A 71,262-nucleotide genomic window follows, 5' to 3' on the forward strand; every position below is an offset into this window, starting at 1 on the left:
TATGGGCAGCAAAGGAGCCTTCGTGTTTTGCACTGGGGGAAGGGGTGTTGACAGCCTCTTTTACCTGCAACAGTGACTGCACTTGAAAATTGTCCCAATGATGGCCAAGCACTTAGGGTCACAGTGAATGTGTAAAGAGAGATACGAATGAGACATTTTCAACGCAAGAAACGTCAAGTCAACTTTATTTGTCACATACACATGCAAGATGTGCAGTGAAATGAAAGTGGCAATGCCTGCGGATTGTGCAAAAACAACAGAACAGAATAGAACAGAACTAGTATTTACATTTTAGACCAAAAATTTAAAAAAAAGACACAACACAACAGTAAATTAGTCCCTGGTGAGATAAGAATTTACAGTCCTGTTGGCCTGTGGGAAGAAATTCCGTCTCATCCTCTCCGTTTTCACATCGTGACAGCAGAGGCTCTTGTCCTCAAACAAATGTCCCCGGAGGCGTATGGCCCCAAACAAATTTAAAGCTTGTTTCCAGAATTTAGTTCAAGAACGCAGACCAGGTGATGAAATTGAGGATGATGAACAAGGAGCGTTTTTTGCCTAAACGTTTTTCCCAGTTAGTGCAAACAGAGAACTATTTCAAATTTGGAACATGGACACATTTCCTTGACCTGACTTCCAAACTTACTGTGAAAGGATTAAATTTAGGTGCAGCCTTGTCAAATGGCAAGCATATTGCAATAAACCTATTCTGGAGATAGTTTTCTTAAGTTTGCATAGAAACAAGCCCACAGAGTCCACACCAACCCTTTCACAAGAGTTCTATAATATCTCACTTTCTCACCCAGTGCTTGAGTTCCAGGCTCGATGCTGACTAAGATGCTGTCTGTACGGAGTTAACACGTTTTCCCTGTGACCGCGTATTTTTTCTCCGGGTGCTCTGGTTTCCTCCCATACTCTGAAGACCTGCTGATTTGTAGGTTAATTGGCCTTTTGTGAATTGTCCCTGGTGTGCAGGATAGTGGTAGTGTACGAGCATCGCTGGTCGCCGATGGACCTGTTACAATGCTGTACCCCTAAACTAAACTAAAAGTGAGTAAACTGAGACTCTATTCCCCACAGATCAGACAAATGAGGAGAGATCCCATTGTAACTTGAGATGAGTGCAAGAGGCTAGATGCAGAGGAGATGTTTCCCCTGAGTCCAGGACCAGAGAGCACAATTTGCAACATGGAAAACAGGGATGATAGTTTTAAAAGATTGTTAAACCTGGAGGCAATGTTGGTCAGTGAGCGTTGAGCTACAGGGAAAGGTTGGGCAGACTAGGACGTGTCTGACAGGTGATCTCATAGGATTATATAAAATCACGAGGGGAATAGATAGGGTGAAAGCGCATGGTCTTCGACACAGGGTAGGGGAATCAAGAATCAGAGGAGACGGGTTTAAAGTGTGAGGGGTAACAGTAACATTTAACAGGAACCTGAGGAAAAGCTTTTTCATACAGAGGGTGGTGTATATATGGAATGAGCTGCCAGAGGAGGTAGTTGAGGCAGGTACTATAACAGCTTTAAAACAAAAACTCGGACAGGTACATGGATAGGAAAGGCTGAGGTGGATATGGTCCAAGCCCTGTCATGGCAAGCAATCTCCAAGGGAACAGAAAAAAACGACCAGTTCTCCAAATATCCTTGAAAGAAATGTACATTTTCTCTGATTGTGCATGTAATGTCTGTTGTAATGTACAGAAATAACATCAATAATTTCAGATCAGTTATAAATCGAAGGTAGACAAAAATGCTGGAGAAACTCAGCGGGTGAGGCAGCATCTATGGAGCGAAGGAAATAGGCGACGTTTCGGGTCGAGACTCAAGTGGCGGTACGTGCCGTACTTCGGTTATGTACCCTGGACTGATGGACAAAGCTCCCATAATATTATTACATTCAAAGGTCTGGCGTTTATTGCAAAGAATTGTAGTTTCCTCTGTCTCTCCACTTTTGGCCATTGTTCTTTCTCATCAGCTTTCATTCATGCCATTCATTATAATACTCCGGAGGTATGGTTACCAAATCGATTCATTTTTGTATATTTTCCGACTTTGGACAAATGTGATTCATGGATGTCGTGTAAAAGGAACCTGTTCCTCACATGGGAACGGTCACACTCGAGGGTCGAAAGAGTGCAACATGAAATCCAAGACCCAATCTGCCATCTTGTAGACGCAACAATCACATTGGACATTGGATGGAGAGCAAGCGAGTCTCCTGGTCCAATGTTTAACCCTCATTTTGGCATTACTAAAACTAATTTTCCACTCATGATCACATTTCTGTTTGTGGGAGTTTGCTGTATTGATCATTTCACTGCCTTTACAACAACAATTTCACTTTGGGATATTCTGAAGTTGGGAAAACAAATAGCCTTCTTTTTCTGCTAATTAGCTAGCCACTCTTTACCAAACATTATGAAAAGCGACATCATTTTGTAGCTGAACAAGGGTTAAGTTTTCTGGATTCTAACTTCACGATACAAATGTGAGTTCACCATTGGTGAACCATGCACCAAAGGTTGCTTCCATTTGTGGTTAAAGCCTGCCACCTGCAGGCTGCAGCCTGTTCTAGCAACTTGTGGAGTTTCACAATTTGTGTGTTCTTAATTAGGCAGTTCATTTTATTTTGATGAATAAGTATTATCTTAATTTCTTTTTGACAATATCTGTTGATTGTGATGCTCTCTTATGAACTGAAGGCGTCTATCAGTCTTTTTTTTAATTTTGGATATAGTGTTTGGTTGACCTTCTATTGCCCTTTTACTTAATTAAAAAAAAAAAATCTTTATTCAAAGATAAAATGTTAATGAGGATGCAAGGTTTTTCGTATTTGATCATCCTCATCGCAGAATTGATTGCCACTTTAAAATGGTCAGCAATCCCCGCTTGAAAATCCTTACAGTGGGGCAGCACAATGGTGTCGCGGTAGAGTTGCTGCCGTACAGCGGCAGAGACCCGGGTTCGATCCTGACTACGGCCAATGTCTGTACGGAGTTTGTACGTTCTCTCTGTGGCCGCGTGGGTTTTCTCCGGGGTGCTCCACTTTCCTCCTACACGCCAAAGGCGTACAAGTTTGTCGCCTTGTGTAAATTTTTTTGTACGAGCATCGCTGGTCGCCGATGGACCTGTTACAATGCTGTACCCCTAAACTAAACTAAAAGTGAGTAAACCGAGACTCTATTCCCCACAGATCAGACAAATGAGGAGAGATCCCATTGTAACTTGAGATGAGTGCAAGAGGCTAGATGCAGAGGAGATGTTTCCCCTGAGTCCAGGACCAAGAGCACAATTTGCGACATGGAAAACAGGGATGATAGTTTTAAAAGATTGTTAAACCTGGAGGCAATGTTGGTCAGTGAGCGTTGAGCTACAGGGAAAGGTTGGGCAGACTAGGACGTGTCTGACAGGTGATCTCATAGGATTATATAAAATCACGAGGGGAATAGATAGGGTGAAAGCGCATGGTCTTCGGCACAGGGTAGGGGAATCAAGAATCAGAGGAGACGGGTTTAAAGTGTGAGGGGTAACAGTAACATTTAACAGGAACCTGAGGAAAAGCTTTTTCATACAGAGGGTGGTGTATATATGGAATGAGCTGCCAGAGGAGGTAGTTGAGGCAGGTACTATAACAGCTTTAAAACAAAAACTCGGACAGGTACATGGATAGGAAAGGCTGAGGTGGATATGGTCCAAGCCCTGTCATGGCAAGCAATCTCCAAGGGAACAGAAAAAAACGACCAGTTCTCCAAATATCCTTGAAAGAAATGTACATTTTCTCTGATTGTGCATGTAATGTCTGTTGTAATGTACAGAAATAACATCAATGATTTCAGATCAGTTATAAATCGAAGGTAGACAAAAATGCTGGAGAAACTCAGCGGGTGAGGCAGCATCTATGGAGCGAAGGAAATAGGCGACGTTTCGGGTCGAGACTCAAGTGCGGTACGTGCCGTACTTCGGTTATGTACCCTGGACTGATGGACAAAGCTCCCATAATATTATTACATTCAAAGGTCTGGCGTTTATTGCAAAGAATTGTAGTTTCCTCTGTCTCTCCACTTTTGGCCATTGTTCTTTCTCATCAGCTTTCATTCATGCCATTCATTATAATACTCCGGAGGTATGGTTACCAAATCGATTCATTTTTGTATATTTTCCGACTTTGGACAAAGGTGGATCATGTCGTGTAAAAGGAACCTGTTCCTCACATGGGAACGGTCACACTCGAGGGTCGAAAGAGTGCAACATGAAATCCAAGACCCAATCTGCCATCTTGTAGACGCAACAATCACATTGGACATTGGATGGAGAGCAAGCGAGTCTCCTGGTCCAATGTTTAACCCTCATTTTGGCATTACTAAAACTAATTTTCCACTCATGATCACATTTCTGTTTGTGGGAGTTTGCTGTATTGATCATTTCACTGCCTTTACAACAACAATTTCACTTTGGGATATTCTGAAGTTGGGAAAACAAATAGCCTTCTTTTTCTGCTAATTAGCTAGCCACTCTTTACCAAACATTATGAAAAGCGACATCATTTTGTAGCTGAACAAGGGTTAATTTTTTCTGGATTCTAACTTCACGATACAAATGTGAGTTCACCATTGGTGAACCATGCACCAAAGGTTGCTTCCATTTGTGGTTAAAGCCTGCCACCTGCAGGCTGCAGCCTGTTCTAGCAACTTGTGGAGTTTCACAATTTGTGTGTTCTTAATTAGGCAGTTCATTTTATTTTGATGAATAAGTATTATCTTAATTTCTTTTTGACAATATCTGTTGATTGTGATGCTCTCTTATGAACTGAAGGCGTCTATCAGTCTTTTTTTAAATTTTGGATATAGTGTTTTGTTGACCTTCTATTGTCCTTTTACTTAATTAAAAAAAAAAATCTTTATTCAAAGATAAATATGAATGAGGATGCAAGGTTTTTCGTATTTGATCATCCTCATCGCAGAATTGATTGCCACTTTAAAATGGTCAGCAATCCCCGCTTGAAAATCCTTACAGAGGGGCAGCACAATGGTGTCGCGGTAGAGTTGCTGCCGTACAGCAGCAGAGACCCAGGTTCGATCCTGACTACGGCCACTGTCTGTATGGAGTTTGTACGTTCTCTCTGTGGCCGCGTGGGTTTTCTCCGGGGTGCTCCACTTTCCTCCTACACGCCAAAGGCGTACAAGTTTGTCGCCTTGTGTAAATTGTCAAATTGGCCCTGTGTGGGAAAGAACTGCAGATGCTGATTTAAACCGAAGATAGACACAAAAAGCTGGAGTAACTCAGCGAGTCAAACAGCATCTCCAGAGAGAAGGAATAGCTGATGTTTCTGGTCGAGATCCTTCTTCAGACTAGGGAAAACTGTTCCTAGTGTGTAGGATAGTGTCAGTGTGCAGGTCGCTGGTCGGCGTGGACTCGATGGGGCGGAGGACCTGTTTGAGTACAATTCCATCTGCTGTTCCTTTTCCCATTTTCCCAGTTGACTTCGATTGTCTTGTAATCTTCGACAATCTTTTTCCCTGCTCACTCTCCCGTCAATTTTGGTGAAATCTGCAGGCTGACTAATCATGCCTCCTACATTCTTATCCAATTGATTAGTTTAGATGACAAGCAACAAGGGTCACAGGCCTTCAATCTGAAAATCAACCCTTCACTTCCACCCACTGACTCAAGCCAGTTTGTATCCAACTAACCAGCTCAACCCCTGGGCCCCAAATGATCTAACCTTCCGAAACTAGACACCCATGCAGGACATTGTCAAAGGCCTTCCTGAAGTCCATGTAGACACCATCTATCCCCCTCACTCATCAATCCTCTAGCTTGCCTCTTCAAAAAAATCTATTAATTTCACGAGGCATGATTCCCCATGCACAAGGCCACGGTGAATCAGTTTCTCTCCACAAATGTTGCCCACCAAGTTCCCCCACCAGTGTTTTGCTCCAGATTCCAGCATCCGCAGTCGTTCTTGTCTCCTTGCTCTCGTCAGTCCCGACCTTCCCAAATGCGACTGGATCCTGTCTCTCAGAAATCCCTGTTAGCGACCGTCACACTGCTGAGGCGAGATCCTTCCCTGGCATTAAATGGCCGCTATCAACTTGACCCTTTGTGTGAACGAGTGGTACAATTTGTCTTCCTCTCCAACTCATTCTAAACGCTCATCCCAAACATTATAAACGCACATACACTCATTCACACGTACACACATAATCTATAAAACCCCAAAACATCTGCAAACCCCTTTGCTTAGTTCTCATGCACATAAACCTTTAACAAATCAAATGAAATCTGGGGAAAAAATGACAAGGAAGATAATAAAAATCATCTTCAATCTTTGCTTTGTGGAGTCTCCAACCATAATGTCATACATTTTGAGAATATGTCAAACCTTGACAACCATTTTAAGCTCATATATAGATAACTGCTTGTCATTTAAATAACTGCTTGTCATGAATTTGTTGGGAAATTTAACAACTACTGTTAAGAAAGGACACAGAGTGCTGGAGTAACTCAGCGGGTCAGGCAGCATCTGTGGAGAACATGGATAAGTGACGTTTCACAGAGTGCTGGAGTAACTCAGCGGGTCAGGCAGCATGTGTGGAGAACATGGATAGGTGACGTTTCACAGAGTGCTGGAGTAACTCAGCGGGTCAGGCAGCATCTGTGGAGAACATGGAATAGGTGACGTTTCACAGAGTGCTGGAGTAACTCAGCGGGTCAGGCAGCATCTGTGGAGAACATGGATAAGTGACGTTTCACAGACAGAGTGCTGGATAGGCGAGTTTCACAGAGTGCTGGAGTTACTCAGCGGGTCAGGCAGCATCTGTGGAGAACATGGATAGGTGACGTTTCACAGAGTGCTGGAGTAACTCAGTGGGTCAGGCAGCATCTGTGGAGAACATGGATAGGTGACATTTTAGGTTGGCACCCTTCTTCAGACCAAAGATCTTATAGCGGAGCGCTCTAAGATCTTTGCTTCAGACTGATTTGTGTGGGGGGGGAAGCTGGAGGAGAGGGGAGGGGCAGGGCAAAGCATGGCAGGAAACAGGTTCTTTATTTGTAAACCAGCATTTGCTGTTCATTGTTCCTACAGTTTAACAACTACTGTCTGTGTGCAAGGAAAGGGGCTTCTCTTTATTTGTAGGTTAGCTTTGCAGTCGGGAAGACATTATTAGTTTCAATCTAAAGCTCCTACTTTAATGTCGTTGAACCAATATTTCAGCATATTTGATTTATTCACCATTATAAACCTGTCCCACTTAGGCTATTTTTTAGGCGACTACAGGTGACCAGGCTGTTGCCACATGGTCGTTGGGGTGTCGCCTGTACGGCCGTGAGTCGTCTCCTCAGTCGCCCAAAGAGTCGTAACGTCTTTCTGGTCGCCGCTGGATTTTCAACATGTTGAAAAATTCTCGGAGACAGTCGGAGACAGTGGGTTTGACGCCAACGAGCGTAGCTTGACTTCTCCTGACTTAGGTGCTCTTGTAGTTTGTCGCCAGGGTAACGGAGGTTATCGCCAGGTGATGTAGGTTGTCGCCAGGATCTGACCTCGGTTTTTCTTTCTTGAAGTAATTATTCTATTTCAAATTTTTTGCCAAAGGAGGGGTCCAGTCACCAATTTTTTGGCGACATGCTACGACTATGATAGTCGCTAGCAGTCCCCTAAAAAAAAAGCTTAAGTGGGACAGACCCAAGAGTTTTTTGTACACCGTATATGAGAAAAGTGTGCCTTTTCCTCTTTTCCGTCAAATGCCATTTTTTGCCACAGAGGGGCAGCGTTGCTTAAGGAATATAGAATCAATTTGGAGCAAGAAATAACGTGCCAGAGGCAAGTCAAGTCGTTTATTTGTCACATACACATACGAGATGTGCAGTGAAATGAAAGTGGCAATGCTCGCGGAACAACAAAACAACCAAACAACTTATAAACACAATCATAACACACATATTATTTTACATAATAAATAATAGAAGGAAAAACGTTGAGAAAGGCGTTTACAGTCCGAATTGCCTCTGGGAAGAAACTCCTTCTCAACCTCTCCGTTCTCACTGCGTGGCAACGGAGGCGTTTGCCTGACCGTAGCGGCTGGAACAGTCCGTTGCAGGGGTGGAAGGGGTCTCATGATTTTGTTTGCTCTGGAGTTGCACCTCCTGTTGTATAGTTCCTGCAGGGGGGTGAGTGAAGTTCCCATAGTGCGTTCGGCCGAACGCACTACTCTCTGCAGAGCCTTCCTGTCCTTGGCAGAGCAATTCCCAAACCAGATGGTAATGTTCCCGGACAAGATGCTTTCCACCGCCGCTGCGTAGAAGCACTGGAGGATCCTCGGAGACACTCTGAATTTCCTCAATTGCCTGGCACTCAGCGGGTCAGGTATTATAGAGTCATACAACGCGGAAACAGGCCCTTCGGCCCAACTTCTCTATGGCGACCGAGGTGCTCCATCTACACTAGGCCCACCTGCCCTTGTATGACCCATATCCATATCCATCTCAACCTTTCCATTCCGGGTACCATCCAGATTGTTCTAGTTAAAATACCTGCCTCAACTACCTCCTCTGGCAACTCGGTCCATACACCCTCTGTGCGAAAACGTTGCCTCTCAGGTTCCCGTTAAATCTTTCCCCTCTTGCATCAAATCTATGTTCTCCGGTTATTAATTCCCCTACTCTGAGTAAAGGATTGTGCATTCACTCTATTCCCATCATAGGAGACAGTATAGAAGGAGGTCCCAAAGCAGTTGTGCAGGACCCTGGTGAGACTGCACCTAGGAGTATTGTGTGCAGTTTTGGTCTCCTAGTTTGAGGAAGAACTTTCTTGCAATTGAGGGAGTTCACCAGGTTAATTCTCGGGATTGCGGGACTGAGATATGATGAAAGAATGGATTCACTGGAATTTAGAAGGATGAAAACATATAAAATTATTCAGGGATTGGACGGGCTAAATGCAGGAAAAATGTTTCCAATGTTGGAGTCAAGAACCAGGGTTCACAGTTTAAGAATAAAAAACTTTTAGGACATTTAGGACCGAGATGAGGAAAAACATATTCACCCAGAGAGTTGTGAATCTGTGGGATTCTCTGCCACAGAAGGCAGTGGAGGCCAATTCAATGGATGTATTCAAGAGAGAGTTGGATATAGCTCTTAGGGCTAACGGAATCAATGAGTATGGTGAGAAAGCAGGAACGGGGTACTGATTTTGGATGATCAGCCATGATTATGAATGGCGGTGCTGACTCGAAGGGCCGAACGGCCTCCTCCTGCACCTATTTTCTATCTTTCTATAAGAAAAATGTCATTGAGCTGGAAAAAGTGCAAATAAGATTCACGAGAAAGTTGCCTGGGCTTAAGGGACTGAGTTATAGAGAGAGGGTGAGCAGGCTAGGAGTTTATTGCTAGGAGCACAGGAGGCCAAGGTGTGATCTGATAGAGGTGTCTAAAATGATGAGGGGAACTGATAGGGTGAATGCTTTTACTCAGAGTAGGGGACTAGAGAACTACAGGGCATAGGTTGAAGGTGGGGTGGGGAGGAGAAGATTGGAAAAAGGGATGAGGGGCAACTTTTTCCCCACTTAGTGGGTGGTGGGTATATGGAACGAGCTGTCAGAGGAGGTAGTTGAGGCAGGTACTATAATAACATTTTAAAAGATATTTATACAGGTACGTAGATTGGAAAGGTTGCAAGGGATACGGGCCAAATGCAGGTACATGGGACTAGCTTAGATGAGCATCTAGGTTGGTGTAAACGAGTTGGGCTGAAGGGCCTGGTTCCAATGCTGTATTACCATGTGACTGCCTTCACCCAAGGCAAGAAACCAACGTCTTTCAGAGAATTCATGAGGCAATTGACCGATGTACATCTCATCTTTCTCCCAAGTAATTTCCCAAATGACAGTGAGATGTGTAATCTCCAAAGAAAATTTTAGTCAGAGGGTGGTGAATCTGTGGGATTCATTGCGCAGGCCGTCAATAGATATTTTGAGGGGATAGAAAAGGATTTTAAGAGATACCAGACCAATGGCAGACCCGTTGGGTCTGCTCCCCCAACGCAGCCGTTCCCTACCCGCAGCCCCCACGGGAGACGTGGTCCTCGAACTGAAGCCGTTCTTGAAAGGCCGAATTAAATGGCGTCTCTCGAGGTTGAAATGCGGGCGTCAGCAGCCGTTATGGTCGCTGGTCAGCAGGAGGCGACAAAATGAGTGAGTGGGGGGGGGGGGGGGTGGGGGGTGGGGGGAGAGAGGGATCTGATTAAAAACATGTACTTAAAGGCGACGAAATGTAATGAGGAGCGGATACTTAGAAAGAAAAGCGAAATCTCCACCGAAATGGAAAAGATGTGGGAGACTGAGCATCTGGATTCGGCGTGGTAGTGAATCAAAGGAAGAAAGTAAAAGGATCCATTCCGATTGGACATCTGCGAGCATCGGCCATTCCGATTGGACATCTGCGAGCATCGGCCGTTCCGATTGGACATCTGCGAGTATTGGGCACGAATCAAAAGGCAGAAAGGCAGCCAGTCGTCAGGCACAGAGTTTTATAGATAGATAGATTCTTGATTAGTACGGGTGTTAGGGGTTGTGGGGAGAAGGCAGTAGAATGGGGGAAAGATAGATCAGCCATGATTGAATGGCCGATTCTCCTCCTATCACTTGTGAACTTATGAAAATGAATTGTAAAATAACTGAGACAACCTTGTGTTATCAAGCTTTATTTCACATTTGGTCCCAGGAGTGGGAATAAAATCCTTCATAAACCCTCATTCTCTCAATCCTTTAACAATTTATCGATAAAGACTTAAAATGCAAGACATTAAAAATGATTGAAATGACCAGACATGACTTGGGAGTCAAACACAAGGACTTCATCTTCTTTGAAAAACGGATGACTCGGAGAGTGTCTTCCCATCCCTGGTCTCGATCGTCTTAACGATAAGGGATTTGTTTGCGAGACTCTGTTCCAGTCCACCACGGAGGGAGGTCTCAAACTGCATCGCCGGATAGGAGTGACCTGTGGACACATTCTCATTTTAATCGTATGGAAGGAGAAGGAGCAACGGTTGTGTCGGAAAGCACAAAATCTACTAATTTATTCATTGAACATCAAGTTGCCAGCAATAGAGGAAGGAACTGCAGATGCGAGTTTACACCAAAGATAGACACAAGATGCTGGAGTAACTCAGGCAGCATCTCTGGGGAGAAGGAATGGGTGACGTTTTGGGTCGAGACCCTTCGTCAGTCTGTGTCTATCTCTGATGGAGTTTTCCCAGTTATGAACACACAGAAGTTCGTGGACGTTTTTATTATAAAGGTTGTTGCCCTGCCAATTCTGCATGATGTAGTCAAACAGAGGGAAGAAACAAAGAACTGCAGCTGCTGGTTAAGACACCAAAGGACACAAAGTGCTGGAGTAATTTAGCAGGACAGGCAGCATCTCTGGAGAGAAGGGATGGGTGACGTTTCGGGTCGAGACCCTTCTTCAGAGATTAATGGTTAGCCAACATCTGCCATTGAACCAAGAAGGGAAACTTTGTCCTGCCTTTGTGGAATTGGGTTAGATTGGTCCCATTACTAACTTTCAGTGAAAGGGCACAGCCTTGACCCATCATTTGCTCAAGGTTCACACAAAGAGACAACATCTTGTACAACTGCAGCATAACGTCCCAGTGTCCCAGATGGAGAGAACTGGATTTCTGCTCCCATTCCCCCACACTTCCAAACGGACAAACAAAGAAAAAAAGTTGAGGCACAGGCCCACTGAGTCCACACCGACCAGCGATCCCCGCACACTAACACTATCCTACACACACCAGGGACAATTTACGTTTATACCAAGCCAATTAACCTACAAACCTGTACGTCTTGAGTGTGGGAGGAAACCCACAGAGAGAACATACGTACAAACTCCATACAGGCGGCACCCAGTCACTGGTGCTGTAAGGCAGCAACTCTACTGCTGCGCCACCATGCCACCCACTTAAATAATGTCGAGATAGTGTTCCCTCACAGATTAAAATGCTCGTTAAATCCCTCCAGGTCTCACTTTTTAAGCTCAGGGGGCAGGGACCCTTCCTGCGAACACACAGACTGCCCAGCCTAGCCCAGCCCTGCCATAGATCTAGTTACAAGATGTTGAGAGCTTTGGCCACCCGGCAACTGAAATACAGCCACAAAATTTTCTTTTGAATTGAAAACACATTCAGTACTTTACTTACTTTTTACCGATTGGTGATAGGTCACGTTCACTGGTTTTGACAACCTGCATTCAGAAAGGAGAGGAACAGTGATTGGAAAGGAAATGTACAGTGGTAAATAAAGACACAAAAATACAGTGGAGCCCATAGCTTGAGCAGCATTCAAGTGTACATAGAATAGACTTAAATGTCTTGGCTTCTCACCTTGCAACCCATAAATCTGCCGAGTTCCAGAGCAAGTAAGTACAGAAATCAGTCTGAAGAAGGGTCTCGACCCGAAACGTCACCTATTCCTTCGCTCTCTAGATGCTGCCTCACCCGCTGAGTTTCTCCAGCGGGTGTTCCACCTTCAAGCAAGTATAGAAGGCAATCCCTGGCACATTCCCAGTTGGGTAGCAGGAGAATCTCTGGAAATACCGGATGTTCCGTTGCTTTTTATTTGTATGACTGGCTTGGCAAATGAAATTCCTCGTCTGTTGCACAACATACTTGGCTAATAAAATATTATTGTGACTGTGATATTAGGTATAGCTAATACCCGAACTGAACTAAACTGCTGTTAATACCCAAATATCCTCAAGCAACTGTTTGTTTCAAATTTGTGCCCTTCTTATATACACTTGGAAACAATTCCATCTCATCCAGTGCTACAGGTTGCAAAAAGGTAATGCTCCACTTTAATCAATCTAGAAGTTGGGGTTTCATTTATGTTTTCCAAGCTCCAACATTGCTCAGCAGGTGAAACATACACAAGTCCTTTCAGCAGGGAGCGAGGAATGCAGCCCAGAATAATCATGGACTTTGATTCCAACAGCTAGGGCGGCACGGTGGCGCAGTTGCTGCCTCACAGCGCCAGAGACCCGGGTTCGATCCGGGTTATGGGTGCTGTCTGTACAGAGTTTGTACATTATCCCTGTGACCGCGTGGGTTTCCTCCAGGTGCTCTGGTCTCCTCCCACATCCCAAAGATGTGCTGGTTTGTAGGTCAATTTGCTTCTGTAAATTGGTGTGTGTGTGAGATGGAACTAGTATGTGGTGATTGCTGGTTGGCACAGATTCGGTGGGCCGAAGGGCCTATTTCAACGCTGTGTCTCTGAACTAAACTAAATTAAGATCATTGCCACAGGTTTTCCCGTCAGCTCATATTGATACAATATGGTACTGCCAGGCTTACAGACAGAAAAAGCTGAAGTAATTCAGCGGGACAGGCAGCATCTCTGGAGAGAAGGAATGGGTGACGTTTTGGGTCGAGACCCTTCCTCTTTCAGTGGCTGGTTGCCTTGCCCAGAATATCATGGCAATGATTGCGCCCCAGTCCAACTTGCCTGCTGACTGCGAATTAACTCCAGGCAGCTACATTCATTATTACTTACAATATCATGTGAAAATGCTCAGCTTCACTCTACATTGTCACAAAACAGCCCAAACGTGGGGTCAAGGAAAGAGCGTTCACGTCACGGCAACTGTTTCCACCAATCTTTCCACCACCACGCACAAGAAGCAACAAGACAGACACCATTGTCTGCCGATGCAGAGAACTGTGTGCAGCTCTGGCTGAACAACTTCTAATCTTGTATGTGGACTCGATAAGAAGAAGCCCAAAGGTGGAAAGACATTCTTGCCATAGAGGGAGTACAGAGAAGGTTCACCAGACTGATTCCTGGGATGGCAGGACTTTCATATGAAGAAAGACTGGATAGACTCGGCTTGTACTCGCTAGAATTTAGAAGATTGAGGGGGGATCTTATAGAAACTTACAAAATTCTTAAGGGGTTGGACAGGCTAGATACAGGAAGATTATTCCCGATGTTGGGGAAGTCCAGAACAAGGGGCCACACAGTTTAAGGATAAGGGGGAAATCTTTTAGGACCGAGATGAGAAAATCATTTTTTACACAGAGAGTGGTGAATCTGTGGAATTCTCTGCCACAGAAGGTAGTTGAGGCCACAGTTCATTGGCTATATTTAAGAGGGAGTTAGATGTGGCCCTTGTGGCTAAAGGGAACAGGGGGTATGGAGAGAAGGCAGATACAGGATACTGAGTTGGATGATCAGCCATGATCACATTGAATGGCGGTGCAGGCTCGAAGGGCCGAATGGCCTACTCCTGCACCTATTTTCTATGTTTCTAACCCACATTTGCACGTCATTAGTTGGACTAAATCCCACAGCAAGAGACACTTAAGTAAACAAACCTGCTCTCTTCGCCTTCAAGCAGTTTCTTGTAAGTGGCAATTTCAATGTCCAGGGCAAGCTTGGTGTTCATCAATTCCTGGTACTCGCGCACCTGGCGGAGCATCTCTTGGTTACCCTTGTCAATGGCATTCTGCAGTTCAGCAATGCGGGCTTTAGCGTCAGCAATAGCCATTCCTCCACGCTCTTCTGCCTCAGAAATTGCGGTCTCCAGCTGCTCTCTCTGTAACATACGGAAAGTTGTTAGTCCCCGAGTGAGCCAACACCGCCACTTGGGAATTAGTAGGTTAATAGGAGAAAGCATTTGATCAGGACTCATCCCCACGGTTTGGGAACAGCTCCATCCAAGACCATCCGATAATTGTCGACGCAGCCCAGCCCGGACCATCACACAAACCAACCTGCCTTCCATCGACTCCATCTACACCTCACGCTGCCTCGGCAAGACCAGCAGCATCATCAAGGACAAATTGGAACCCGGCCACTCCCTCTTTCCCCCCCCCCCCCACCAAGCAAAAGGTATAGAAGTGTGAAAACGCACACCTCAAGATTGATGGACACTTTCTTCCTGCTGTTATCAGATAACTGAACCATCCTCTCACCAACTAGAGGGCAGTCCTGAGCTACTATCTACCTCATTGGAGACCCTCGGATTCTCTTTGATCGGAGTTTACTGCACGCTATCATGCACTACACGTTATTCTAAACGCCGTACCCCCCCCACCCCCTCTCGCGTTGGGGACGGGACCCAACGGGTCCCACTTGGTACAATGTTTACACATTCTGTTGTGCTGCAGCAAATACAAATTTCATTGTCCTATCTGGGACATATGACAATAAAACACTCTTGACTCTTAATTCTTGACATGGACTTCACATTTGCAAAATTGCTTTGATTATGAATTATTTGCCCAAATGCAATGTGTCACAATCTCACTTGTATAATGATAGGAAAGCCTTAACTTGGAGCCAAAGAAGATGAAGGAGCTCTTTGCAAGCACGCCTGACAAGAATGGAATCAAACATGTGTAGCCAGGGGTGGCTCCTGGTTGAGTTTGTACTGAGTAAACTGCTCAGTCAAGGGATGACAGAGAGAGTACACAAGTGTTTGTATCAGAGCTTCCCACAGTGGAGACTGCAGGCCCTTTTTTGTTTTGAAATGTTTATTGAGAAATGTTAACCGACCTGGCTCACCACAACCAATGTAAGTGCGGCACGGTGACGCAGTGGTAGAGTTGCTACCTCACAGCGCCAGTGACCCAGGTTTGATCCCGACTACGGGTGCTGTCTGTATGGAGTTTGTACATTCTCCCCGTGACCTGCGTGGGTTTTCCCCTAAGATTTTCGGTTTCCTCCCACACTCCAAAGACATATAGGTTTGTAGGTTAATTGGCTTGCTGTAAATGTAAAAAATGCCCCTAGTGGGTGTAGGATCGTGTTAGTGTGCGGGGATCGCTGGTCGGTGCGGACTTGGTGGACGAAGGGCCCGTTGCCGCGCTGTATCTCTAAAACTTAAAACTAAATCTACGGTTTCCTCCTACACTACAAAGACGTACAGGTTTGTGGGCTAATTGGCTTGGTGTTTGTGTAAATTGTCCCTCCTCCTGCTGTAAATTGTAAAGACAATACTCCGACTGTAATTTGCCCCTAGTGTGTGTAGGATAGTGTCAGTGTGCGGGGATCGAAGGGCCTGTTTGCGCGCTGCATCTCGAAACTAAACCGATTATCCTTTCCATTCAGTGGGGAGTTACAAACCCATCATCCAAAATAGCCCGTTGATGGAGACACAAGGACAATTGGGACTTGATGAACCAGTCAAGGGGAAGGAGATTGAATAGGAGGATATTTACTATAACAACAACCAACATTTTATAGTTGTCTTACTTGTTGTTTCAAAGCCTGGATTTCAGAATTTAGTCTTCCATTTTGTCTTTGCATATCTGTGATCTCAGTCTTGACAATACGAAGGTCATCGGCACATTTCCCAGAATTTTTCTTCATATCGGTGAACTACGTCAGAGAAATATCAATACAAAGCTTATTATCATCCGACAAACAGCTTAAACGGCAATGGCTGGTGTGCCCATTGCTCTGGTAGTTCTCGTGAACTGCATGCAACGACCTAACATTGTGGAGGAAGGAACTGCAAATGCTGGTTTAAACTGAAGACAGAAACAAAATGCTGGAGTAACTCAGCGGGACAGGCAGCGTCTCTGGAGAGAAGGAACAGGTGACGTTTCGGGTTGAGACCCTTCTTCTGAAACCGTTGAGTTGCTCCAGCTTTTTGTAACTACCAAACATTGATATGTTTGTTTCACTCTTTGTAGATGCCAATGGCCCCAGTTTATCTGGAGATACCAGGAACTGCAGATGCTGGAATCTTGAGCAAAACACAAAGTGCTGGAGGAACTCTGGGACGGGCAGCATCTGTGGAGGGAAATGGACAGGCGATGTTTCGGGTCATGACACTAATTCAGACTGAGGCCTGCTTGAGTCGGTCCAGTACATTGTTTGTTCCAGTTCATCTGCTGATTAAGTATTTGTTGAAGAAGGAACTACAGATGATGGAAAATCGAAGGTAGACAAAAGTGCTGGAGAAACTCAGCGGGTGCAGCAGCATCTATGGAGCGAAGGAAATAGGCAACGTTTCGTCCCGAAACCCTTCTTCAGACTGATCGGGGCGGGGGTGGGCGGGGATAAGAAAGGAAAAAGGAGGAGGAGCCCGAAGGCTGGGGGATGGGAGGAGACAGAAGGGGGACTGAGGAAGGGGAGGAGACAGCAAGGACTAACAAAATTGGGAGAATTCGATGTTCATGCCCCCAGGATGCAGACTCCCCAAGCGGAATATGAGGTGCTGTTCCTCCAATTTCCGGTGCTGCTCGCTGTGGCCATGGAGGAGACCCAGGACAGAGAGGTCGGAGACGGAGTGGGAGGGGGAGTTGAAGTGCTGAGCCACCGGGAGGTCAGGTTGGTAATTGCGGACCGAGCGGAGGTGTTCGGCGAAACGATCGCCCAACCTCCGCTTGGTCTCACCGATATAGATCTGCTGACATCTAGAGCAGCGGACGCAATAGATGAGGTTGGAAGAGATGCAGGTAAACCTCTGTTGCACCTGGAACGATTGCTTGGGTCCTTGAACGGAGTCGAGGGGGGAGGTAAAGGGACAAGTGTTGCATCTCTTGCGGTTGCAAGGGAAAGTGCCCGGGGAGGGGGTGGTACGAGAGGGAAGGGAAGAATTGACAAGGGAGTTATGGAGGGAGCGGTCTTTGTGGAAGGCAGATATGGGGGGAGATGGGAAGATATGGCGAGTGGTGGGGTCACGTTGGAGGTGGCGAAACTGACGGAGGATTATTTTTTGTATGTGACGGCTGGTGGGGTGAAATGTGAGGAATAGGGGGACTCGGCCCTTGTTGCGAGGGGGGGGGGGGGGGGGGATGGGGGGGGGAGAGAGCAGTGTTGGTTGTTCAAGGTTTTCAGGTTAATTGGCTTTGGTTAAAAAAATATATATATATTTTAAAAAATTGTAAATGAAAATTGTCTCTGGTGTGTGGGATAGTGCTCGTGGGATGGTGCGGAGATAGTGCTCGTGGGGTGTTGCGGACTCGGTGGGCCGAAACGCCTGTTTCTGCACTGTATCTCCAAAGTCTAACGGTAAAGGTCCTTACAGACGGCCCTTGGTAGCATGAGACAACTCTTACCTTCGTCTCACATGTATACATGTTGTCTTGACGCATTTTGTTCACCATCCCTTCATACTGAGCCCGCACATCGTCGATGATGTGGCTCAGATCCAGGTTGCGGGAAGTGTCAACTTCCAGAGTTACAGCCGTGCTCTTGATCTGGACTTGTAATTCACGGATTTCCTGGGTGGCAAAACAAAGAGATGTCGCTCAGCTACTCAGTCTCCACGTCCTGTTTTAGCAGTTACAGCTATGGCTCCATCGGAAACACTAAAGAGCCAAGCGTATTTATATTGTACATATGCAAGAAATTATGTCAATAAGATCAAGTGGAAAAAAATGATTTGAAAGTCATTTCATATAACAGGAGCTCTTTGCTGCTGTAATGTATTTACACTGATCACATGGAAACAGTTCATACCCATTGAATAGCTTATAGAATGCAACATAACTGAGGCACCCAGAGTGCTCCGGTTTCATCCCACGTCTCAAAGACGTGCGGGTTTGTAGGTTTAGCGGCCCTCTGCAAATTACCCCTAGTGTGTAGGGAGTGGATGAGAAAGTGGGATAACACGAAACTCGTGTGAACGGGTGATCGATGGTCAATGCAGACTCGGTGGACCAAAGGGCCTGTTTCCACGCTGTGTCTAAAGCCTTACTGCCATTTGCATTGGTTAATTAAATACAGCGCGGGATGAATATGGGCAGTCGCAATCCTGATCATCATGGGCATGCTAATCATGAATGGTTTTGGCACTGAAGCAATGCTTCTAAGAAGGATCAGTCATGCTTAAGAAAAGATCTCAACTTTTGAGTGTGAGCGTGCAAGTTCCTTGGTCTCAAGTCATGCATTTCTGTTCAATTTGGGTTGAGACATTCGACAAGGACAGCAAGTTACAGTCAGGCTATTCAGGGAAGAAGTTGGGAGGCCCATGGACATTTGGAGGTCACATCTCCCAATGACAACTGATGCCAGGTCAACTGCCAGCTATAAACCCCAAGATTGGTGGGGTTCCTCTTAACCCATGTTATCCAAGGATACGGAGAAAGGGTGGAGTTTGGTCACGGGTCAACAACGATCTCACTGAATGCAGGCCCGCTGAGTTACTCCAGTATTTTGTATCCATCTTCGATGTAAACCAGCATCTGTAGTTCCTTCCTCCACATTGCATCACTGATGCTCACCACACTCTGGCTGGAGATCTACTTCCATCTCCTTTCAGAACCTCAGGCTTTTGGACCCTACATTTGTCCTTCCTTGCCTTTGTTTGCAATTAACTTGAAGCTCTCCTAATTCTTGCCATGCATGTTTAACTAGAGGCCTGTCTGTGAACTGTGTAAGAAGGAACTGCAGATACTGGTTCACACCAAAGATAGACACAAGATGCTGGAGTAACTCAGTGGGACAGGCAGCATCTCTGGAGGGAAGGACTGGGTGACGTTTCAGGTCAAGACTGAGAAAGCACTGTGTCCCTTATGTCAGCCCTGACTTACTGTATCTACCATCCTTACAGGCTCTGGTTCCAGATCATAGTAGAATAGAATAGAATAGTTTCTTTATTGTCATTGTAACATGAACCATGTACAACAAAATTTAAAAATGTCCTCAAATCCTCCTGTACATTTGGTCCAAAACTTCATATCATGCCACCTTGACTTTGAAACTCCCCTCCGTCTAAACTCAGCGTGATTTGGTACACTTCTATCAAATCCCCGAGCTTTCTTACGCCAAATATAACCTCCGCTTCTCCGTTCCAACATTATGGCTGAAATGCCTCACTATGTAGCTCTCTAATCATCTCTCCTTTCCACCCTGAAGAAAGGTCCCAAGCTAAAACATCATCAAGCCAAAGGATTTGAGTCTAGGAGCAGGGAGGTTCTACTGCAGTTGTACAGGGTCTTGGTGAGACCACACCTGGAGTATTGCGTACAGTTTTGGTCTGCTAATCTGAGGAAAGACATTCTTGCCATAGAGGGAGTACAGAGAAGGTTCACCAGACTGATTCCTGGGATGGCAGGACTTTCATATGAAGAAAGACTGGATAGACTCGGCTTGTACTCGCTAGAATTTAGAAGATTGAGGGCGGATCTTATAGAAACTTACAAAATTCTTAATGGGTTGGACAGGCTAGATGCAGGAAGATTGTCCCCGATGTTGGGGAAGTCCAGAACAAGGAGTCACAGTTTAAGGATAAGGGGAAAATCTTTTAGGACCGAGAAGAGGAAAACATTTTTCAGAGAGTGGTGAATCTCTGGAATTCTCTGCCACAGAAGGTAGTTGTGGCCACAGTTCATTGGCTATATTTAAGAGGGAGTTAGATGTGGCCCTTGTGGCTAAAGGGATCAGGCGGTATGGAGAGAAGGCAGGTACAGGATACCGAGTTGGATGATCAGCCATGATCATATTGAATGGTGGTGCAGGCTCGAAGGGCTGAATGGCCTACTCATGCACCTATTGTCTATGTTTCTATCACCTATCCATGTTTTCCAGAGATGCTGCTGAGTCACTCCTGCACTTTGTGGGTTTTTTTGTAAAACCACCATCTGCGGTTCTTCGTCTCCGCACCTGTCACCTTGCTTGCTTTGTCCAGCCTGGACTCACCCAGCTCACAGGAAAAACCTTCAACATCCAGAACAGTATGGCCAATTGTATTGAACTAGTCTCAGGATATGGGGTTGGTTGGATAAGATTAAGATAAAGACAAGTTTCTTCCATTAGAGAGTTAAGAATCACTGCAATCTCCTGTTTTTGGATAGAAGGGGGGGAAATGAGGCTAATTCATTGGAGAGATTCAGGTTGAGATAGACACATTACTTGGTGTAGGGTTATTGAGGAATAAGTAGGATTAGTGGGGTTTGGGTGAAAAATGGGGCGAACTAAAGAAACAGAAGTGGACCATTCACCTCCTAATGCTCCCTGTGAGAGATCGGAGCCTAACTGTAGCTCCTGTCCTCTCCTAATCCAACACCAGCGATTCCCCAGTTGAAAGCGGAGAGTTCTTCGTGACAACTCCCCACACCGTGTCCATTACGCAAGACAATATTGTTGTTACCTCATCAAAAATTTCCTTCAGGAAGTTGATTTCATCGATCAGGCTCTCGAGCTTTGCCTCCAGCTCCACCTTGTTGAGATAGCTCTCGTCAACATCCTGCTAGGAGAAGGAAGAGACAAGTGTGAAGTGTGTGGAAACGTAGAAAATAGGTGCAGGAGTGGGCCATTCGGCCCTTTCGAGCCAGCACCGAGTCAAGATGTCAGTGGAAATCTTGCCTGGCTCTTTGTCCACTGCAGTCGTGCTACCTGGCGTTTTATGCGTCGCTGTTCAAGCGACAAGCTGCATGCTGCAAGACAAGATCCTGCTGGGACCCTCAAAACCAAGCTGACCCTGGTCCATCACTGGGGTAGGCAGGTGCATATCTTGCTGGGCCACACTTGGTGCCAGCGGAGAGAATCCAAGCATGTCCAAAGTGGGTGTCACGGCGGCACAGCGCCAGAGACCCGGGTCCCATCGTAACTACGGATGCTGTCCCTACCTAGTTTGTACGTTCTTCCCGTGACCCTGCGAGTTTTCCCTCGGGTCCTCCAGTTCACTCGGTAAAATTGTCCCTAGTGTGGAGGAGAGTGCTGGGGTGCGGGGCGACAACTGGTCGGCGTGGACTCGGTGAGCTGAAGGGCCTGTTTCCGCGCCGTATCTCGAAACAAAACTAACAAACTAAATGGCCACTGAGCCAAAGTACCGGAAATGGCTGGTGATTAGTACACTGGTCAATGACAACATAGAAGAAGAAAAAAAACAATGGTGACAATTTGAAATGGAAGACCGACTTCCACCCCAACTTCCTAACACAAAGTAGGAATTCACTGGAATTTAGAAGGATGGGGAGTGGGGAGGATCTTATAGAAACATATAACATTCTTAAGGGATTGGATAGACCAGATGCAGAGAAAAATGTTCCAATGTTGGGGGAGCCCAGAACCAGGGGTCACAGTTTAAGAATAAGGGGTTGGCCATTTAGGACTGATATGAGGAAAAACGTTTTCACCCAGAGAGTTGTGAATGGGTGGAATTCTCTGCCACAGAAGGCAGTGGAGGACAATCCATTTGACGTTTTCAAGAGAGTTAGATTTAGCTCTTCGGGCTAATGGAATCAAGGGATATGGGGAGAAAGCAGGAACTGATTTTGGATGATCCCGGGGAAAACCAACACAATCCACGGGGAGAACGTACATATCATCGGCTCTGACCTCCCCACCATTGAAGGGATCTATCGCAGTCGCTGCCTCAAAAAGGCTGCCAACATCATCAGGGACCCACACCATCCTGGCCACACACTCATCTCTCCGCTGCCATCAGGTAGAAGGTACAGGAGCCTGAAATCCATACAGACAAGCAACCCGTGGTCAGGATCGAACCCGGGTCTGGCACTGTAAACGCTGTAATTCTACTGCTGTGTTCCCCTCCTCTGCATAAATAGGACTGACATCTCACACAAACCCACCTTCTTGATCATGACAAATTCATTCTCTTTCTCTGTGCGCATGTTAATCTCATCTTCATACCTGCGGAACAATAAATGCTGGAATTAGCAACTTCATGGCAAAAGCCGCATGTAGAATGTCCACAAAAGCTGATTATGACAGGCATAGATAGGGTAGACAGTCAGAAGCTTTTGTTCACAGGGTGGGAAATATCAAAGACTAAATTTCAGAGCTTTGAGCTGAAAAGGGACAAAGTTTAAAGGAGATGTGTGGGACAGGTTTTTTTTAATTTATTATTTTACACAGTGGGTGGTGAATGCCTGGAACACACTGCTTCTAGATTGGCTCATGGATATGCAGGGAATGGAGGGATATGGATCATGTACACAGGCGGAGATTAGTTTCACTTGGCATCATGTTTGGCACGGACATTGTGGGCCGAAGGGCCTGTGCCTGTGCTGCACTGTTCTATGTTCCATCATCACCTCAAGAACACTTTTTCAATAAAACCAGCCTAGAATCGTTTTTAAACACATCTTCCACACGACACTGCTGGAGGGAACTGCAGATGCTGGTTTAAACCTGAAGAAAGACACAAAAAGCCGGAGTAACTCAGCGAGACAGGCAGCATCTCTGGAGAGAAGGAATGGGTGACATTTCGGGTCGAGCCCCTTCTTCAGACTGGTTCGGGATAAGGGAAACTGGTCCTTACCTTCCACCCCATCAGCCGCTGAATCCGAAATTACCGCCACCTCCAACGGGATCCCACCACATTTTCCCATCTCCACCCCTTTTCCGCCTTCCGCAGAGACCGTTCCCTCCGCAACTCCCTGGTTCACTCATCCCAAACCATCCCCTCCCCAGGTACCTTCCCCTGCAACCGCAGAATATGCAACACCTGTCCCTATACATCCTCCCTCGACTCTGTCCAGGAACCCCGACTGTCCTTTCAGGTTAGGCTGAGATTCACTTGCACCTCCTCCAACCTCATCTGCTGTATCCGTTGTTCAAGATGTGGACTCTTATTCATCGACAAGACCAAGCGCAGACTGGGCGATCGTTTCACTGAACACCTTCGCTCAGTCCACCTGAACCTACCTGATCTCCCGGTTGCCAAACACTTTAATTCTCCTTCCCATTCCCACACAGACCAGTCTGAAGAAGGGTCTCGACCCGAAACATCACCCATTCCTTCTCTCCAGAGATGCTGCCTGTCCCGCTGAGTTACTCCAGCTGTTTGTGTCTATCTTCCACATGACATTGTTCAGTAAAATAGTGTGCTTGCTTCTGGTATCAAAATGATGTATGTTGAATGTTAAATATTTACAACTTACAAACTGACCTTTTAAACCCAGCCTGCCCAACAGATTCAGAAGTTTGTTTCCAGCAGTTCACAGGCTCCCTGGAGACAGATTGGTGCTGATAACAGTGTCTCGTTATCAGGGCTGGATTTAGATGAAGAGAGGCCCTAAGCTATTTCACTTGTGAGCCCCCCCTCCCTCCCAATCCCCCACCCCCAAGACTAGAAGACCCGACAGTGACAGTGTGACATTTTTAGATCCTACTGTATGTTGTCATTAAACAGTTGGTTTTAAAATACACATTGGATTCACCGCAGAGTGGGCGATGCCTTACCTGGATCGCCGTTTGAAGCTGGAGTGTTGGGCCTGTGGCAGGGATGAGGGTTGGGGCCGGAGGAAGGCAGGTGAGTGGACTGAGGCCGAGGAAATGTCTGATGGAGGGGTGGTCAGGGGGGAGGGGGGGGTATGAGGACTGTAGTGTGGGTGGGGAAGAGCAGGGGTCACATGGTTTGAGGGGAATGGGGAAGACCCAGTGGAACAGCCACTGAGATTACCAGGGTTAGGGGGGCTAGCACTAGGACCCAGCGCAGTCAAACCCGGGGCAGTGGGAGTTAGCAGCTTCAGGCCCGGTGCTGAGTCCAGGCTGCAGGTAAGGCGATGAAGTGGCCAGGGTCAGCGGGCAAAGAGTAGGAGGTCCCGGTGGGCGGATGGCCAGTGAGGCAGCGAGCTTATACGTAAATCCGGCCCTGCCCGCTATAAGTGATGGGAGCAGAATTAGGCCATTCAGCCCATCAAGTCTGCTCCGCCATTCAATCATGGCTGATCTAACCCTCCCTCCCAACCCCATTCTCCTGCCTTCTCCCCATAACTCCCGACACTCACACTAATCAAGAATCTATCTATCTCTGCCTTAAAAATAGCCACTGACTTGGCCTCTGTGGCAAAGAATTCCACAGATTCACCACCCTCTGACGAAAGAAATTCCCTCTTATTTCCTTCCTAAAATTAGAGTTATGTTCAAAAGTGGGTGTTGAATACACTGTTTAAGAAGGAACCGCAGATGCTGAAAAATGAAATGCTGGAGAAACTCAGGAGGTGAGGCAGCATCTATGGAGCGTAGGAAAAAGGCGACGTTTCGGGTAGAGACCCTTCTTCAGACATTTGGATTCAGACTGTTGGATGCCCTGTGGTCCATGAGACATTTTGGACCGAGCCGTCAAGTCACCTGTCCGTTTCCCTCCACAGATGCTGCCTGACCTGCTGAGTTTGTCCAGCTCTGAACCCAGTGTTTTTCTTGTGCAATGTTTCCATTTCAGAAGGGACTTATGTCAACCTTGTGTCAACCGTCAGTGGGACCGTGACAGTTTGCCTTCAGGGCAGGAGCGGTGACACAGAGTTCCTTCAGCTTATTACCATACAAGAGATCCTGCTGTAAAGTGGATGTAGAAATATGTGTGTGCAGCAAAGGGCCGGTACAGGATCAAACAACCTGCCCAGTCAGTCAACACTCACTGGCCCGACACATGCATGAAGGATGCCACTTGGCCAAGAGTTAGGGATACCAGCTACACTCTAGCACCAGTCACTGCGTTTCACTCTCATCGGGAAGAAAGTACAGGAGTCTGAAAACTAACATCCAGTTTCAGGAGCAGCTTCTTCCCCACAGGCATCAGGCTATTGAACACTACACAACACTAACCTCTATGGACTTCAGTTTGAATTTTGCACTTGAAGTTTAAGTCATTATGTGTAATATCTATCTCTCCCTCATAACCCCATTCTCCTGCCTTCTCCCCATAACCCAACACCCAACTAATCTAGAATATATCTATCTCTGCCTTAAAAATATCCACTGACTTTGCCTCCACTGCCGTCTGTGGCAATGAATTCCACAGATTCACCACCTTCTGAATAAAGAAATTCCTCCTCATCTCCTTCCTGAAATTAGAGTCTCTCCCCATTGAGTTATGTTGAAAAAATCTGTCAAATCTCCCGCCTTAATAATATCCATTGACTTGGCCTCCAGGGCCGTCTGTGGCGATGAATTCCACAGATTCACCGTCCTATTATAGAGGCAGCTTTCGGAATTTGGACCACGTACTTAGTCTTGTAGTCTTCCACCAAGCCCTGCACGTTGTCCAATTCGACTCCCAAGCGCAACTTCTCCTGGGCCAGGCCGTCTATCTGCAGCTTGAGGTTGTTGGCGTAAGCCTGGTACAGGGTGTCGATGTTGGACGTGCGGGACCCCCTCTCCTGCAGCAGATGCCAGTGAGTCTCCAGCTGCTTGTTGCGTTGCTCCAGCGACCGCACCTGAAACACACACACCAGCGCGCTTGGGCAAGATGGACACGAAATGCTGGAGTGACTCAGGAAGCATCTCCAGAGAGAGAGAGGGAAACGAACGGGTCGAGACCCTTCTTCAGACTGAGGGTCAGTGGGGAGGGAGGCACGGGCATACGGAAGGGCAAGGTGCCTCCTCGCCCCGTGTACACGCGTGGAGCCGGTTCCACTTGAAGCGGGGGAGAAAGAACAAGGGCAATCAGACCGGCACATAAATGCTGGAGTAACTCAGCGGGACAGGCAGCATCTCTGGAGAGAAGGAAAGATGTTTCAGGTCGAGACCCTTCTTTGGACTGAGAGTCAGGGGAGAGGGAAACGAGAGATGTACACGGTGATATGGAGATATAGAACCTTATGCCACAGACTGCTGTGGAGGCCAAGTCAGTCAATATTTTGTAAGGCAGAGATAGACAGATTTTTGGTCAGTGCGGGTGTCAGGGGTTACGGGGAGAATGGGGTTAGGAGGGGGAGATAGATCAGCCATGATTGAATGGCGGAGTAGACTTGATGGGCCGAATGGCCTAATTATGCTCCTATCACATGAATGAAATATATACAAAGTAGTAAGGGAAACAGGCCATTGTTGGCTGTGGGGAAGGCGATAGCGAGTTCTACAGACACTGAAACTCAATAGGACGACAGTGAAACTAGTACAACGGGGGAGGGGATGGAGAGAGAGGTCAATGTTCATACCGCTGGGTTGTAAACTGCCCAAGCGAAATATGAGGTGTTGTTCCTCCAATGTGGATATGATCCGTGCTGTTGCCAGGGTAACACACTCACCGATTTTTTTTTTAGTTTCCTACCACTCAATCTAATACAAAATAGAGATTAACCTTTGGACTGTTGGGGCGCAGCGCGTTTCAAATTAACGCGGCTCCGTTGTACGATGTTAATGCAGGTAGCCGACACGTTCGGTCTTATAGAAAGCCTATGCGGAAAAGTACTTTAAATTCTAATGACCCCAACTACAACAAAACGGCGGAACCCCGAGCAAAATGCAAATTAGTGGAGTGTTCAGTTTGAAGAAGGATCTCGACCTGTCCTCCAGAGATGCTGCCTGGCTGGGCTTGTACACTCTAGAGTTTAGAAGGATGAGAGGGAATCTCATTGAAACATGTAAGATTGTTAAGGGTTTGGATACACTAGAGGCAGGAAACATGTTCCCGATGTTGGGGGAGTCCAGAACCAGGGGCCACACACAGTTTAAGAATAAGGGGTAAGCCATTTAGAACGGAGACGAGGAAACACTTTTTCTCACAGAGTGTGGTGAGTCTGTGGAATTCTCTGCAGGTTCTCTGGATACTTTCAAGAGAGAGCTAGATAGGGCTCCGAAAGATAGCGGAGTCAGGGGATAGGGGGAGAAGGCAGGAACGGGGTACTGATTGGGGATGATCAGCCGTGATCACATTGAATGGCGGTGCTGGCTCCAAGGGCCGAATGGCCTACTCCTGCACCTAGTGTCTATTGACTCTCCGCGCTCTGTGACTTTTGGAAGTGTTGGAGGAACTCCGCGGGACACAACTTTTAGGGTCGGGGTTCAGTCTGAAGAAGGGTCCACACCCGACACGTCTCCTGCCCATTCCTCTCCAGAGGCGCTGCCTGGCCCGTTGTATTTTGAGTAATCTCGTGTAGGCGTGTTGGGTTTTATTTTAATTCAAGGAATAAGACTTAAAAAAACAAACCAGAACGTAACTAGATTCAAGACAAACAAAGCAATAACATTTTGGAGTCCGTCACGGTGGATTGACTTTGTCTATCGCCGCCCACACGGTGAAATAGCGGGCCACGCTCTCACCTCTGCAATCGCCAATAAGGTACAGGGGCCTGAAAACTGACGGCCAACGATAGCTTTTCCCTTACAAACAAGCTCGTCACAAAATGCTGGAGTAACTCAGCGGGACAGGCAGCATCTCAGGAGAGAAGGAATGGGTGACGTTTCGGGTCGAGACCCTTCTTCAGACTGCTAAACACCACACTCCAAAAATAAACTCCGAACCACATGGACTTGGGGCCATTGTTTGTGTGTATATACTGAACTTTTTTGTTGTTTGTTGCTCACTGGAATTTAGAAGAGCGAGAGGGGATCTTATAGAAACATATAAAATTCTTAAGGGATTGGACAGGGTAGATGCAGGAAAAATGTTCCCGACGTTGGGGGAGCCCAGAACCAGGGGACACACAGTTTAAGAATAAGGGGTTGGCCATTTAGGATTGAGATGAGGAAAAAAAAAATTCACCCAGAGTTGTGAATTTGTGGAATTCTCTGCCACAGGAGGCAGTGGAGTCAAGTCACATTTATTTCTATAGCACATTTAAAAAACAACTCTCGTTGGCCAAAGTGCTTTACATTTGTTATAAGATTAGTATAAACAAACAAACTACATACATTTATACATATAACCCTCGCTCAGTGGACGTTAGGAAACGCTTGGGAGTATAGATAGGTTTTTTGTCTTGACTTAAATACCGATTCACTGGATGTTTTCAAGAGAGTTAGATTTAGTTCTTCGGGCTAACGGAATTAAGGGATATGGGGAGAAAGCTGGAATTGTGAATGATCAGCCGTGATCATATTGAATGGCGTTGCTGGCTCGAAGGGCTGAATATTTCTCTATATCTCTATCTATTCCCCCCTTTGTTTTACCTTGTCGATGAAGCAGGCGAACTGGTTATTCAGCCCTTTGATCTGCTCCTTCTCCTGGTTGCGGAGTTCTTGAAAAGCCTGCCCATCCTCGAAGTGTGGCACCTCCAGCGACAGGGGCTTGATGTTGACCCGCGGCGCCGCCGCCGACGTCAGGTAGCCGGCGGAGCGCACCGAGCTGGCCCGCTGCATCGCCGAGCCGGGGGTGTAGGACTGGCTGCTGAATCTCTTGGTGTGGTACAAGTTGCGGCCGGCCATGTCAGCGTAGGGGGGGAGAACTCTCGCGAAGAAACAGAAGAAGGGAAAAAAGAAACAAGCTTTTTTTTTCTCTCTAAAAAGACTTTTCCTTCTTTGACTTCGAAGCGGTCTCGAACCTGCTTTTCGCCCGAGGGTACTGCGCTCCCGTTAGTCGGGACAGGTATTTATTCAACTCTGGCTCCCTTATTGGGCAGAGATTGAGTCAGAGGCTGTTTGCCACCCATTATTGGTTGTGACTCTCACCCAATCGCCCAGAGGCGGATGGTATATAAAGTTTACAAACTTCCTTGTGAGTTGCTTATTGTTTCTCTCAGTTGTTGTGTCAACTTGTGTCCAGTTGCCACACCACATCACACCTGCGCCGAGATGAACATATCAAGATATTCCTCCATGTCGTCTTACGGCGGACCGACCTACAGCCAGTCTGTGCGGAGATCCATGCCGCTCCAGTCCAGCGCCAGCAGCGTTAGCGGCTTCGGCAACCGCTTAGCGGTCAGCCGCGTCTCCAGCTCCCTCCACCGCTCCGGCTCCTTCGGCAGCAGCAGCAGCGGCGGCGGCGGCATGGGCATGGGCATGGGCATGGGCATCGGGGCTGGCTCCAACCAGAAGGAGACCATGCATGATCTGAACGACCGGCTGGCCACCTACCTCGACAAAGTGCGCAACCTGGAAAGCGCAAACGCCCAGCTGGAACTGCAAATCCAGGAGCACTTGGACGCCCGCTCGCCCAGCAGCCGCGATCTTAGCGTCTACGATAAACCCTTGAACGATCTTCGTAAAGAGGTAAGATGCCGGTTTAAAGAAAGTGCTGGAGTAACTCAGCGGGACAGGCATAGCTAGTTTTGTTTATAGAGTTAAGCATACACGTTACTGCCAAGTGCAAGCAACCTTAAGGTATTCAGAACATAGATGTGTGTGGAGGAACCGCAGATGCTGGTTTATACAAAATGCAGCGGCTCAGGCAGCATCTCTGGAGCGCAGGAATGGGGCGAGACCCTTCTTCAGACTGAGAGTCAGGGGAGAGGGAGATACAGAGATAAGGAAGTGTAAGGTGTGAAAATGGGACAAGGGATGAAGATCAAGGATCATGTAGAATAGATCATTGTTAACTGGGAGAATAAACCAACAGAGCAAACAGCGATGCAAGTCTACCTGTAGGTGAAGAGGGAACCGCGAACAAGCACGAAAGGGGCGAGGGGGTGGGTGGGCGAGGTGTGTATTGCCAGCGAGGTTGGCCGGGTAACCCCAGATGCCAAACGCTCTGACCCGGGTCTGCTTGAAACCCCTCCAGGTCTTTGATATGACTGTGGACAACGCCCGCCTGATCCTGCAGATTGATAATGCCCGGCTAGCGGCTGATGACTTCAGAGTGAAGTGAGTGTGGTTCCATACAACGCGTGCCTCTCTCGCCCTCTCCCTCCTGCCTATTTTATCCTTGCATTGATTTGAATACAAAGTGCTGGAGGAACTCATCTCTCTCTCTCTCTCTCTCACACATACACACTTCTCGCTATCTGTGCAGGTGGGAGTCAGAGCTGACCATCAGGCAGTCTGTGGAGAACGACATCAATGGTCTGCGCAAAGTCATCGACGATACCAACATTGGCCGCCTGAACCTGGAGACCGAGATTGAATCGATGAAAGAGGAGCTGATCTACATCAGGAAGAACCATGACGAGGTGAGTGAGCTCCACGCTGGCAGGAGAGAGGGAGAGTGCGAGGGGGGGTGGAGGAGAGGGGTCACACCTTACACTTGGACCACCAGCTAGAATATCGGCAACACTGCTTTTGATGGAGAGTGAAAAATAGACCATTGACAAGCCCAGTTTGGGCACATAAATCAGAAATAAGTCTCAGCCCTGGCCACTCTCTCTTCTCCCCTCTCCCATCGGACAAGTGTGAAAAAAAACACACCTCAAGATTCAGGGGCAGTTTTCTCCCGCTGTTATCAGACAACTGAACCATCCTCCCACCAAGTAGAGAGCTGTCCTGAAGCCTCATCTACCTCACTAGAGACCTTCAAATTATCTTTAATTGGACTTATCTTGCACTAACATTTTTACCCTTCATCCTTTACCTGTAACACTGACTGTACTCGTGTGTAGTCAGTCTTTCCACTGACTGGATAGCATGCAACAAAAAAAGGCTTTTCACTGTACCTCGCTACACGGGACCACTTTAGCTCTCTCCGCCGTTATTCACAATCCAGACATAAAGGCCACCTTGGCAAGATGGCGTGGAGACGTGTGCAAGGAGGAACTGCGGATGTAGGTTTAAACCAAAGACAGACACAGCAAGCTGCAGTGACTCGGCAGGGCAGGCAGCATCCCTGGAGAAAAGCAATAGGTGACGTTTCGCGTCGAGACCCGAAGACGGGTCTGAAGAAGGGTCTCGGCCCGAAACGTCACCTATTCGAGAGTCAACTGTTTTATTGCCATATGTCCCAGATAGAACAATGAAATTCTTAGCACAACAGAATATGTCAACCTAGTGCACTCCAGAACCAGGGGGGCCACACAGTTTCAGAATAAGGGGTAGAACTGAGATGATAACAAACTTTTAGGACATTTCGGACTGAGATGAGGAAAAACATATTCACCCAGAGAGTTGTGAATCTGTGGAATTCTCAGGGCTAATGGAATCAAGGGATATGGGGAGAAGGCAGGAACGAGCTACTGATTTTAGATGATCAGCCATTATCATACTGAATGGTGGTGCAGGCTCGAAGGGCCGAATGGCCTACTCCTGCACCTATATTTCTATGCATCTACTGGAACTATTCCGCTTCCCCAGAGATGCTACCTGGGCTGCTGAGTTACTCCAGCTATGAGTGGCGTTGGAAACATAGAAACGTAGACAATAGGTGCAGGAGTAGGCCATTCGGCCCTTCGAGCCTGCACCATTCGCCATTCAATATGATCATGGCTGATCATCCAACTCAGTATCCTGTGCCTGCCTTCTCTCCATACCCCCTGATCCCTTTAGCCACAAGGGCCACATCTAACTCCCTCTTAAATATAGTCAATGAACTGTGTGGCCTCAACTACCTTCTGCGGGAGAGAATTCCACAGATTCACCACTCTCTGTGTGTGAAGAAAAATGTTTTTCTCATCTCGGTCCTAAAAGACTTCCCCCTAATCCTTAAACTGTGTGGACCCCTTGTTCTGAAACGTGTCCAATTTTCTCCAGCTATGAGTGGGAAACATGACCGATTTTCTTTCCACAGGAGGTCAAAGCCCTCCGGTCCCAGATCAGCGACTCGACCGTGCATGTGGAGGTGGATTCCCCTCGTGGCCCGGATATGACCAAGATCATTGCCGAGATCCGGGGTCAGTATGAGACGGTGGCTCAGAAGAACAAGGAAGATGCCGACAATTGGTTCAAGACCCAGGTGAGTGGAACGCCGGCTCCCGGCAACAGCGGTCAAGTTGCCGCCGCCCCGTAGCGACTGCCCGGTGACGCTCACGGACATTGCCTCCCTACGATGCTTCTCTTTGCAGATGGATACCTACACGGTGGAGGTGCAGCAAAACAACGACGATCTCGACGGTGCCAAGGGCCAACTGAGTGACCTGCGTCGCCAGTTCCAGAGTCTGGACGTTGAACTGCACAGTCTTCTGAGTGTGGTGAGAACTCGCACCGTACCTTGCCCTCATAGTCTTGGCGGCTTCAGAACATGATGCCATGTTCGCCCAGAGAGACATTGCCCATTTGTGGAAATCTCTGTCTGGGGAGAAAAGGCAGGCATGGGATACTGATTGTGGATGATCAGCCATGATCACATTGAATGGCTCGAAGGGCCAAATGGCCTCCTCCTGAACCTATTTTTTATGTATCTATAACGGAGAATATCGAACAGTACAGTACAGGACCAGGCCCTTCGGCCCACCATGTCTGTCCTACACTTGATGCCAAGTTGGAATATGGAACCACACAGCACTGGAACAGGCCCTTTGGCCCACCATGTCTGTGCCAAACTCAATGCCAAGTTCAACTGATTCCATCTGCCTGTGTCCAAGCACCTTCCATCCATATCCCTGGATATGTGACCATAAGAACATGTTTGCCAAGACCAACTCTTATCTGCCTGTACGTGATCCATTGCCCTGTAATATCCATGTGGCCATCTAAAAAGCCTCTTAAACGCCGCCATTGTCTCTCCCTCCACTGCCACCCCTGGCAACGAGTTCCACGCCCCTGATGCTCTTTTAAGCAAAAAAAATTGCCTATATGTCTCCAATCTGTGGAATTCTCTGCCACAGAAGGCAGTGGAGGCCAATTCATTGGATGTTTTCAAGAGAGAGTTAGATTTAGCTCTTGGGGCTCACTGAATCAAGGGATATGGGGAGACAGCAGGAACTGGGTGCTGATTGTGGATGATCAGCCATGAGCATATTGAATGGCGGTGCTGGCTCGAAGGGCTGAGCGGCCTCATCCTGCACCTGTTGTCCATGTTTCTATTCCACTTCCCCCCCCCCCCCCCCCCTCTCGCCTCATTACCAATGGTTGCTAGTGTTGGGCCTTTCCACACTGGGGGGGGGGGGGGGGGGGGGGGGGGGGGGGAAGGTTTTAACTGTCACCCCCCCCTCCCCCCCTCATTCTGCACAGGTGTCACGAATCGCCCAGAGAGAATCAGGTTCTAAGTGGCAAAATATATATTTTAATCTATATTTTATCAACTGCAGAAAAGCTCGCTGGAGGGCACCCTGTGCGATACAGAGCAGAGGTATGAGATGGAGCTGCAGAAAATAAATGCGTTGATCACTGCACTGGAGTCTGACCTGATGCAGGTGCACCTTGAGCTGCAGTCCCACGCGAGTGACTACGAGCAACTGTTGAACATAAAGATGAAGCTGGAGGCAGAAATTGCAACATACAGACGTCTGCTGGATGGTGAAGATATGGGGTAAGTGGGGCCTTCAACCGCAGCCCCCCTCCCTCCACGTCCACCCCACCCCACCTTTACTTTAGACTTTAGAGATATAGCATGGAAGCAGGCCCTTCGTGCCCACCAAGCCCGTGCCAGGCACAGATCACCCCATACACCAGCCCTATCCTACGCACGGCCGGGACAATTTCACAACTTGCCGAGGCCAATTGACCTACAAACCCGCACTTCTTTGGAGCGTGGGAGGGAACTGGGGCACCCGGAGAAAACCCACGCGGGTGGGTGTCGGGGAGAGCGGTCAAACACCATACAGACAGCGCCCGTAGTCAGAATTGAACCCGTGTCTCTGGCGCAGTGAGGCAGCAGCTCTACCCGCTGCGCCGCCGTGCCGCCCTATCCCACCACCTTTATTCTGTTTGACTGCGTATAATTGCCGTGGGCGGTTTGAACTCACTGACGTTTGCTTTCTCCTTGTTTTTACAGTGGACACGTTGAATCCACAAAAGGTGAGACCATCTGATTGCCTTCAGGAACTTTGGGAGTATAATTGTGTCCATGAGATGAACGTGCCTGATCATGTTGTTTTGTCATCGTGGTACCAGTATTTCCCTCTATGTGTGTGTGTGTGTGTGTGTGTGTCTCTCTCTCACCCTCTCTCTCTCTAGTTAGCAGCCTCCTCCTCCCAGAGTCTATTGGGATACTTTACATCAAAGTAAGCGGTACAGAGAAAATTTATGAAGATGTTGCCAGGACACGAGGATCCGAGCTATAGGGAGAGGTTGAGCAGCCTGGGACTCTATTCCTTGGAGTGCAGGAGGATGAGGGGTGATCCTATAGAGGCGTATAAAATCATGAGAGGAATAGATCGGGTATACGCACAGAGTCTCTTGCCCAGAGTAGGGGAATCGAGGACCAGAGGACATTGGTTTAAGGTGAAGGGGAAAAGATTTAATAGGAATCTGAGGAGTAACCTTTTTCACACAGAGAGTGGTGGGTGTATGGAACGAGCTGCCAGAGGAGGTGGTTGAGGCAGGGACTATCCCAACGTTTAAGAAAACAGTTAGACAGGTACATGGATAGGACAGGTTTAGAGGGATATGGGCCAAACGCAGGCAGGTGGGACTAGTGTAGCTGGGGCATGTTGGCCGGTGTGGGCAAGATGAGCTGAAGGACCTATTTCCACGCTGTATCACTCTGTGACTATAAGTATCCAGCTGTACTTTAAGGCCCATCTCCTCTGCCCAAGCACCTTGTAGAACCTGCCTGTTGAAGTTGCATTGGTGCGAATGGGATGAGCATTCAACCGAGGGGAGGCGTAGATGCGGACCTGTTACGTGGGCAAGCATGCGTTGCCGGCTGCGCACCTTGCCCACGAGCATCTCCGCTCATCGCATTCTTTCATTGCATTTACAGGCGTCTCATCGCATACCATCAAGAAGACCATGACCACCACCCAGAAGCTGGTGGACGGCAAGGTGGTGGCCGAGAACGAGGTGGTCATCATCAAGTGATGACACAGATGCCGCAAGCAGCGCCTCTACGCCCCCACGCCCAGCCCGAGCACATCTGGCCTCTTGCAGCTTATCCGCCTTCTGTAGCTCGGCTCAATAAAGACATGGCTTAAATTTTACATTTCTCTCTCGTCGCTTTAATTCGGAGAAAAGGGATAATAATCCCAGCAAATGCAGGGGATGGTGTTGCAATTGCTTTTCATTTGTGCAACTGGTTTAGCCTCGGGTTCATTCTTGTCACAGGTACCGAGGGCCTCTATTCCCTGGAGCGCAGGAGGATGAGGGGAAGGGATTTTATCGAGGTGGATAAAATCATCAGAGGAATAGATAGGGTGGGGACGCACAGAGTCTCTTGCCCAGAGTACGGGAATCGAGGACCAGAGGACACGGGTTTAAGGTGAAGGGGGAAAATATCTAACAGGAGGTTGACAAAAGTGCTGGGGAAACTCAGCGGGTGCAGCAGCATCTATGGAGTGAAGGAAATAGACAACGTTTCGGGAAGAAACCCTGAAGGAAATAGGCAACGTTTCGGGCCGAAACCCAGAAGGGTTTCGTCCCGAAACGTTGCCTATTTCCTTCGCTCCATAGATGCTGCTGCACCCGCTGAGTTTCTCCAGCACTTTTGTCTACCTTCGATTTTCCAGCATCTGCAGTTCCTTCTTAAACAAGATCTAAATAGGAATCCGAGGGGTAACTTTTTTCCACACAAAGGGTGGTGGGTGTATGGAACGAGCTGGCGGAGGAGGCAGTTGAGGCAGGGACTATCCCAATATTTAAGAAACCGTTAGACAGGTACATGGATAGGACAGGCTTGGAAGGATAAGTTAGGTCTTTATTCTTTGGAGCGCAGAAGGTTAAGGGGGGACTTGATAGAGGTCTTTAAAATGATGAGAGGGATAGACAGAGTTGATGTGGACAAGCTTTTCCCTTTGAGAATAGGGAAACATAGAAGCATAGAAATTAGGTGCAGGAGTAGGCCATTCGGCCCTTCGAGCCTGCACCGCCATTCAATATGATCATGGCTGATCATCCAACTCAGTATCCCGTACCTGCCTTCTCTCCATACCCTCTGATCCCCTTAGCCACAATGGCCACATCTAACTCCCTCTTAAATATAGCCAATGAACTGGCCTCAACTACCCTCTGTGGCAGAGAGTTCCAGAGATTCACCACTCTCTGTGTGAAAAAAGTTCTTCTCATCTCGGTTTTAAAGGATTTCCCCCTTATCCTTAAGCTGTGACCCCTTGTCCTGGACTTCCCTAACATCGGGAACAATCTTCCTGCATCTAGCCTGTCCAACCCCTTAAGAATTTTGTAAGTTCCTATAAGATCCCCCCTCAATCTCCTAAATTCTAGAGAGTATAGAAGATTCAAACAAGAGGACATGACTTCAGAATTAAGGGACAGAAGTTTAGGGGTAACGTGAGGGGGAACTTCTTTACTCAGAGAGTGGTAGCGGTGTGGAATGAGCTTCCAGTGGAAGTGGTGGAGGCAGGTTCGTTGGTATCATTTAAAAATAAATTGGATAGGCATATGGATGAGAAGGGAATGGAGGGTTATGGTATGAGTGCAGGCAGGTGGGACTAAGGGAAAAAAAAGTTGTTCGGCACGGACTTGTAGGGCCGAGATGGCCTGTTTCCGTGCTGTAATGGTTATATGGTTATATGATATGGACCAAACTCGGGCAGGTGGGAGTAGTGTGGCTGGGACATGTTGGCCGATGTGGGTGAGTGTATCACTCTTTGACTCTTATGATGTACAGTGCATAGCTTTTCATGTTATGCAAAATCGGGTAATACTATCCAAAAATACAACCCGTTTAGCTGGGAAATACAGTGGGGGGGGGGAAACAGGCCCTTCAGCCCATCAGGTCCGCGCCGACCAGCGATCCCCGCTCACTAACAATATCCTACACACACACAAGGGACAATTTACAATTTTACCAAAGCCAATTAACCTACAAACCTGTGCCTTGGGAGTGTGGGAGGAAACCGGAGCTCCCGGAGAAAGCCCACATGACCATGGGGAGAATGTGCAGACGGCACCTGTAGTCAGGATGGAACCCGGGTCTCTGGCGCTGAGAGGGCCTGTTTCCATGCCACAAGACCATAACACTCTGACAACCCAATGCGATGGTCCTGTCTTTCCCTCAGCCGTTTGTTGCTGTCATCTGTGCATTAAAGCTGTAAACCTGCGGGCTATACCAGTGTGACGAACACTACAACAATAGACAATAGGTGCAGGAGTAGAGGCCATTCGGCCCTTCGAGCCTGCACCGCCATTCAATGTGATCATGGCTGATCATCCCCAATCAGTACCCCGTTCCTGCCTTCTCCCCATATCCACTGACTCTGCTATTTTTAAGAGCCCTATCTAGCTCTCTCTTGAAAGCATCCAGAGAACCGGCCTCCACCGCCCTCTGAGGCAGAGAATTCCACAGACTCACCACCCTCTGTAAGAAAAAGTGTTTCCTCGTCTCCGTTCTAAATGGCTTACTCCTTATTCTCAAACTGTGTGTGTGTGTGGCCCCTGGTTCTGGTCTCCCCCAACAGCGGGAACAACTTCATTGCAGTTCCACCCAAAAATGCTTTTTCTGCCTCCATTTTAGTTTCAATCTCTCTCTCTGGGTCTCCGCCAACAACATTCAATCATGGCTGCCTTCTCCCTTTATCTCTGCTTTAAATACACAAAGACTTGGCCTCCACAGCCGGCCTATGGCAATGAATTCCACAGATTCGCCACCTGCGGCACAGAGTTTGGACATCGAATGGGCTGCTCATTTGTTATTGTCTGAGCAGTTTTTCACTGGCTCTGACTCCCCTTCGAGCATGAAAAGGGACGTCGAGAACTCGTCGGAACCCGGGCTGATAGAGAATCTGCATTTACTGGTTATGAAAAAGCTCAGTTAAGGGCCTGTCCCAACCTTGAAGAAATGAGAATCCCTCCTAATACATAAACAAGACCAGTTCTTAACGAGTTGGTCTCCATTTATTGATTTCTTGGATTCATGTGGTGCAACTGTATCGTAAAAATCAAATGTTTCAGGTTTGGGTGAAAGATGATCAACAGTATAAAAACTCATCTCCTTGCGTCTATTTGCTAATGTCTCTCCTGTTCTCTCTTCTCTTCCTCACTATCTCTTTGTTTTATACACACTACACTTTTCTCTACTCGCTACAATCTCTTTCTTTCTTATTTCTCTCTTTAAAAAAAAATAAAAAATGAAGTTGTCCAGAGAATGTATCAGGTCAAAGTATATTTGGCACCTGAAAAAAGGTACCACTGTATTGTACTTACTTCTAATAAAAAATGTTAAAAAAGGGCCGTTTACACTTGGGCGCCATTGGTGGTGCGCGAAGATTTTTGAATTCCAAATTCCTGGGGTGCCGGGCGTAACTGGGTGTCACTGCCTACACCACCACGCAGCAAGCGCGCGTAATGCACGCCATGCGTGCTTCACGTGCACGTCCTGAAGCGTAAATTATGTCGTGCAAATGACGCCCAAGGCCCTTTACTTTTCAAGTACCTGTAGTGGAAGCAGGTAGGGAGACTGACAAAAACCTCCGGGAACCGCACGGAAACCTTGGGCAGGGCGCAAAGTCTCCAGAGGTTTCCGTTCAGGTTTCCTAAGTGGGACAGGGGCATTATGGAACGCATTAAATCCAGTCTACCCAGCGGCCTTGACCCACTGCAGTTCACCTGACGCCACAACAGGTCCTACACCCATCTCTGGATAAGAGAGACACCACCGTCAGACTCCCATTCACAGACGACAGCTCTGCCTTTAATGCTGTTATCCCGTCCAAGCTCAACACCAAACTCACGGGGTCAGAACCCGTCTCTACAGCAGACAGTGCCCGTAGCCAGGATGGAACCCAGGTCTCTGGCGCTGTGAGGCAGTAACTCTACCGCTGCACTAGTTCCCAGAGCTAGTTCCACCGGTTGCATCGTGGCTCGGTTCGGCAACTTGAGCGCCGTGGGGAGGAAAAGACTACAAAAAGTAGTAAACACTGCCCAGTCCATCATCGGCTCTGACCTTCCTTCCATCGAGGGGATTTATCGCAGTCGCTGCCTCAAAAAGGCCGGCAGTATCATCAAAGACCCACACACCATCCTGGCCACACACTCATCTCCCGGCGCTGACTCATGTTGCAGCAGCGTCTGCAGCCCATCTGTCTGTCTTTGTGTTATTTTTTGTTCCGTTTGAATGTAGTTTTTATTTTATTTTTTTGTGTATGTGTGTGTATGTGTGTGTGTGTGTGTGTGTGTGTGTGTGGTGGGGGGGGGAAACTTTTAAAATCTTTCCCCTGCACGGAGAAGCCGACCTTTTCCCTGTCGGGTCTCCGTTGTCATTGGGGCAGCAACGTGGAGCGGCCTCTGACCGGAACGACCTGGGGCTCCAGTCGCGGAGCTGCGGACCTACTCACCATCATGGAGCTGGCCGGCTTCGGAGCGGGAGGAGCGGTGGTGGCGCGCTGCTGCGACCTGACCCCGGGGATTCGGAGGCTCCAACCGCAGGTCCGGTGGACAGTGACACCGGGAGCCCGCGAGTCCCTACTGGGAGACCGCTTCTCGGGGCTTCCGCAACGGCGACTTTACCCACCCGAGTCGCAGGGTCGAGGATGACCTGGAGCGGGGCCGTACATCGCCCGGCGCGGCTTCAACGGCTGCGGGACTCTGCTAGCGCCCGCCCGGGGCTCCAACAACAGGACCCGGAGCGCAGCCTTGCATCGCCCGGCGCGGCGTTAATGGCCGCGGGACAATTGCCATCGCCCGCCGGGGGCTTTGACCCTGACATCGGGAGGGGAATGGGGAGTGCAGGGGAGAGATAAGTTTTTTTGCCTTCCATCACAGCGAGGTGGAGATGCGCTGTGATGGATGTCTGTGTAAATTGTGTTGTGTCTTGGGTCTTTTTTTCATATGTGTATGACTGCAGAAACAACATTTCATTTGAGCCTCTATGAGGTTCAAGTGACAAATAAATTGTATATTGTGTATTGTGTGTAGAAGGTACAGGAGCCTGAAGACTGCAACGACCAGGTTCAGGAATAGCTACTTCCCCACAGCCATCAGGCTATTAAACTTGGCTCGGACAAAACTCTGAACATTAATAGCTCATTATCTGTTATTTGCACTTTACCAGTTTATTTATTCATGTGTGTATATATTTATATTATGGTATATGGACACACTGATCTGTTTTGTAGTAAATGCCTACTATGTTCTGCGTGCTGAAGCAAAGCAAGAATTTCATTGTCCTATACAGGGACACATGACAACAAACTCACTTGAACTTGAACTTGAACTTGAAGGCCCTGAACTGACTGAGTCTCTCACGGGGCCACTTTAAATGGCTCATTCAATCAAACAGGTGAATGCAAGACAGGCAAAGATAGTGTCAGAGTTTCAGCTTCACCCAACATCTGATCAGCGGGTGAACTGATGAAGGGGCCATCGCAATGGTGATGTATTATTTAATGAGACTGCCAATAACCCCTGTGTTACAGATAGAATGACACACACTTAGGATGGAATTACATCACTCCAACAAGGTTTTGAATGGCATTCAGCTGCCAAGTTTAGCTCGACAGTTTAACCTGGGTGGCTCAGCAGGTAGAGACACTGCCTCGGAAGGCACGCCGACCCCGCCACTTCCTCAGGAAATTCGGTGACTCTCACCAACTTCTACAGATGCGCCACGCAAATCCAGGCTGTCGGATCAGCATCGCGGGCAAGACGGTGAGGAATGGCAGAGACTGGTGGATGTAGCCCAGTCCATCACACAGACCACACTCCCCCACCATCGACTCCGTCTACACTTCACACTGCCTCGGGGAAAGCAGCCGACAATATCAAAGACTTGTACCACCAGACTCAGGAACAGCTTCTTCCCCTCTGTAATCAGGCTTCTGAACGGGCCTTCCACAAGCTACGGGTACTGTCCGATTCACCTCTACCCCATTGTGGACATTGGACGTTGTCCGTGGAACTGATGTGCTACAATGCTGAGATTCTGCACTCTGTATCTTCCCCTTTGCCCCAACTATTGGACCTGCGTTTAACTGGATTGTCTTTAAGTGCGGTATATCTGATCTGATTGCAGGACACTCGGACCTCAGCATTCGTGCCAATAAGAAAGCAAAACATAAACATAAACATAACCTCGGGTGCTGTCTGCGTGTGTGGAGTTTGCACGTTCTCCCTGTGACCTGCGTGGGTTTCCTCCGGGTGCGCCGGGTTCCTACCACATCCCACAAAGACGTGCGGGTTTGTAGCTTAATCGTCCCTCTGTAAATTGCCCCCCAGGTGTGTGTAGGGAGTGGGTGCGAAAGTTGGATAACATAGAACTTGGCTGAACGGGTGAAATCAAATCCACACGTGTCAGTGGATTGGAAAAACCTTCCTCGAACAACAATTAATAATCGGTCAGCTGTCAATTTAACATCTGAGATTGTTAACCTAACATTTAGTTTTTAGTTCTAGAGATACAGCGTGGAAACAGGCCCTTCGGCCCACCGAGTCCGTGCCGACCAGCGATCCCCGCACACTAACACTGTCCTACACACACACTAGGGAATTTTTTTAAATATTTACACCAAACCAATTCAACTAGAAAGCTGCACGTCTTTGGAGTGTGGGAGGAAACCGGAGCACCCGGAGAAAACCCACGCAGGTCACGGGGAGAACGTGCAAACTCCGTACAGACAGCGGGCGGAGTCAGGGTCTCTGACGCTGTGAGGCAGCGACTCTACCGCTGCGCCACCGTGCTGCCTTGAGATGGTTGGAGGTCCGGGCTAAATATGAGAGGAACCCTTGAACTGATCGAAGGCAGGGGTGTATCAAGAGCCCAGGTTGGCCGACTGACAACTAATCCCTCTGCACGTATCAGCCTTCTTATCAAGAATTCTTTAGTTTGCCAGACTCAGCAGGAATTTAGGATTATCCAAATATTTACGGTCAGAAATTTCGAAAAACACAGTTGCGCTGATGTCTGGAATAACTCCAGTACCAACCCTACAGTGATAAGGGCACTGTCTGCATCTGTAACCAGCAGAGACATAGAAACATAGAAAATAGGTGCAGGAGTAGGCCATTCGGCCCTTCGAGCCTGCACCGACATTCAATATGATCATGGCTGATCATCCAGAATCAGTACCCCGTTCCTGCTTTCTCCCCATATCCCCTGACTCTGTTAGCCCCAAGAGCTAAATCTAACTCTCTCCCAGTGAATTGGCCTCCACTGCCTTGTGAGACCCATGCAGAAGCTGCTGACAAGGGTGAGCTGCTCACAAATAGATTGCAGTAGAGCTGCTGCCTCACAGCGAAACAGACAACCGGGTTCGATCCTGACCTCGGGTGCTGGGATTTGCATGTTCTCCCTGTGGCCGCGAGGGTTTTCTCCGGGTGCTCCAGCCAGTGGCGGTGGTTATATGGATTGCACAGTGTCTTGTGCCCCAAAGTGGGGGGATCGAGAACCAGAGTTCATAGGTGTAAGGTGAGAGCGGGGACAGATGTAACAGGAACTTGAGGTGTAACTTCTTTACACACAAGGTGGGAGGTAAACGGAACGAGCTTCCGGGATAAGGTAGTCGAGGCAGGCACATTCTTAAAACATTTCTAAAGATAGCGGAGTCAGGGGATATGGGGAGAAGGCAGGAACGGGGTCCTGATTGGGGATGATCAGCCATGATCACATTGAATGCCGGTGCTGGCTCGAAGGGCCGAATGGCCTCTCCTCCTGCACCTATTGTCTATTGTTATCGATTATTATTTTCTGTTCAACATGATCATGGCTGATCATCCAGAATCTGTACCCCGTTCTTGCTTTCTCCCAATATCCCTTGATAAAGAGATCAGGGGGTATGGATAGAAGGCAGGTACGGGATACTGAGTTGGATAAGGGGGAAATCCTTTAGAACCGAGATGATGAGAACTTTTTTCACACAGAGAGTGGTGAATCTCTGGAACTCTCTGCCACAGAGGGTAGTTGAGGCCAGTTCATTGGCTATATTTAAGAGGGAGTTAGATTTGGCCCTTGTGGCTAAAGGGATCAGGGGGTATGGAGAGAAGGCAGGTACAGGATACTGAGTTGGATGATCAGCCATGATCATATTGAATGGCGAATGGTGCAGGCTCGAAGGGCCGAATGGCCTCTACTCCTGCACCTATTTTCTATGTGTCTATGTTTCTATGATTCCGTTAGCCCTGAGAGGTACATGGATAGGACGGGTTTGGAGGGATATGGGCCAAACGCGGGCAGGTGGGTCTGGTGTGGATGGGGCTTGTTGGTCGGAATGGGCGAGTTGGGCCGAAGGGCCTGTTTCCACGCTGTGTGACTCTATAAGGCTCAAAGGAACACATTACACGCGGACGACAGGATAAGGATGAGTCATGCACCTTCCTCATTCGAACCTGAACTCCCCTTAATTGAAGCAATCTGATATTAGGTAATGATTAATTCAAGAGGGGTATTTTGGTAGTGTGTTAGGTGGAGTGTGGCGTGCAGGCTCGATCTGTGTAACTACTCACAGCTTGCAGAAAGCCTTTGAAACAAAAGAAACCCTGGTCAGGATTTGTTTTTAAAAAAGTAATGGATCGGACGGGTATAGAGGGATTAGATGGATATGGGCCAAACACACACAATAGACAATAGACAATAGGTGCAGGAGTAGAGGCCATTCGGCCCTTTGATCCAGCACCGCCATTCAATGTGATCACGGCTGATCATCCCCAATCAGTACCCCGTTCCTGCCATCTCCCCATATCCCCTGACTCCGCTATCTTTAAGAGCCCTATCCAGCTCTCTCGTGAAAGTATCCAGAGAACCGGCCTCCACCGCCCTCTGAGGCAGAGAATTCCACAGACTCACCACTCTCTGTGAGAAAAAGTGTTTCCTCGTCTCCGTTTGAAATGGCTTGCCCCTTATTCTAAAAGGTTTTCGGCCCAAAACGTTGCCTATTTCCTTCACTCCATAGATGCTGCTGCACCCGCTGAGTTTCTCCAGCATTTTTGTCTACCTTCGGTTTTCCAGCATCTGCAGTTCCTTCTTAAACTGTGGCCCCTGGTTCTGGACTCGCCCAACATTGTGAACATGTTTCCCGCCTCCAGCGTGTCCAAACCCTTAATAATCTTATATGTTTCAATGAGATTCCCTCTCATCCTTCTAAACTCCAGAGTGTACAAGCCCAGCTGCTCCATTCTCTCAGCATATGACAGTCCCGCCATCCCGGGAATTAACCTTGTAAACCTACGCTGGGCTCCCTCAATAGCAAGAATGTCCTTCCTCAAATTAGGGGACCAAAATTGCACACAATACTCCAGGTGTGGAAGACAGGGTGGAACTGGTGTAGATGGGGCACAGAATGCTGGAGTCATTCAGCGGGACAGGCAGCATCTCTGGAGAGAAGGAATGGGTGACTTTTCGGGTCGAGGACCCGAAACGTCACCCATTCCTTCTCTCCAGAGATGCTGCCTGTCCCGCTGAGTGACTCCAGCATTTTGTGTCCAACTTAAAGATAGCAGAGCCAGGGGATATGGTGAGAAAGCAGGAACGGGGTACTGTATATGGATGATCAGCCATGATCACAGTGAATGGTCGCCCAATTATAGGAAGGATGTCAACAAAATAGAGAGAGTACAGAGGAGATTTACTAGAATGTTGCCTGGGTTTCAACAACTAAGTTACAGAGATAGGTTGAATAAGTTAGGTCTTTATTCTCTGGAGCGCAGAAGGTTAAGGGGGGACTTGATAGACGTCTTTAAAGTGATGAGAGGGATAGACAGAGTTGATGTGGGGAAGCTTTTCCCTTTGAGAGTAGGGAAGATTCAAACAAGAGGACATGACTTCAGAATTAAGGGACAGAAGTTTAGGGGTAACATGAGGGGGAACTTCTTTACTCAGAGAGTGGTAGCGGTGTGGAATGAGCTTCCAGTGGAAGTGGTGGAGGCAGGTTCGTTGGTATCATTTAAAAATAAATTGGATAGGCATATGGATGAGAAGGGAATGGAGGGTTATGGTATGAATGCAGGCAGGTGGGACTAAGGGAAAAAAAGTTGTTCGGCACGGACTTGTAGGGCCGAGATGGCCTGTTTCCGTGCTGTAATGGTTATATGGTTATATGGTTCAGTGTAAACCAGCATCTGCAATTCCTTCCAACCTCACCATGTACATGGGACATGTTGGTCGTCCTGGGCAGGTTGGGCCAAAGGGCTGTTTCCATGCTGACTCTTGGTTTACACACAGAGGGGTGGTGGGTGTGTGGAACGAGCTGCCAGAGGAGGTAGTTGAGGCAGGGACTATCTCGACTTGAAATAAAACTGGATTTGGAGCATGGATAGCAAAACAATCGTGCAGGAAATAGATGCGGAAAAAAACCCGATTGGCCCAAACGACTAAAGGTGGCCTTCTGAGAATTTAAGGCCAGTGATAAAAGAGTATAAAATCCTTAAAGCCATCAGAGTGCCAAGATTACCATGTAATTTAAGGTGGCAAAAGGCCAGGTTTCTCTTGAGCTGTTCTCGGGGTGGAAAAATCTTTTAATTGAAAAACAGAAAGCAATTAAATTGAATAATGGCCTGCAATAAGATCTGCAGGAGTGAACTGCTTCGGACGCTTGTTTGAGACCCGGAGAGCATTCTTTGAAAAGCGCCATTACCTCGACACAAAGGGGCAGGTGTAACCTTTCACAACACCGTTTAACTGGGATGGGCTCAATCAATAGGTATTTCTTTACTCAGAGGGTGGTGAACCTGTGGAATTCTTCGCCACAGAGGGCTGTGGAGGCCAAGTCAGTGGATATTTTTAAGACAGAGATAGATAGATTCTTGATTCTGGATAGACTCGGCTTGTACTCGCTAGAATCTAGAAGATTGAGGGGGGATCTCATAGAAACTTATGGAACTTAGGAAGGACATTATTGCCATAGAGGGAGTGCAGAGAAGGTTCACCAGACTGATTCCTGGGATGTCAGGACTGTCTTATGAAGAAAGACTGGATAGACTTGGTTTATACTCTCTAGAATTTAGGAGATTGAGAGGGGATCTCATAGAAACTTACAAAAATTCTTAAGGGGTTGGACAGGCTAGATGCAGGAAGATTGTTCCCGATGTTTGGGAAGTCCAGGACAAGGGGCCACACAGTTTAAGGATAAGGGGGAAATCTTTTAGGACCGAGATGAGGAAAACATTTTTTTTCACACACAGAGAGTGGTGAATCTGTGGAATTCTCTGCCATAGAAGGTAGTTGAGGCCACAGTTCATTGGCTATATTTAAGAGGGAGTTAGATGTGGCCCTTGTGGCTAAAGGGATCAGGGGGTATGGAGAGAAGGCAGGGATGGGATACTGAGTTGGATGATCAGCCATGATCATATTGAATGGCAGTGCAGGCTCGAAGGGCCGAATGGCCTCTACTCCTGCACCTATTGTCTATGTTTCTATGTTTCTATGATTAGTACGGGTGTCGGGAGTTGTGGGGAGAATGGGGTTGGGAGGGAGAGATAGATCAGCCGTGATTTACGAACGGCAGAGTCGACTTGATGGGCCGAATGGCCTCATTCTGCTCCTAGAACAAGCTCGGAAGGGAATTTGAGGCGGACTCGTTCACAGTTTACGGTGGGTGGGCGGTGGTCCGGTCAGATGGCTGATAATTGGGTTGATTCGTCGATTGAAAGATACAGCGAGGAAAACAGACCCTTCGGCCCACCGAGTCCGTGCCGGCCCTCGATCAGCCGTTCACACCAGTTATCCCACTTTCTCATCCACTCCCTGCACACTAGGGCGGACAATTTACAGAGAGGCCGGTAGACCTACAAACCCGCACGTCTTTGGGATGTGGGAGGAAACCGGAGCGCCCGGAGAAAAACCCACGCGGTCGCGGGGAGAACCTGCAAACTCCACACGGACAGCACCCGAGGCCAGGATCGAACCGGGGTCTCTAGTGCGGTGAGGCGGCAACTCTACCAGTGAAAGGAGTGGGAGCAGTGGGTGGGGGGAGGGGGTGGTGCAACGGGATTATCGGGAAGTATCCAATTAGCCACTTTCTCCAAACGACATCTATGATGCGTTGGGGACCAGAGGGCCGTGATGGGAATAACATCAACAATAGCAACAATTCCCCAGTTTGTTTTTTCCCTACAAAATGCTTTTATTCAGAACAAACAAAAATACATAGTAGCACGATCAGAGAACGCCTATATTGGCATTTTACAGACAAAGTTATCGAATTAAAATATTAACATTTTTATCAACAATACATGCGACCCCCCCCCCGCGGTGACTAGCGGTCATGGAAGGCCCCCAGCGTCCCCGTGGACACCGTGTGCGTGCTCCCTCTCCAGCGGCGCGCGTACATGAACGTAACCCCGGCTGCCCGCTGCCTGGACCCGCCAACGGCCATCTTGGCCAGGCCCAGGAGCAGACCGACAGGCTCAAACGGAGTTTCGTTTAAGCCTCACTGAGGTTCAAATGACATGCAATAAATATTGTATTGTATTGCATTGAGACCAACAATTTCCCACTGCGTGCAGGAAGGAACTGCAGGTGCTGGTTTGCACCGAAGACATGCTGGAGTAACTCAGCGGGACAGGCAGCATCTCTGGGGAGAAGGAATGGGTGACGTTTCGGCTCGAGACCCTTCTTCAAGATTCCTTCTCTCTGCTTCGAGCAGGATGGCGGATCCCGTACGTCCTCCTGCAGGACGACCAAATGTACTAACTCCACCAGCATCAAGGATGAAAATCAATGCAAAGTGAAGCAAGAAAGTGTCCGTGCCTGGGGCTGGGGCTCATCATTCACAGGTTCAACGGCCAAACACAATGTAACACGTTCCCACGTCATCGTCACCTCCTTCATCTCTACCCCACTATGTTGCCTGGTCTGAACGAAATGTTGTTGCCTGCAGCCATACATGTAATAATAAACAACACACAATGAACACAAATTAACATCCACCACAGTGAGTTCACCAAGCACCTCCTCACTGTGATGGAGGCAAAAGTCTTAGAGTTACTGTCTCTTCCCTCCTCTTCTCGCTCTGTGCTGAGGCGGTACCCCACCGGGCGATGGTAAGTCAGTCCCGCGGTTCAAGCTCCGCGGCCCGGGGGTGGTCGAAGCTGCCGCCCTCCAGTCCAGCGGACTCAGCTGTTGCCACGGGAGCTCCGGAAAACAGGCACTCAGCCTGTGACCCGCGAGCTCCCGACGATGTCGTCCACTGGCCCGCGGCCGGCCCCGGATTCAGGTCGCCGCCGCCAGAACACCGCCTCAGCCACCGGAGCACCGTCTCCGCCCCGCACCGGGCCGCCCACACGGGAGCGCCTTCCAGCCGGGACCCAGGCCGCCCACACGGGAGTGTCTCAGCCCCGCGCTATCCGCCCTCACCGGAGCGCCGAGTCGTGCCGCTGCCCGAACGTGGCCGCAGCTCGAAGACGGCCAGCCTGGTCGGCTCTACCTCCGGACCCTCGAGGTCGGTCGCAGGTTGGAGGCCGCCAGCTCCGCCATTAAGCCTCAGCTCAGGCGGGGGAAGAGAAGGGGGATACGACAAAAAGGTCGCATTGCCCCGGAGGGAGAGACTAGACAAAAAAAACAACACAAAAAAGTAAAAACAGACAGACTGCAGGCGAGCTGCAGCCATTTCACAGCGCCGCCACTTCCGGAGAACATGGATAGGACGTTTCACAGAGTGCTGGACGTAAGTTCAGCGGGCCACAGCAGTGCTAGGTGAGTAAGTAACTCAGCGGGTCAGGCAGCATCTGTGGAGAACATGGATAGGTGACGTTTCACAGAGTGCTGGAGTAACTCAGCGGGCCAGGCAGCATCCATGGATAAGGAAATAGGAACATGGATAGGTTTGAAACGTGCCTCATTTCCAGAAGATTTCGGCTGGCCTATTTCCTTCAGCTCCACAGATGGCACCATAACTGAGTGGGTCAGGCAGCATCTGTGGAGAACATGGATAGGTGACGTTTCACAGAGTGCTGGAGTAACTCAGTGGGTCAGGCAGCATCTGTGGAGAACATGGATAGGTGACGTTTCACAGAGTGCTGGAGTAACTCAGCGGGCCAGGCAGCATCTGTGGAGAACATGGATAGGTGACGTTTCACAGAGTGCTGGAGTAACTCAGCGGGTCAGGCAGCATCTGTGGAGAACATGGATAGGTGACGTTTCACAAAGTGCTGGAGTAACTCAGCGGGTCAGGCAGCATCTATGGAGAACATGGATAGGTGACGTTTCACAGAGTGCTGGAATAACTCAGCGGGTCAGGCAGCATGTGTGGAGAACATGGGTGGGCAACATTTTGGGTTGGGACCCTTCCTCAGACTGGCACCTCTGCTGGGATGTGGGGAAATTGCCAGTGGTCAGCATTCACACCGCAGTTTCCCGCAAACCCCGCGATGATAATGGAGAGACACGGCGTGGAAACAGGCCCTTCGGCCCACCGTGTCCATGCCGACCAGCGATCACCTGTCCACACTAGCCGTGTGATATCCCACTCCCACCACCCTGGGGGTGGTGTACAGCCGGCCAATTAACCCGCAGGCCCGCACGTCTCTGGCATGTGGGAGGAGACCGGTGCACCCAGAGAAAACCCACGAGCTCACAGGCCGAACGTGCTAACTCCACACAGACAGCACCCGAGGTCATGACACAGCATCAGAGGTTCGATCCTGACTACGGGTGCTGTCTGTCTGTGTGGAGTTTGCACGTTCCCCCCGTGACCTGCATGGGTTTCCTCCAGGTGCTCGTTCCATACACCCACCAGGGTTTGCTTGGAGGGATATGGGCCAAACGCAGGCAGGTGGGACTAGTGTGGATGGGACATGTTGGGCAAGTTGGGCCGAAGGGCCTGTTTCCATGCTGTGTCACTTTCTGACTCTAAACATGGTATGTTTACCAGCGGCTGGCTCCAGCCAACAACGGAATCCACACGCCCTTGCCCAGTTATGCCCACTCCACCCTGGGCACAGCGGGCTGCCATCTCCTGCCAAGGGAATGAGATGGCACAATGCAAAAGGTGATCTTTGGAACTGGATGTGAATGAATCCTGGACCTTTGAAGATCTAAGCAACGAGAGGCTTTGAACTGTCTCTTGTTGCACAGAGTGCAGTTTAAAGGATAATATTCTCACATTAATAACACAGGTTGTATTTCAGAAGATTAGATTGCCGTCTCTTGCTTTACAACAGAAAGGATTAGCACTCACAAGTGTTGGTTCAAGCTATAGGTGATTTAAAACCCTGCCTATTATCTTTCCGCCCAACAGTGTGAGCAAGACTAGTTTGGGGCACAAACTCCTACTTCCTGGTGCAATCGTAGAGTCACACAGTGTGGAAACAGGCCATTCGGCCCACCTTGTCCATGGTGCCCCATCTACACTAGTCCCACCTGCGCTTGGCCCATATCCCTCTAAACCTGTCCTATCCATGTACCTGTCCAAGTGCCATTGAAATGTTGGTATTATACCAACCACCTCCTTTAGTTTAGATTGGTTTAGTTTAGTGATACAGTGCAGAAACAGGCCCTTCGGCCCACCGAGTTCGTACCGACCAGTGGTCCCCGCACATTAACTCCATCCTACACCCACCAGGGCCAATTTTTATATTCCAGGCCAATTAGAAACATAGAAACATAGAAACATAGAAATTAGGTGCAGTAGGCCCCTTCGAGCCTGCACCGCCATTTTTATATGATCATCCACTCAGTATTAACTTCTCTCCATACCCCCTGATCCCCTGCACAAGGGTCATCTAACTCCCTCGCCAATGAACTGGAAGATCTCGGACTAAATTAACCACAAACCTGTCACGGGAGCGTGGGACAAACTGAAGATCTCGGAGAAAAGCACACGTACGGGGAGGTACAAACTCCGTACAGAAGCGCCCGGGATCGAACTCTCTGTGTGCTGTGAGGCAGCAACTCTACCGCTGCGCCACCGTGGCCGTCTCTTATGATAGTTTAGTTTAGTTTAATTGAGTTGAGGAGTTGAGTTGAGGAGTTGAGGAGTTGAGGAGTTGAGTTGAGGAGTTGAGCTCAGTTGAGTTGAGTTGAGTTGCGTTGCCATTATTACGGTTGGCGTGGTGTTTGCTGACAGCGCTTTCCCCGCATCTGTGTATGTGCACAAACCTGCACGCCACCACCTCTGTGTTGATAATATCAACACCTCCAATGTAAATCCAACAAGGTAACATCATGGAACAACATTCAATGACACCTCTTTGAAATATTGATGCTGTGAATTGCTCGCTCTGTGTTCCCTCTGATCTCCGTTATCATCACTAGTTCGCTCCAGTTACCGACGACTGAGGGAGATTATTTTTGATTCACATTTCCATCAACATTGAAGTAACATCACAGTTTCCAGTGCGGCACAAAAGTGCTGCATCTCAGGCAACATGGAATCGTTGGGTGACGTTTGTGCCGGGACATTTCTCTGACGAAGGGTCTCGGCCCAAAACGTCACCTATTCCTTCTCTCCAGAGATGCCGCCTGTCCCGCTGAGTTACTCCAGCTTTTTGTGTCTGTCTTCAGTTTAAACCAGCATCTGCAGTTCCTTCTCACACAATAGGGAATTGTTGATTCATTGAAAGTTCGGACGGCACGGTGGCGCAGCGGTAGAGTTGCTGCCTGACAGCGCCAGGGTCCCGGGTTCGATCCCGACTGTGGGTGCTGTCGGTACGGAGTTTGCACGTTCTCCCCGTGACCTGCGTGGGTTTTCTCCGAGATCTTCGGTTTCCTCCCACACTCCAAAGACGTGCAGGTTTGTAGGTTAATTGGCTTCTGTAAATTGTCCCCAGTGTGTGTCGGATAGTGCTAGTGTACGGGGTGATCGCTGGTCGGCGTGGACTGGGTGGGCCGAAGGGCCTGTTTCCGTGCCACAGCTTTATGACTCTAATTGCAGGAGGTTTACGACCCACTATCACGCACAGGGTGGGGCTCCACATCCTGCACGCGAGATCGTGTGCCAAAGATCCATACAAGGTCATGTTCATAAGTCATAGGAGCAGAATGAGGGCATTCGGCCCATCAAGCCTACTCCGCCATTCAATCACGGCTGATCTATCTCTCCCTCCCAACCCCATTCTCCTGCCTTCTCCCCGTAACCCCTGACACCCGCACTAATCAAGAATCTATCTATCTCTGCCTTAAAAATATCCACTGACTTGTGGCCTCCACAGCCGTCTGTGGCAATGAATTCCACAGATTCACCACCCTCTGAATAAAGAAATTCCTCCTCATCTCCTTCCTAAAAGGTACGTCCTTTAATTCGGAGGCTGTGGCCTCTAGTCCTAGACTCTCCCACTAGTGGAGACATTCTCTCCACATCCACTCTATCCAAGCCTCCACAGATTCACCACCCTATATAAAAGTTCCTGAACCACTCACACACCCCCCCCCCCCCCCCCCCCCTCCCCCCATCCTGAATGACCCCTGTAACGTGCAGGAAGGAACTGCAGATGCCGGTTTACACCGAAGACAGGCACAAAGTGCTGGAGTAACTCAGAGGGACAGGCCGCATCTCTGGAGAGAAGGGACGGGTGATGTTTTGGGTCGAGACCCTTCTCAAGTCAAGTCAAGTCAAGTCAAGAGCGTTTATTGTCATGTGTCCCAGATAGGACAATGATAACCACAGGGAAGTCAAACATCGGGTTAAAGATTATACGTGGGGGAGAAAAATCACTGTGTCGCTATGGACATTGGCCCCAGTTTAATCTGTTGATGACTGACTTGGTGGTGAAACATTTTATGGACGTGTGAGTCAATGTGTGTTTGCCTTTGCCCTGCAGAAAGCACAAGACCACAACCATACACAAAGCCAGCTTCACCCACCTATTTACAAGCTGCCATCCTGCATCTTTGATTGAGGCATTGAAAAAGGTTTTATCAATGATGTTAGGGCGTTTCTCTGGACCCTTGCCTTCCCCGCCCCGCCATGTCAAAATATTTCAACAGTTATATGAATGCAAAGTCATTAAGCGAGGGCTGAAGGTCGCGCTTTCAGCTTGATATGCGTTAATGGCGGGTTGACTAAGTTCACAAAGCAAATTCCTTTGTGTTCGGCCACTGGTAAACAAACAAGCCCTGATGAAGCCTGGATGTTACCACAGAGCAGGTTAGGGTAGGACAGGCTTGAATTGTTTCATCTGGAATGTCGGAATTTGCGGAGAGAACTGATCGAAGTTTATAAGGCATAATTAAGGTGGACTTGCGGAATCCATTGGAGGCCAAGTCATTGTGTATCAGTTACTCCAGGGATGGACAAATTCTTGATCAGTAAAGGTTAATGATTATGGGGAGAAGGCAGAAGAATCCGAGTATCTTTAATCAGATGTTATCTTGCACGAAACATTATTCCCTTTATCCTGCATCAGTACACTGTGGACGGCTCGATTGTAATGATGTTAGATATTGTTTAGAAACTGTCAGAGAGAGCTCTTGTGGCTAACGGAATCAAGGGATGTGGGGAGAAGGCAGGAACGGGCTAGCGATTCTCGATGAGCAGCCATGATCATAATGAATGGCGGCTCTAGAGGCCAAGTGGTTTTAAGGCAGAGATAGATACGTTCTTGATTAGTGCGGGTGTCAGGGGTTACGGGGAGAAGGCAGGAGACTGGGGTTAGGAGGGAGAGATAGATCAGCCATGATTGAATGGGGGAGTGGCCTTGATGGGACGAATGGCCTAATTCTGGACCTATCACTTATGAAATTATGAACCTTTTATTCCCCAGGGTGGGAATGTCAAAGAGTAGAGGGCATAGGTTAAAGGTGAGGGGAAAAGTTTAAAGGAGATGTGCGCGGCAGGTTTTTTTTACACAGAGGGTGGTGAGTTACTCCAGCACTCTGTGAAACGTCACCTATCCATGTTCTCCACAGATGCTGCCTGACCCGCTGAGTTACTCCAGCACTCTGTGAAACGTCACCTATCCATGTTCTCCACAGATGCTGCCTGACCCGCTGAGTTACTCCAGCACTCTGTGAAACGTCACCTATCCATATTCTCCACAGATGCTGCCTGACCCGCTGAGTTACTCCAGCACTCTGAAACGTCACCTATCCATGTTCACAACAGAAGCTGCCTGACCCGCTGAGCTAAGCACTCTGTGAAACGTCACCTATCCATGTTCAACAGATGCTGCCTGACCCGCTGAGTTACTCCAGCCCTGTGTGAAAATCCATGTTCTCCACAGATGCTGCCTGACCTGCTGAGTTAATCCAGCACTCTGTGAAACGTCACCTATCCATGTTCTCCACAGATGGGCCTGACCCGCTGAGTTACTCCAGCACTCTGTAAACGTCACCTATCCATGTTCTCCACAGATGCTGCCTGACCCGCTGAGTTACTCCAGCACTCTGTGAAACGTCACTATCCATGTTGTCCACAGATGCTGCCTGACCCGCTGAGTTACTCCAGCACTCTGTGAAACGTCACCTATCCATGTTCTCCACAGATGCTGCCTGACCCGCTGAGTTACTCCAGCACTCTGTGTCTCTTTCATCAACTAACCAGCATCTGCAGTTCTTTGTTTCTCTCTATCTTGTTTCGTACATATTTTCTATTCTGAATAAAATTTATTTTTGGAAAAAAATATATCAATTTCTCCTCCTTAGTTACCACCCCATCACACTGAGTTCCCCCAGCAGTGTTGTTTTCAGTTCTTTAGCGAATATATTCGATATTGTGTATAAAATCATGAGAGGAATAGATCGGGTAGAAGCACAGAGTCTCTTGCCCAGAGTAGGGGAATCGAGGACCAGAGGACATAGGTTTTAGGTGAGGGGGGAAAGATTTAATAGGAACATGAGGAGTAACTTTTTTAACTTAAAGGGTGGTGGGTGTATAGTTTAGTTTAGTTTAGTTTAGTTTAGTTTAGGTTTAGTTTAGTTTAGTTTAGTTTAGTTTAGTTTGGAGATACAGCACAGAAACAGACACTTTGCCCCACCGAGTCCGTGCCGACCAGCGATCCCCGCACACTAACACTATCCCACACACACTAGGGACAATTTTACATTTACGCCAAGCCAATTAACCTACAAACCTGCACGTCTTTGGAGTGTGGGGGGAAACCGAAGATCTTGGAGAAAGCCCACGCGGGTCACGGGGAGAACGTGCAAACTCCGTACAGACAGCACCCGTGGTCGGGATCGAACCCGGGCATCTGGTGCTGTGAGGCGGCTGCGCCGCCGTGCCGCACTAGTTGAGGCAGGGTCTATCGCAACGTTTAAGAAATAATTAGGAAGGTACATGGATAGGCAGGTTTGGAGGGACATGGGCCAAACGTGGGTAGGTGGGACTAGTGTAGATGTGGCGTGTTGGTCGGTGTGGGCAAGTTGGGCTGTGGGGCCTGTTTCCGTGCTGTGTGAGTCTATGTTGGTCGGTGTGGGCAAGGTGGGCTGAGAGGCCTGTTTCCGTGCTGTGTGAGTCTATGCCTCTATTGAAGGATGCAAGGCCAGGAAAACTGCCAGTGTGTTGAACAAACTCTGCCACAGTCAATATTATAAAGAGCTCTCTTCCAGTAATAAATCCCTGCATTATCCCCTGCCAACCCACACCACTGCAGCAACTCCCTTCAAGGTAAACAAGGCAGTGCGGACTGAGGCCATGTTACTATGCAAGGTGTGCCCTGGTTTCCCTGGCAACCAGCGCTCTGTTTGACAGCGGTGGCTGAAGACAAAGCCCAGGTTTGTTTGTGTGAGGTAAATAGATGCACAAATTACTGCTTTCAAACTGATCCTTGCCAGTTTGTTGCGGTCGGTCGGTCGATGGGGGAGGGAGTGGGTCGTGGGGGGGAGGGGGGTTTGGGCCTCCTGTGACTTTATCTCCAACACAAAAACAATTACAAGTATCACAAACCTGGAGCCCACAACAGCCTGGGTTTTATCCCCGAGACCAACGTATCGATCTGCGCTGGGGGTCGGGCAGCATCTGTGGAGGCGAATGCTCGGTTTAGTTTAGAGATACAGCATGGAAACAAGCCCGTGCGGCCCATCGAGTCCGCGCCGACCAGCGATCACCCGTTCACGCTAGTTCCATCCTACACACACTAGGGGGCAATTTACAGAAGCCCAATTAACCTACAAAGCCGCACGTCTTTGGGATGTGGGAGGAAACCGGGGCGCCCGGAGGAAACCCATGCGGTCACGGGGAGAACGTGCAAACTCCACACAGAGTAGCTGTGGTCAGGATGGAACCCGGGTCTCGGTGTAAACCAGCACCTGCAGTTCCTCCTTATACAATGATACCGCTCCACCTGAGAACCTGAGGGGTAACGTTTTCACACAAAGGGTGGTGGGTGTATGGTTCAAGCTTCCAGCGGAGGTAGTTGAGGCTGGGACTACCCCAACGTTTAAAAGACACTTGGACGGGTATGTGGATAGGACAGGTTTAGAGGGATATGGGCCAAATGCGGGCAGGTGGGACAAGTGTAGATGGGCGGTGTGGGCAAGTTGGGCTGAAGGGCCTGTTTCCGCACTGTATCACTCTGTAAACATGTTTGAATGAGTCTTCTTATCAGTTAGATGTAAGTAATTAATTTTATAGAATTCAACTTGCCTCCGCCCAAAGTATTCAAGTAAACTATATCATTTGATCTAGTGAAACTGTATTTACTCATCTGCTGATAGCTTTGTGGTTAGAGGGCATGAAATCTCAAAGTATTTTGACTTCTGATTAATTCTTTCGAGAGATTCTCTGAGGAGAATCGCCCTTCCGAGTCTCGATGCCGATAACTATCTGCAACACCTACAGCTCTGATGTCTGGGTGGCTGAGTCAGAGTCAGAGTCAACATAAAACCTTATCTCAGTTCCTATCTTCAGATGCTGCCCGACCTGCTGAGTGTTTCCGGCAATCTCCGCTTTTTATTCGGGATTGCAACGTCTGCAGATTTTTGCTTGTGGAATTGCCCGAGGGGGGGAGGAGAGCGTGGGTGCCCAGAGGACACCTATCGCTGCTGATTAAAAGTGTTCAAGGGGTGGCACGGTGGCGCAGCGGTAGAGTTGCTGCCCCACGCCGCCAGCGACCCCGGGTTCGATCCTGACTACGGGCGCTGTCTGTACGGAGTTTGTACGTTCTCCCCGTGACCTGCGTGGGTTTTCTCCAGGTGCCCCGGTTTCATCCCACACTACAAAGACGTACATGTTTGCATGTTAATTGGCTTTGGTTAAATTTGTAAATTGTCCCTCGTGTGTAGGATAGTGTATGGGGTGGTCGCTGGTCGGCACGGACCACAGTCTCATCGGGAACCCACCCGCTGGTCTCGGGTCAGGACCCTTCTTCAATACCAAAAAAAGACACAGAGTGCTGGAGTAACTCAGCGGGTCAGGCAGCATCTGGGGAGAACATGGATAGGTGACGTTTCACAAAGTGCTGGAGTAACTCAGTGGGTCAGGCAGCATCTGTGGAGAACATGGATAGGTGACGTTTCACAAAGTGCTGGAGTAACTCAGTGGGTCAGGCAGCATCTGTGGAGAACATGGATAGGTGACGTTTTACAGAGTGCTGGAGTAACTCAGCGGGCCAGGCAGCATCTGTGGAGAACATGGATAGGTGACGTTTCACAGAGTGCTGGAGTAACTCAGCGGGTCAGGCAGCATCTGTGGAGAACATGGATAGGTGACGTTTCACAGAGTGCTGGAGTAACTCAGCGGGTCAGGCAGCATCTGTGGAGAGAAGGGATAGGCGAAGAATCAGGCAGCATCTGTGGAGAGAAGGGATAGGCGAGGAATAGGCGAATAGGAAAAGTTGCATTTTCCTTCTCTCCACATAGATGCTGCCTGACCCACTGAGTTTCTCCAGCATTGTGTTGTCCACCTTTGATTTTTTCCCAGCATCTGCAGTTCGTTCTAAAACATTATTGATACGGTGAAATGATTTGAATGAACAGGCCCATTGTTTCGTCGCACAGTTGAAACGAAGAATCTAGTTGCAATATTATCTGCACCTAGTGTTCCGTAGCAAACTATTTGAACTGAGGTTACTCATTGAGGTGGAAGCAGTTAAAGATTAACTGCTCACTCATCACACTAATGTGCTGTTTGTTTCAATGCGAGATAAGGCTTACTTCCCCCGCTGCCGAGAGAGCACTGACGGGGTCGGAATGCGTGGTCCGTTCAGCTCGACGGTGAGACTGCAAGGAGTGGCAGGGTCACAGGAAGTGACTTATCACAAAGCTCGTAGCATAATATCAGCATGCCCATTAACAAAAGCAGTTATAAAACCGCTGATCATTGAATTGCCACGTGTGATATGAGTCCCAACCCTTGGGCAGAGGTAAAGCATTGGGAAACATCAAAGATACAAACACATAAACATGGCAAAATAGGTGACGTTGAAGGAATGGGTGACGTTTGTGGCTCGAGTCTGAAGAAGGGTCTCAACCTGAAACGTCAACCCATTCCTTCTCTCCAGAGATGCTGCCTGTCCCGCTGAGTTACTCCAGCATTTTCCAGGGGGAGTCCAGAACTAGGGGCCACACACACACACACAGTTTAAGAATAAGGGGAAAGCCATTTAGAACGGAGTCGAGGAAACACTTTTTCTCACAGAGAGTTGAGAGTCTGTGGAATTCTCTGCCTCAGAGGGCGGTGGAGGCAGGTTCTCTGGATAGTTTCAAGAGAGAGCTAGATAGGGCTCTTAAAAATAACGGAGTTAGGGGATATGGGGAGAAGGCAGGAACGGGGAACTGATTGGGGGATGATCAGCCATGATCACATTGAATGGCGGTGCTGGCTCGAAGGGCCGAATGGCCTACTCCTGCACCTATTGTCTATTGTCTATTTTGTGTCCATCTTTAATTGAATTTAGTTGAGTTTACAGGTACAGGCCCTCCGACCCACGCCGACCAGCGATCACCTATTCACGCTAGTTCTATGTTATCCCACTTTCCCATCCACTCCCTACACACGAGGGATGCGATTTGCAGAGGGGCCGATTAATCTAAAAACCCCGCACGTCTTTGGGATGTGGGCAAATCCCACGCGGATAGTCACAGGGAGAACATGCGATATCCACACTGACAGACAGCACCAGAGGTCAGGATGCACAGTCCCTTCAGCCCAACTCGCCCATGCTGACCAAGGTGCCCCTGGGATATCCCTTAAACCATCAATATGTGAAAATAAACCGATGGATTGAATATTAAGGGCAGGTACATGGATAGGACAGGTTTGGAGGGATGTGGGCCAAACGCGGGCAGATGAGACTAGCCCAGATGGGGCATGTTGGTCGCATTGGCCAGTTGGGCCGAAGGGCCTGTTTCCGTGCTGTGTGTTACTATGGATCGGTAGAAGCTGCACTGGGTTGGATGGGGCTGCACCACAACCACAGTTACTCTGGTCCAACCTGCCAGGCTACTCCTGGAGTCGATCCTCCTAATGCCAAGGAGCTTCTGTTAGTTTTTGCCTTCTCTCATCGTGGATGAAAACATACTGATAGTTGGAGGAACAGCACCTCATATTTCACTTGGGCAGCTTGTGACCCAGCGGTATGAATATTGATTTCTCTAACTTCAAGTAATCCTTGCATCCTCCCCCCCCCCCCTCTCTCCACCCCTCCCCCACACAAGTCATTGTACCAGTTTCAAAGTAGTCGTGTTGAGTTTCGTTGTCTGCAACTCATTTTCACCCAGCCCACAGCTAACAATGGCCTGTTTCCTTCATCATCGTTACTTTTTTGCAGATCTTTCATTCAGTTGTTCTGTATTTCTCTACATCGTTGTCTATATCTCTCCCCTGACTCTCAATTCCGCCATTCAAACAACCCTGACCCCAGCATTCCAGCTCTAACCCTTGCTTAGAATAAACGCATTCCTTACTTTATACGTATTTGCAACAGGTCTCAGGTGCACGGACACAGAGGTGAACAAAAGAACAAAACAAAACGAGAATCACTTGGGCCGGTTTTTTTGTACTCAAATCCATTTGCAATCAAGGCCAACGTGCTGTTTGTCCGTCGAACTGTTTGCTTTGTCTCCTGCGTTGAATTGTAGACATTTAAGAGGGTGCAGAGGAGATTACCACAATGATGCCAGGATTAGGGTGGTATTAGCGACAGGGAAAGGTTGGACAGACTTGGATTGTTTTACCTGGTCGAGGTGAAACCTGGTAAAAGTATATAAAGTTATGAGAGGCGTGGATAATGTCGACAGTCAAAATGTTGTGGAAGTATTGATACGAGAGGACATAGTGTGTGTGTTTGTGTGTGTGTGGATGAGTGTGTTTGTGTGTGTGTCTGTGTGTGTGTGTGTGTGTGTGGATGCGTGTGTGTGTGTGTGTGGGTCTGTTTGTGCGTGTGTGTGTGTGTGTGTGTGTGTCTGTGTGTGTGTGTGGGTGTGTCTGTGTGTGTGTGTGTGTGTGTGTGTGTGTGTGTGTGTGTGGTGTGTGTGTGTGTGTGTGTGTGTGTGTGTGTGTGTGTGTGTGTGTGTGTGTGTGTGTGTGTGTGTGTGTTTGTGTGTGTGTGTGTGTGTGTGTGTGTGTATATGTGTGTGTGTGTGTGTGTGTGTGTGTTTGTGTGGAAAAACAAAATGGCTGCCCTCCACAAAGCACCCTTCCATTTTAAGTCAGCCAGTGTTAGTTATTCATCAACCAGTGACTGGAACAGAGACATCTCTCATTCTTTGCATTCTTCCTAACTGCTGGTGGAGGGTAGCTGATAAGCGTTGAGTTGTTTACATGGTCAGAATGCTGCACCATATCCACCTTGTCTCGGCGAGACCTTCACTGGCTGACTTGTTTGTTATCCATCTGCCCTCCCACACTCAGGCAGACAGTCTGGGGGAGATGGGGAGGGGGCGGGCGGGCATGCCGGCGGTGGGTTCATCCAGTTCAAACTGAAAATTAAATGCTTCAACTTAATTTACTTTAGTTTAGTTTAGAGATACAGTGCAGAAACAGGCCCTTCAGCCCATCGCATCCGCGCTAACTAGAGATCCCCGCATACTTACACTATCCCGACACACACTAACTACAATTTTCTACTTTTATACCAACCTGCACGTCTTTGGAGTGTGGGAGGAAACCGGAGAAAACCCACGCAGGCCACGGGGAGAACGTGCAAACTCCGTACAGACAGCACCTGGAGTCAGGATCGAACTGGGTCTCTGGTGCTGTGAGGCAGCGACTCTGCCATTGCGCCACCGTGAGTTTAGTTTAGTTTAGTTTATTGTCACCTGCACAGTGAAAAGGTTTTGTTGCGTGCGTTCTCTCCTAATGCTAACTTCTCAATGCCCAGATTTATTGAACTAACTGAATTGCAGTTCAGCATTTGGTGGGATCAGTTAGGTTGGCGCTGTGATCAGCAGGGACGGTGTGGGCCGAAGGGCCTGGCACTGTGCTGTACCGTTCGATGCACCTGCTCAACATCTCATTCGCCAGGTGGGAGGTGGGCCCACGCATGTCTCGAGCGGGGTGGGCTAGTCTGCACTGGGCAGCCCCCTGTGAATGGGGACCACTTTCACCCACGCTGGTGGCAACCTCAGAATTAAAGGACGTTCTTTCGGATGGAGACGAGGAGACGATTTCTTTAGTCAAAGGGTGGTGAACCTGTGGAATTCAACTGTGGAGGCCAAGTTAGTGGGTATATTTAAGGCAGAGATGGATAGATTCTTGATTAGTACGGGTGTCAGGGGTTATGGGGAGAAGGCAGGAGAATGGGGTTGGGAGGGAGAGATAGATCAGCCATGATTGAATGGCAGAGTAGACTTGATGGGCCGAATGGCCGAAGTCTGCTCCTACAACTGGTGAACTTTTGAACTCATGAGGGACACCTCTCCTCCCGTGGATGGGCAGGCAACACATTAAAACCTCACCCCCACACGTACAGGGCAGTCGAGGCGAATGAGATTAATTGCAAAGAACCGTGAGCCAAGGAATGAAAGCATCATGTTATCAGACAAAGACGTTCTTTGAGGATCTGGACAACTTACGATAAGCTGCTGAGAACGAGAATTAAATCATGGGCGAGGAATGCTATGTCATTCGACCTTGCCCAGAACCTGAACTTGCAGGAAACTCACCCTCTGGAACCTTGCTGAGGCGAGCTATCACATAGAAACACTAATAAGTGCAGGAGTAGACCATTCGGCCTTTTGAGCCAGCACCACCATTCAATATGACCATGGCTGATCATCGAGGGAGTGCAGAGACGGTTCACCAGACTGATTCCTGGGATGTCAGGACTGTCTTATGAAGAAAGACTGGATAGGCTTGGTTTATACTCTCTAGAATTTAGGAGATTGAGAGGGGATCTTATAGAAACTTACAAAATTCTTAAGGGGTTGGACAGGCTAGATGCAGGAAGATTATTCCCGATGTTAGGGAAGTCCAGAACAAGGGGTCACAGTTTAAGGATAAGGGGGAAATCCTTTAAAACCGAGATGAGAAGAACTTTTTTCACACAGAGAGCGGTGAATCTCTGGAACTCTCTGCCACAGAGGGTAGTTGAGGCCAGTTCATTGGCTATATTTAAGAGGGAGTTAGATGTGGCCCTTGTGGCTAAGGGGATCAGGGGGTAGGTAGAGAAGGCAGGTACGGGAAACTGAGTTGGATGATCAGCCATGATCATATTGAATGGCGGTGCAGGCTCGAAGGACCGAATGGCCTACTACTGCACCTAATTTCTATGTTTCTATCCACAACCAGTACCCCGTTCCTGCCTTCCCCCCACATCCCTTGATTCCGTTAGCCCCAAGAGCTAAATCTAACTCTCTCTTGAAAACATCCAGTGAATCGGCCTCCACTGCCTTCTGCGGCAGAGAATTCCACAGATTCACAACTCTCTGGGTGAAAAGGTTTTTTCCTCATCTCAGTCCTAAATGGGCGACCCCTTATTCTTAAACTGTGTGTGACCCCTGGTTCTGGACTCCCCCAACATGGGGAATATTTTTCCTGCATTTTTCCTCACATTTTTCCTCTCCTGCAGAGCCCGGACAAGGTCCGTGTTCCCAGACAGAAGAAGGGTCTCAACTCTTATGTGGGCAACTTGCGAGCACATTTGGGCCCCGTATCTGAGGAAGGATGTGCTGGCTCTGGAGAGGGTCCAGAGGTGGTTTACAAGAATGATCTCGGGAACGAGTGGGTTAATGTATGATGAGCATTTGACGGCACTGGGCCTGTACTTGCTGGAGTTTAGAAAGATGAGGGGGGGACCTCATTGAAACTGGCAGAACAATGAAAGGCCCGGATAGAGTGGATGTGGAGAGGATGTTTCCACTAGTGGGAGAGTCTAGGACCAGAGGTCACAGCCTCAGAATTAAAGGGCGCTCCTTTAGAAAGGAGGTGAGGTGGAACTTCTTTAGTCAGAGGGTGGTGAATCTGTGGAATTCATTGCCACAGACGGCAGTGGAGGCCAAGTCAGTGGAGGAAGACAAAATTGCTGGAGAAACTCAGCGGGTGCAGCAGCATCTATGGAGCAAAGGAAATAGGCAACGTTTCGGGCCGAAATCCTTCTTCAGAATATCCAAGTCAGTGGATATTTTTAAGGCAGAGATAGACAGATTCTTGATTAGTGCGGTTGTCAGGGGTTACGGGGAGAAGGCAGGAGAATGGGGTTGGGAGGGAGAGATAGATCAGCCATGATTGAATGGCAGAGTAGACTTGATGGGCCGAATGGTCTAATTCTACTCCTATACCTTGAGAACCTGTGAACCGAAATGTCACCTATTCTTTTCCCCCAATAATATCAGTGTAAGTGGGTGGTTGACGGACAGCACGGCATGGGCCGAAGGAAGGGCCTGTTCCCCTGCTGCATCTCTGTGGCTTTCTTGTAGCAGGGTATCGGGAGGTTGCTGTGTGCCCCTGTCCCACTTAGGAAACCTGAATGGAAACCTCTGGAGACTTTGCGCCCCACCCAAGGTTTCCGTGCGGTTCCCGGAGGTTCCCGGAGGTTTTTGTCAGTCTCCCTACCCGCTTCCACTACCTGCAACCTCCGGCAAACACCTGCAACCTCCGGGAACCGCACGGAAACCTTGGGTGGGGCTTGGCTTGTACTCGCTAGAATTTAGAAGATTGAGGGGGGATCTTATAGAAACTTACAAATTTCTTAAGGGGTTGGACAGGCTAGATGCAGGAAGATTGTTCCCGATGTTGGGGAAGTCCAGAACAAGTGGTCACAGCTTAAGGATAAGGGGGACCTTTAGGACCGAGATGAAGAAAACATTTTTCACACAGAGAGTGGTGAATCTCTGGAATTCTCTGCCACAGAAGGTAGATGAGGCCAGTTCATTGGCTATATTTAAGAGAGAGTTAGATGTGGCCCTTGTGGCTAAAGGGATCAGGGGGTATGGAGAGAAGGCAGGGATGGGATACTGAGTTGGATGATCAGCCATGATCATATTGAATGGCGGTGCAGGCTCGAAGGGCCGAATGGCCTACTCCTGCACCTATTTTCTATGTTTCTATGTTTCTATGACAGAGGCATGTGGGACATTGGCATAAGTGGGACAAGGGCATAAGAAATTCCTCTCTGCAGTGGAATTGTTCGTTTGAATTCAATGCCATTCTTTGTGTAAACGATAATCAGATTCCCCTCTTCAATATGAGTTAACTCCTAACTGATAGCAGCTGTATTTGGGTTGATGTAGCTCAGAACTAATTACTAACTGTGATCTGTGTACATTTGTGAATAGACACACACACACATACACACACCAGTACCACCATTCCCACCATGAGCAGAATACATGACATTCATAGACGGCCAAGCTGAAGCCAAAACAACTTATTTACAGGTGAAATAGTACACAGAGCCCGAAACACACCCAAAATACAGCCATTATTATTGGGTATACACCACATACCAACTGCGTTAACAGCTTTCAGCCTCTCGCCAAGTTCCGAAGACTCTCAGGCTCGACAGACACAAAATACTGGAGTAACTCAGCGGGACAGGCAGCATCTCTGGAGAGAAGGAATGGGTGACGTTTCGGGTCGAGACCCTTCTTCAGACAAAGCCTCTCAGTGTGAGCAAGGGTCTTGACCCGAAACGTCACCAATTCCTTCTCTCCAGAGATGCTGCCTGTCCCCGCTGAGTTACTCCAGCACTTTGTGTCTATCTTTAGTGGAAACCAGCATCTGCAGTTCCCTCCTGCACTTTCAGCTTTCAGGCCAGAGTTTGGCATCCTGTAACAAGTGACTTCTCTCCTGACACTTCAAGGGTGTTCTACCTGCATCCACAAGCTACAGGCAGCGTCCCTGGAGAGAAGGAATGGGCGACGTTTCGGGTCGAGACCCTTCTTCACACTGATGAAGCAACTGCAGATGCTGGTTTGCACCAAAGAGAGACACAAAATGCTGGAGTAACTCAGAGGGACAGGCAGCATCTCTGGAGAGGAATTAAAAATAGCTGAGTCAGGGGAGAAGGCAGGAACATAGAAACATAGAAATTAGGTGCAGGAGTAGGCCATTCGGCCCTTCGAGCCTGCACCGCCATTTCAATATGATCATGGCTGATCATCCAACTCAGTATCCCGTACCTGCCTTCTCTCCATACCCTCTGATCCCCTTGGCCACAAGGGCCACATCTAACTCCCTCTTAAATATAGCCAATGAACTGTGGCCTCAACTACCCTCTGTGGCAGAGAGTTCCAGAGATTCACCACTCTCTGTGTGAAAAAAGTTCTCCTCATCTTGGTTTTAAAGGATTTCCCCCTTATCCTTAAGCTGTGACCCCTTGTCCTGGACTTCCCCAACATCGGGAACAATCTTCCTGCATCTAGCCTGTCCAACCCCTTAAGAATTTTGTAAGTTTCTATAAGATCCCCTCTCAATCTCCTAAATTCTAGAGAGTATAAACCAAGTCTATCCAGTCTTTCTTCATAAGACAGTCCTGACATCCCAGGAATCAGTCTGGTGAACCTTCTCTGCACTCCCTCTATGGCAATAATGTCCTTCCTCAGATTTGGAGACCAAAACTGCACGCAATACTGCAGGTGTGGTCTCACCAAGACCCTGTACAACTGCAGTAGAACCTCCCTGCTCCTATACTCAAATCCTCTTGCTATGAAAGCCAACATACCATTCGCTTTCTTTACTGCCTGCTGCACCTGCATGCCTACCTTCAATGACTGGTGTACCATGACACCCAGGTCTCGCTGCATCTCCCCCTTTCCCAATCGGCCACCGTTTAGATAATAATCTGCTTTCCCCGTTTTTGCCACCAAAATGGATAACCTCACATTTATCCACATTATACTGCATCTTCCAAACATTTGCCCACTCACCCAGCCTATCCAAGTCACCTTGATGGTGACTTGATGGAACGGGGTACTGATTGTGGATGATCAGCCATGATCCCATTGAATAGCGGTGCTGGCTCGAAGGGCCGAATTCCCTACTCCTGCACCTATTGTCTATTGTCCAATGTCTATAAACTAAACTAAACTAAACTTAACATAGAGAGGCAGAGAACTCTGGTCATCAAAATACTACAGATGCTGGACATCGGACTTGAAAACAGATGGGTGACGTTTTGAGTTGAAACATCACCCATTCCTTCTCTCCAGAGATGCTGCCTGTCCCGCTGAGTTACTCCAGCTTCTTGTGTCTATACTGTATTATATATTTGCAATTAAAGTCTTTTTTTTGGGGGGGGGGAAATATTCAGCAAAATGGAATTCATGTTCATGCATCCCATTTTTAGAGTTGTCCTGTTTTGCACAAATTCTTAGTTCCATCAAGCATGAGAGTGAAACTCATGATAGCATCTCGGTGGGAGAACAGTAACACAAGTCTGGCTTGCCACTCCCAGGTAGCAGCAATCTTCCAAATAGTCACCTCATTCTGGGAATGTTAATAATCATAGGCTAATTTGAGATGAGATCGCTAACCAAACTGAATCATTCTGTTTGAAAGCAATTAAAGTGACAGAGAGATACAGCGCGGAAACAGGCCCTTCGGCCCACCGAGTCCGTGCTGGCCAGCGATCCCCGCACACTAACACTATCCTACACACACACACACACACACACTAGGGGCAATTTTACATTTTACACCAAGCCAATCAACCTGCAAACCTGTACGTCTTTTGGAGTGTGGGAGGAAGCCGAAGATCCCGGAGAAAATCCACGCGGGTCACGGGGAGAACGTGCAAACTCCGTGCAGACAGCGCCCGTAGTCGGGATCGCACCTGGGTCTCCGGCGCTGCAAGGCAGCAACCCTACTGCTGCGCCACCGTGCGGGCCCAGATACAGCACAAAAACAGACCCTTCAGGTCCACAGAGTCCAAGCCGACCAGCAACATTTACACCAATCCCCCACTAATCTTTTTTTAATTTTTAACTAATTAACTAATTAACTAATTTTTAAATCTGTGACCAATCTCCCATCAATTCCCCCCAGCTTCTACCCCTCACTCACACACTAGGCGGTAATTTACAGAGGGGCCGATTAACCTATAAACCCGCACGTCTTTGGGATGTGGGAGGAAACCGGAGCACCCGGAGTAAACCCACAAGGTCACGGAGAGAACGAGCAAACTCCAGCAGGGTCCAGAGGAGGTTTACAAGGATGATCCCAGGAATGAGTGGGTTAACATACGATGAGCGTTTGACGGCACTGGGCCTGTACTCGCTGGAGTTTAGAAGAATGAGGGGGGAACCTCATTGAAACTTACCGAATAGTGAAAGGCCCGGATAGAGTGGATGTGGAGAGGATGTTTCCACTAGTGGGAGAGTCTAGGACCAGAGGTCACAGCCTCAGAGTAAAAGGACGTTCCTTTAGGAAGGAGATGAGGAGGAATTTCTTTAGCCAGAGGGTGGTGAATCTGTGGAATTCATTGCCACAAACGGCTGTGGAGGCCAAGTCAGTGGATATTTTTAAGGCAGAGATACATAGATTCTATGATTAGTACGGGTGTCAGAGGTTATGGGGAGAAGGCAGGAGAATGGGGTTAGGAGGGAGAGATAGATCAGCCATGATTGAATGGCGGAGTAGAGTTGATGGGCCGAATGGCCAAATTCTGCTCCTATCACTTATGAAAAACGATGATTAAGTCAAGTCAAGTCACATTTATTTCATATAGCACATTTAAAAAACAACTCTCGTTGGCCAAAGTGCTTTACATTTGTTATAAGAATAGTATAAACAAACAAACTACATACATATATACATATAGCCCTCGCTCAGTGGACGTCAGGAAAGGCTTGGGAGTATAGATAAGTTTTTAGTCTTGACTTAAAGGAGTCGATGGAGGGGGCAGTTCTGATGGGAAGGGGGATGCTGCTGTTCCACAGTCTAGGAGCTGCAACCGCAAAGGCACGGTCGCCCCTGAGCTTATGCCTAGACCGCGGGATATTCAGCAGCCCCAAGTCGGCCGATCTGAGGGACCTGGAGGTGGAGTGGTGGGTGAGAAGACTTTTAATGTAGGAGGGGGCAAGCCCATTGAGGGCTTTGTAGACATAGAGGAGGGTCTTGAAATGTATACGGAACCGCACAGGGAGCCAGTGGAGAGAGTTTTGCCAGGATCGGGGTGATGTGGTCCCTTTTTCGGGTGCCCGTCAGCTGCGGCGTTTTGGACCAGTTGCAGGCGGGACAGGGAAGATTGGCTGATGCCAGTGTAAAGGGAGTTGCAGTAATCTAGGCGGGAGGAGATGAATGTGTGGATGATCTTTTCCAGGTCATCAAACTGGAGGAATTGTTTTATTTTAGCTATCGTCCGAAGCTGGAAGAAGCTAGCTTTCACCACGGCATTGACTTGTTTGTCAAATTTCAGTCAAATATCACGCCGAGGTTTTTGACGTGAGGTTTGAGCAGTGGGGTAAGGCTTCCAAGGCTGCCTGCTATCATTTTGATTGAGTCCGAGGGGCTGAGAAGGATGACCTCAGACTTACTCTCATTTAGTTGGAGGAAGTTCTGGGCCATCCAGCACTTTGTATCCTCGAGGCAGCGGGTAAGGCTAAGCAGATTTGATTGGTTTTTGGGCTTCAGGGGGAGATAGAGTTGTGTATCGTCTGTGTAGCAATGGAAGGAAATGCCGTGCCTTTGAATGACTTGGCCTAAGGGGAGCATATACAGGGAGAAGAGAATGGGGCCAAGGATGGAACCGTGTGGAACCCCACAGCGGAGGCTAGCTGGGGAGGAGAAAGTGTTGCCTATGTTAGTTGACCAACCCCGTACCGGAGACGGTCAATTAGGATGGTGTGGTCGACAGTGTCAAATGCTGCGCTGAGGTCAAGAAGGAGCAGGATTGTACATTCGCCGGAGTTGATGGTGAGCAGTGGGTCATTGTGTACCTTCAACTCTGTGCTGTAGTGAGCCCTGAAACCTGATTGGAAAGTTTCCAAGATAGTGTTTTGGTGAAGGTAAGGCATAAGTTGACTTAATATTATCTTTTCAAGGACTTTTGAGAGGAAAGGCAGTTTAGAAATGGGTCTGTAGGAGGTGGAGCCCACAATGGTCGAGTCATTGATGAGGAGATGTGTAACCAGCAGCTGCGAGAGGCTTTACGCTCTCACCAAGGGCTTGGAGTTGCTGGATTTTAGGCACGGCAACAAAAATGAAGGTACATTCCCCGCTTATCTTCTGGGAGCGGGAAAAGCAATCAGGTGTAGGCGAGACATCGCCCATTGTGATAGCGGCAGTGTATCAGGCGTTGCTGACTCATGGGTGATGCACGCTGCTGTATCCCACCGCCAGCAACATCCTCCAGGAAAGGGTGCAGGCAAGGATGCAGCCCAGCCTTGCAGCCCAGCCTTGCCCAGCCCAGCCCAGCCCAGCCCAGCCCGACAGCTCACCGCGGGACCATCAAGTGACGGCTCCATCCTGCATCTCCCTCGCCCCCATCGCAGCCTGCCTCTCCGCCCACATTCCTGCACCCTTGCTTGTGAATAAACAAGCTCGCCCTTTGTGCAATCCGTTCCACCTGCTGCACCAGGGCAACTTGAATTAAATGGGAGGAATTATATTACATTGCAGTGTGTGTGTGTGTGTGTGTGTGTGTGTGTGTGTGGTGTGTGTGTGTGTGTGTGTGTGTGTGTGTGTGTGTGTGTGTGTGTGTGTGTGTGTGTGTGTGTGTGTGTGTGTGTGTGTGTGTGTGTGTGTGTGTGTGTGTGTGTGTGTGTGTGTGTGTGTGTGTGTGTGTATGTGTGTGTGTGTGTGTGAGTGTATGTGTGTATGAGGGTGTGTGTGTGTTAGTGTGAGTGTGTGTGTGTGTGAGGGTGTGTATGTGTGTGTGTGTGTGTGTTCAGATTCAGATTCAATTTTAATTGTCATTGTCAGTGTACAGTACAGAGACAACGAAATTTATGTGTGTGTGTGTGTGCGTGCGTGCATGTGCGTGTGTGTGTGTGTGTGCGTGTGTGTGCGTGTGTGTGTGTGTGTGTGTGTGCGTGCGTGTGTGTGTGCGTGCGTGCGTGTGTGTGTGCGTGAGTGTGCGTGTGTGTGTGTGTGTGCGTGCGTGCATGTGCGTGCGTGTGTGTGTGCGTGAGTGTGCGTGTGTGCGTGCGTGCGTGTGTGTGTGTGCGTGCGTGTGCGTGCATCTGCAACAGCACTGTTCACTGAAGGTCAAAGATGGTCCACTGTCAGGTCACACCTTGCTACCCATGACTGATTGAGCTACGATGCAGGCAGATGGGATCACAGAGTCATAGACTCATACAGCATGGAAACAGGCCCTTACCCACACTGACCAACATGCCCCATTACACTAGCCCCACCTGCCCGCATTTGGCCCGTATCCCCCTAAACCTGTCCTGTCCATGTACCTGTCTAACATGTTTCTTAAACGTTGATAGTCCCTGCCTCAACGACCTCCTCTGGCAGCTCGTTCCATACACCCACTGACACTGACCTTGGGGACTTACAGAATAG

At 48.5% G+C, this 71,262-nt stretch overlaps 2 protein-coding genes across 3 annotated transcripts; one reads left to right on the forward strand and one right to left on the reverse strand.

The window, feature by feature from the left end:
- Nucleotides 1-10,685: 10,685 nt before the first annotated feature.
- LOC129714713 (keratin, type II cytoskeletal 8-like) lies at nucleotides 10,686-29,221 on the reverse strand. Of its 2 annotated transcripts, none has more exons than XM_055664485.1 (9): nucleotides 28,820-29,221; nucleotides 25,934-26,142; nucleotides 22,552-22,612; nucleotides 21,108-21,203; nucleotides 18,073-18,237; nucleotides 16,259-16,384; nucleotides 14,377-14,597; nucleotides 12,205-12,248; nucleotides 10,686-11,000 (listed from the first exon to the last, which is right to left on the reverse strand). In XM_055664485.1, exons 1-9 carry the CDS (start codon nucleotides 29,072-29,074, stop codon nucleotides 10,855-10,857), a joined length of 1,323 nt encoding a protein of 440 aa, XP_055520460.1. In that variant the 5' UTR covers nucleotides 29,075-29,221; the 3' UTR covers nucleotides 10,686-10,854. The 2 variants fall into 2 exon arrangements, with proteins under 2 accessions (XP_055520460.1, XP_055520459.1); XM_055664484.1 differs by having other exon boundaries at nucleotides 21,108-21,206.
- Nucleotides 29,222-29,350: 129 nt separating this feature from the next.
- Nucleotides 29,351-35,592, forward strand: LOC129714712 (keratin, type I cytoskeletal 18-like). The gene is made up of 8 exons (XM_055664483.1): nucleotides 29,351-29,857; nucleotides 30,366-30,448; nucleotides 30,597-30,753; nucleotides 32,301-32,465; nucleotides 32,575-32,700; nucleotides 33,760-33,980; nucleotides 34,446-34,468; nucleotides 35,376-35,592. Exons 1-8 carry the CDS (start codon nucleotides 29,441-29,443, stop codon nucleotides 35,471-35,473), a joined length of 1,290 nt encoding a protein of 429 aa, XP_055520458.1. The 5' UTR covers nucleotides 29,351-29,440; the 3' UTR covers nucleotides 35,474-35,592.
- The last annotated feature ends 35,670 nt before the right edge of the window (nucleotides 35,593-71,262 follow it).

This window comes from Leucoraja erinacea, chromosome 40 (assembly GCF_028641065.1).
Source record: "Leucoraja erinacea ecotype New England chromosome 40, Leri_hhj_1, whole genome shotgun sequence".
Taxonomy (NCBI): Eukaryota; Metazoa; Chordata; class Chondrichthyes; order Rajiformes; family Rajidae; genus Leucoraja; species Leucoraja erinaceus.

Excerpts from the sequence above, each read along its gene's own strand:
- LOC129714713 (XM_055664484.1), bottom strand. The coding sequence starts at position 29,074 with ATGGCCGGCCGCAACTTGTACCACACCAAGAGATTCAGCAGCCAGTCC. Across the intron at positions 22,613-25,933 it reads GTGGAAGACTACAAGACTAA|GTATGAAGATGAGATTAACA; the intron begins GTACGTGGTCCA and ends ATTGTTCCGCAG. Across the intron at positions 11,001-12,204 it reads CTATCACCAATCGGTAAAAA|GTCACTCCTATCCGGCGATG; the intron begins GTAAGTAAAGTA and ends ATGTGTCCACAG.
- LOC129714712 (XM_055664483.1), top strand. The coding sequence starts at position 29,441 with ATGAACATATCAAGATATTCCTCCATGTCGTCTTACGGCGGACCGACC. Across the intron at positions 30,754-32,300 it reads TCAGGAAGAACCATGACGAG|GAGGTCAAAGCCCTCCGGTC; the intron begins GTGAGTGAGCTC and ends TTCTTTCCACAG. Across the intron at positions 32,701-33,759 it reads TGCACAGTCTTCTGAGTGTG|AAAAGCTCGCTGGAGGGCAC; the intron begins GTGAGAACTCGC and ends TATCAACTGCAG.